Consider the following 60,948-nt stretch of genomic DNA (forward strand, 5'->3'; position numbering starts at 1 on the left):
CTGCCTGTTGCATTACAGACAGAATACCAGCTTGTTGTCTTTTTGCAGTTTCTTTTTCCCTGTTGTTGTATACCTTCCACGCTACCTCCAGCATTTTATCCAAACTCCTAGTATCCTCTCCTTCCAGCTTTTGTAACTTTTTCCTAATATCCTCTTGTGATTGCCCCATAAACAACAATGCCAATTGAAGTTTTCCTGATTGATCCTCTACATCTAAATTAGTAAACTTCCGACCCATGTCTTTTAATCGTTCTAAAAAGGCAGATGGAGACTCAGTCTTGTCCTGCTTGACCGAATACAACTTAGACCAGTTCATAGTCTTAGGTATTCCTGTCCTAATTCCTTCCACCAACAATTCCTGATATTGTTTTACAGCCCTTATTCCTCCCGTAGAGTTTGGGTCCCACTTAGGTTCCTCACTTGGTACCAATTCATCAACTGTCTCATTTAGTTGTCGCAACCGAATTTCCTCACGAGCCTTTTCTCTAGTGGCTCTAATAACCATTTCCTTTTCCGTGGAATCCATTATAGTATCTAATAATACCTGTAAATCATTCCAGTCCGGATTCTGAGTCTTTATTACCATTTTAACCACCCTTGCCACCCTTTCAGGATCCTCCCGATAACTCCCCGCTGATTGCTTCCATATTACCAAATCCCCGGGGGAGAAAGGCACCTTTATAAGTATCCTTTCTCCCTGTGGTCCCACAGCTTCCCTTAAAGGCGCAATTAACTGTGGCCCCTTCTGCCCCTTCCTTCCCTTGCGAGTCTGCCCTGCTAATGGAGTTCTTTTAACACTCTCATTCTTTTCACCATCACCACCATCACTATCACTCTCACTAGATCCCGTTTTTATAGCTATATCCGCAGAGGGAGCAGGGCGCACATTAGGAGCAACCGGAACCCTCGGAGGCGCTATACAATAAGACAAATCTTCCTCGATTGAAGGATACAAATTACGCTCCTTTCTTTCTTTACATCCCACACACTCCCTTTCATCATTCACTTCTAAAACCAAAATACCACATTCCTTTTGCCATTCCTCTTTCCGATATAAAACGAAAAACAAATCCAAATATGGTATTTCATCCCATTTCTCATTTCTCCTTAAAAATTGCATCAAACATTCCATTATCTCCAATTCCAGTGTACCATTCACCGGCCATCTCGCTTCCCCAATCTCATATTCAGGCCACCAATGATTACAATAATCTATCATTTTACTTTTATCCAATTCTTGATAATACCCCTCATTTTTCCATCATTTCAATATACAACCTAATGGTGTATTTCCAGGTATTTTACCATTGGCTTGCACTAAGGTTTTAAAAGTTTTAAAAGACATCATATTACAACCTTTAATTCCACTATTAATCCCAATAAACCAATATACCTTAAACCAATATACCTTAAACCAATATACCTTCTTGCCGTCCTTCCCTAAAACAAACAGGAGGCAAGTTCCGGTCCTGCGTCCTTAGACGTCTTATGGCCGGAGCCTAGGCTTTTTTACCAACCACCAAATCCAAATCCAATTATCACCTTTTTCCAATATAAAGCACCTTCGGGCTTACCTTCGCAGTTGTCCAACAGGCGCAGGGGGGTCGGGCACGACCGATGACTCCCCGAGAAGTGCTCGGTGCCGACTTGGAGTGGACCGGGACGCGAACCGCCCCAGCAGCCTTTGGAGTCCTGCCGCGGTCGCCAGAAAACTGTTGCCCGATTGATAGATGACACAAAACTCGGGTAAGTTTTGTGGGTGCTTTATTAAGGGCCCGGGGAACCGGGGGACTCACGTCCCAAAGTCTGAGGCCTCAAATTCACGTATGGGTGCTTCCCTTTTATACATGCCATTCACAACAAAGTCTCCAAGAAACAGTTCCCCGTTCCCCTTGCCTGGTCACAGACCCCTTGTGATACATTCCTTGGTTCACAAACAAGATCATGAATCCTCTGCTTATCTTATTCTAAGAGCATTGTATGCTGCCTCCAGACAGGTTAGCATTCTTACTTTCCTGCCCTAGTTTAATTATTTATTAAATCCCTAAGACTACCTGCTAGGTTACACACAAAACCCAACACACTTTCAACGGCTACAAAACTACTTTTTAACAAACCAGTTCACACACAACTCACTATAATTAAATATATTGCTAAATTTCATTTCTTTTCCAACAAGGATGTGTCACAAAAGGGTCGGGAAAGACCACAGGACCTCAGCTCAGATGAGGCTTTTGACAGAGCCCAGAAATCTTATCCTGGAACTCCGAAAACTCAGGAAAATCATGAGACAGCCCTGGGTCAGGGCACAGCAACCCTGCTGGAACAAGAGAAGGGACTAAAGGCTGAGCAGGCAGTGCAGGGAACGGCTGCAGACAGCCTGTTCAAAGAGATGCATCTGCAGCTGCAGAACAAAACAGAGAGATCCCAAACTGACACCATGTCTTGTAGATAGTCACACAAAGATATGTCAAAGTTCATGAAAAGCCAGCTATAATTAACGTAATGGTGTCTTATGAATAATTCCTGTTATAAAAATGAGTGAATTCACATGATGGTACCAATCTATCAGCAGTGACTGTCTCAGGAATTGGAGACAATATTCTTCCAGCATTCCTGTATCCATAGCAATGAAACACTGAACAACTTACAATGAATAACAGCCATAATGTAGAACAACCACCCACTCTCCTGTGTTATCTGGGGAAGATAAAGCAGAAGAGATCACAATCAATGATCCTGTCAGGCAGTGCAGCACTGACACCTGTGCAATCTGTGAGAGCATCAAGGGCCCAACAAACTGTATCTTCTTCTATCCAAAGGCATGTGTTTATCAGTGTTTCATCACAGCTGGTTCAGTGGTATCTGTCTTATCTCTAGAAGAAAATAACTGTATCTTGCAATGTAAAGAAACATATTTTTAAAAATGAGCTGAGGACTTAAAATTAGTTGCAATGTAATTCAATGTCACCTCAGTAGCATTAGAGGTATATTCAAGAGAACTTACTTATATCTTTAATTGAAATTGACCTTAACAAAACTGGAATAGAACATGAAAAGGCTTAAAGAGAAGAAGACTGAAACCTGACTTTGTCGAAAATCAGACACACTTAAACTTGATACAAATACACCTGGATGTCACTCTGGATTTTTGAGATTTCCTAAGCCTTCTGATGTTGACATTCTTGTAGTGAACTTTCTCAAACACTTTCTGTAATTAACTCATTGTTTTGCATTCCTTTATGGAGGAGGAGAAAGTTGATGGACTGTTGGTTTGACCAGTGTCATTGGAGAGCTAGCACTGTCACCCTCCAAACCACTGTCAGTTTTGGAAAACTATAGATGTTGGAGTCAGAAAATAAACTTCCCCTTTTCTTCACCTTGAGAACAGCGGTGTGTGCTTGTATTTTTTCGTGTCCTATAGCGACATCTGGTGATACCGAGGTGTACTGCAGCCTAGGCTGAGACAGAGTCCCGCTTACAGGCGAGTCCCCCGCTCTCTGGTGCTTTGCCTGCTGTTCTTGTGGTGATGGCAACCTCTGTGCGTTTCGAGGAGGATTCCCTCATTTTGGACCTCTGGAGGGCGGAGTCCTGGAGTGGAAACAGCTTTCTGTTTCCTGGAGTGATTTGAGAGGTTGTTCCAGTGAGCCAGGGAGCGGGGGTTCTTTCCGGACCCTGCGAAGGCGTTCTCCAGGGAGGCGTGGTCACTCATGGGGGTCCGCCTCATGAAGGCCCTCTTTGATGATTGCACCGTAGACATGGGATCGCTGCTGGTGCAGTGGAAAAAGTGTGAGGACCTTTGGCAGGGGTCTGGTTCATGTGCCCCTCGGAGTTCCCAGGGGAGCCCTTCTGTCCCGGATGTGGACGAGGGGGAGCTTGAGTTTCTGTGCCATGTGAAGCCCTCCCCCCACCAATCCCAGGACGGTGTGCTGGGGGACGGATCCGACTGGGGGGATGGTGATGGTTCCCCCGGGCTGGATTGGGCTCCTGGCCAGCTGGTCCCGAGTCCAGGGGGCAGAGCCCCGTGGGCTTCTGGGGGCTCTGTGGAGTCGGCGGGCTGTCCTCGACCTGCCCCGCCCCACGCAGGAGGCGGGGCAGGGGACGTGCTTCCCTCTCTTTGTGCCTTCCTGGCCTTTGAGGGTCAGCCTCTGCCTCGGACTGAGTCTGATTTGGTGATGACTTTTTTTCCGAACTGCGGTGTTTCCACGACGTTCCCCCAGATCGCGGCAGGAGTGGGCTCGCCTGCCTCTGAGTCGGGCTCCTCAGCAGGGGGGGCGACTTCACCCTTCTCCGGGCCTGAGCAGCCTGCTGGGCATACACAGTCGGTGGAAGCAGCCGGGGACGGGGAGTCGGTCGGTGTCTCGTCCAGCCCTGCTCCGGTGGGTGGGCGCCCCGCTCCTCTCCGCTCAGCTGGGGCGGTGCCCGCTGTGGAGTCTTGCAGCTCAGGATGGACGCTCATAGGGGCTGTGCCGGGCTCCCTTGTGCCCCCCCGCAGTGACGCGGCTCCGCAGGCTGTACCTCTCTTGGTGTCCCGCTCCTCCGCTGTGTTGGGGGCCGGGGGCCCTACGCTGGTCTCGTCCCGGCCCGCTCTGGGTTTGTGGGCCATGCCGGCACCTGCATCTGCCGAGGCGCCCCCTGCCAGGGCTGCGGCGCAACAGGGCGCTGAGGTGTTTACCTTTAGCGCAAATGCTGACACGGCCGGCGGGAGGCCGGTGGGTGCCCGGGACCATGGCACTTCCTCGTCGAATTTGTGGACGCTTCCCTTGTGCCAGGTGACCATGCGTCCAAGGAACCCCGAGCGTTTCTGGTGAGAAGCCAAAACTAAGACCGTAGAGATGACTGAGCCTGTCTCCTCACGGCATCTGCATGGTCGCGGAGCAGGCTCCTCTGGCTCTGCCAGTGCTGCAGGGGGCGCAGGGGCGAGTGGTGTTGACCTGACTCCCAGTCAGTCGTCCCCTCTTGTCCTTGTGGTGCCCAAGGACCGGGACACAGCAGGTGCGGTGGCTCTGTCAGGGGGTTCCCAGGCTTTCTCTGTGCTCAGGGGTGTTACTCATAACACCCATGAACCCCTTTCATATAAGCTGGAGAGGGAAGTCCATGAAGCGGTTGCTCAGCATGGTTTGGGGTCTGCTGAGGTTATGCAGACTCTCCAGAGGGTTGCTAGGGACGTGCTGACGCCTCACAACCTCCGTCGTGTGGCATGGTCTCTTTTTGACCCTGTGAAGTTTGATGTTTTTGAGACCAAGTGGGCTTGTTTGGTGGCCCACGCAGTGGTGCAGAATGCTGCACTGGCACCGCAGGACCCCAGGCATGGGGTTGTTGCTGACATGCTGTTGGGCACAGGACTTTATGAAAATGTTCAGGGGCAGGTTGGATTTGATCCCCTTGTGCTTGAACAGTGCCACACGCTGAGCATGGCAACGATTGTTCAGACCCTGGAAATGGCTGCTCCGAAGCAGCCATTTGCGACCATTGTTCAGGGGGATGATGAGCCTTTCATGGCATTTGCAGCAAGGCTGACTGCGTCTGTGGAGAAGCAGGTGCCTGATCCTGTGGCAAAGAGGGTTGTGATTGCAAATCTTGTGAGGTGTAATTGCAATGCTGCTTGTAGGAGGGTCATAGTGGCTCTGCCTGGTTTTCTTATTGTCTCCCAGATGGCAGAGACATTGTCCCCTCGGGTCAGAAGTTGGCTGCCGTGGCTGCCACTGTGCAGCCAGTTTGGGCAGCACTGCAGGGTGGGCGGCCACAGCAGGGGACTGCACAGGCTGGCAAGAAGCGGGGGAAGAAAGCACAGAAGGTCAAATTCCCCATGTTCTTGTGCAGTCGGTGTGGTAGGCCGAATCACATGTCCAATGTTTGCAAGGCAACTGTTCATGTTAATGGCCAAGTTTTACCGGGCTTGGGAAACGCGAAGCGGAGCGCGCAGGAGGGACGCACCCAGACACAAGCTTCTCTCCAGACCCCAGAGCCGATGGAGGTTTGCTTAGTCGGCTTGCAGCCAGCACCGTGGATCAGCAGGTGCGGATGTCTGCACCGCAGCAACAGTTGTCTGAGAATCTTCTGAAATACACAAGGTTCTCCTGGATGCCTTTGGTCCCTTGGGTGGGGGCATGAGTGCTCTGCTTATGGGGAGGTCTTGTGCCACCCTTCAGGGCATCATTGTGCACCTGCGGCTCATTGATGCAGATTTCACAGGACAGATTTGTGCCATGGCCTCCACACACACACCCCCATCACGATCCCGAAAGGGACGCAACTTGTTCAACTTGTGCCTTTTAAGTCCTCTGTTCACAGGACAGCTGGTTGTGTGGAGCTGGTGGCTTTGGATCCACTGGGCCACCTCAAGTTCACTGGACTGCTGTCCTGACCAAGGACCGTCCTGAGATGCTGTGTACCCTGTCCGTTCATGATGCGACGCCGTCGGAAATCCATCTCCTCAGGTTTCTTGACAGTGGTGCTGATGTCACGGTTCTCTCCCTCGCCACCTGGCCCCCAGAGTGGCCCTTGGATCCAGTGGGGATGTCTGTTGTGGGCCTGGGAGAGATGGCACAATGCTACGTGAGCCAGTGGCCCGTGCTGGTCACGAACCCGGAGGGACAGACGGCCTGGGTTAGGCCTCATGTTACTTCTACTCCTGCCAACCTCTGGGGGAGGGATGTTCTGTCTGTCTGGGGGGTGCGCATCGGGGCGGATTTTTGATGGGGGCCACTGCAGTGAAGGGCGCAGAGTGTCCTACGCCTCCTGTGTGGTGGCTGGTGGACAAACCTGTTTGGGAGAAGCAGTGGCCCTCCCTCAAGATAAATTGGTCGCCCATCAGAATCTGGTGCAGGAGCAGTTGGATCAAGGTCATCTGGAGCCTTCTACCAGTCCCTGGAACACTCCTGTCTTCTGCATCAAAAAGAAATCTAGGAAATGGAGGTTGTTGCAAGACCTCCGAAAGGTTAATGCGGTAATGGAAAGCATGGGAACATTGCCATCACCTACCATGCTTCCTGCAGGCTGGCCGGTCCTCATTGTGGATCTGAAGGATTGTTTCTTTTTGATTCCTTTGCATCCCGATGACAGACCGAAGTTTGCCTTCTCAGTGCCAGTGATTAATGAGGCTGAGCCTGCACAGAGATATCAACGGAGGACATTGCCTCAGGGCATGCGTAATTCTCCTGCCATATGCCAGTGGTATGTGGCCCGTGCCTTGTCTGGAGTTCGCAAGCAGTTTCCTGATGCATGTCTGTATCGTTATAAGGATGACATTTTGGTTGCTGCCCAGTTTGAGCTGCTGAGGATTCATCCTCGGTTGCTCGATGCTTTGCATGCTTATGGACTGCAGGTGGCTCCAGAAAAGGTTCCACAACAACCACCTTGGAAGTACTTGGGGATCAAAATTCTGGAACGGATGATCTGTCACCAGGAGATGCAATTTGTGCATTCTGTGAAGACACTAAACGATGCTCAGAAATTGGTAGGTGTCATCACTTAGTTACGTCTGTACTTGGACTAACCAATGCACAGCTGTCTCCTCTGTATGATTTGTTGAAAGGAGACTCTGATCTAAAGTCACCTCGCACACTGACCCCTGAGGCGCGTAAGGCGTTGGAGGTGGTTCAGCAAGCTGTTTCAGCTTGCCAAGTTTATCGCATTGATCCCTCCGTCGATGTCATTGTGTTCATCACCACTCCAGATTCGCATCCCACGGGCATCATTGGCCAATGGAGTGACAAATGGTCTGATTCCTTGCACATTTTGGAATGGGTTTTCCTGCCTCATCAGCAGAAGACGGCAACTGCATTTTTTGAGCTGGTTGCTCACTTGATAATTGTAGTATATGGTAAAGATAATGAATGCTATTTATGTATAAAATATTGTAAAATCCAAGCTATGTCTTTTGACCACCCCAGCCAGGAGCAGAGCCTTATTTTTATTCAACTAGTTCCCGGACGATGTTAAGATAATATCAAGTCTGTTAATGTATGAATGGAACCTTCCTGAGGGATGATCACCGACTTCCCTGGAACGTAGGAGTGATCTCGCACCTCGAAGATTGCATCTACTACACTGATCACCGGTGTCACCCTCTTACATATGAATGTTGACTTCTGACAACATCCAGATACCTGGAACCAGACTTTTGTCTAACCCTGCACATGTATAGCCCCAGTTCTTCATGTGAAGGGACACAACGGAACATTCGGTCATCTCTGCCTCAGGCAGAATAAGCTGTATATAAGCTCACTGCGTGAAGGGGGAGAGACTGTGACATTTTTGGTGGTCAGATCCAGGTTCACCCAGTGTCGATCCCGGGGTTGACACTGCCTTGGCTGTGGCGGTTTGTTTTCTGATGGAAATTCTGTTTCACTGACAATCTAATAAATCATTGCTAAATTTTCCTACAAATTTGGCTCCTGATTTGATTATTTATAACAATTATCAAATGCCGGCAACAGTGTGTGCAATTGATGGGTGCGGGTCTTGCAAAGATCATACTCCCGGTGCAATGGGAGGATTTTGACTGGAGCTTTGCAAACAGTGTGTCCCTGCAGAGTGCTCTGGAAAATTTTTCCTGGGGTCCTGGTCCACCTGGCTCCACCATCTTACTGCTCTTAGGTCTGTGTTCATCTTCCTAAATCACCTTGGGATCATGTCACTTCGTATTTAAGTCCTTTTTCCAAAATCGCCGCAGGATCATGTCAAAATCACGTCGGGATCACCAATGGTTGACATCGTATTGCAAAAGTTCCATACACTCTTAGTGATTTCTCATGGTCAGCTCCTTGCAGCAATGACTCCTTCCTTCTCACAGCACAACCAATAAACTCCAGCTTTCTTCTCAACCAGTTAACCCTTTTGTAGCACTCATCTTCTTGTTGGACACAGCTATGGCCGTTTAAGGGCAGGCCTGTTCTTAATCTTTGGTGATTAGTACAGCTGCAACTCCTCAGGTGTGAGACTGCCTTCTGCACTATTTTCTTACATTCTATCCTTCCACATATATATATATATATACATATACATATATATCTATATCTATCTATCTATCTATCTATCTATCTATCTATCTATCTATCTATCTATATAAACTAGTTATACATACTTGTTATTCCTATTCTCATATCTTTGCCTGAGAGCCTCTTAATTTCAGAATTATAATAATTCAGAGGGAGGGTGGTTACATTTTCCATTGCCATGGAGGCTCCTGCCTTCCTTAGCAGACACCTGTCTTTCAAACCAAAACACCCCCATCCCTCTGTGCCACTGTGTGGGGAGGAGGGAGGGAGGGAAGGAATCGGGGATAAACTGGAGCCCAGGAAGGAGAAAGCGCTGTGGGGAATGTGCATTTTTAAGATTTGGCTACTTCTCATTCCATTGTTCTGAGGGTTTTTTTTTTTATATTCTATTAATTTCCCCAGTCCTGTTATGCTCATGATGGGTGAGAGATCTCTGGCTGCCTTTATTGAGAGCCCCGAGCCCTTCCTGCTGTGTTCTGTTGCCTGCCCAGGGGCAGGAGCAGAGGTTCAGAGTGCTTTTGCCGGCCCTGGGCACCTGGCCTGGCCCAGCCCAGCCCAAGAATCCCTGCCAGCATTCCCTGCACCATTACCCGGCCCCTCGGTGGCTCCAGCTACACGGGCAGGCGGCTCCAGGAGTTCAGAGCGGGCAAAATGGGAGTGAGGGAGAGGGGGCAGCTGATGCCAGTGGGTGAAATGGCTTTGCTGGAGCTGGCAGGAGGGGAGGATAGAGAAAGTGGTGCAAAGTGTTCTGGTTTAGGGCAATTTGGGGAGAAAATCCTCTAAAGGTGGTTCCTCTAGAAAGCAAATTCAAGCTGCCCCACCTCCAACTGGTTTGGGAAAAAGCTTTCCTTGGATAAAAGTGGAAAAACTGTTCATTTGACAGGCAAAGCATTCAGCAGCACAAAAAATGATCAATATCAAACAATGGAACCGCTCACTGTGTGAAGAGATTACAAACTCAGAAAGTCCCCTCTGTGGGATGTAGCTTAGTTCACTCAGTCCCTTATCAGTCTCTTATCAGTCTCTTATCAGCCCCTCTGGTGCCAGGCCCCACCTGGTGGGTTATAGGTGCTCTTCTGGTGTTCAGTCCAGGGCAGGTTTAAACAGGAACAAAGAAAAAGGAAAATCCACAGTACAGGGAACTTCTCTACCTCAGCAAGGTAAAAATTAACCAAAAGGAAGGAGAGCTCTGCCTTGCCATCTGTTCTGCAGACAGCTCCATCTCCATGAGCAGCCTTGTGCAGAGTAAGTGCAGTTTGTGATAACAATCTGTGCCTTCTTCTCTGCCCCTTTGCTCTCAGAACCTGCCTTAAAGGTGCAGTCTCGTCCTGCGGCCACTGGAGCTGATGGTCTGGCTACCCGCTCCCAGAGTGACCGGTGGAGACTGAGAATCCTGCCACTCCCAGGTCCTTGGCGAGAACCCCTGAGTAGTGGCTTCGTCTGCTGCGTGGTGATGCAGGCGAGAGCAGGACTGAGAAGTACTGAGGCAAAGGAAGGAAGGAGTGGACACGCGTTTGGATGCCAAGGCACTTTATTAGCCCGGGCGAGGCCAGTGACGGTGTCAGGTAGAAACCATTAGGGAGACACTTATAAAGGGGAAGGGTGTAATAGACCGGGACATGAGGGACCAGTGAACAAAGCCCAGGGATGGAGCGAGGGACACACAGAACCAATAGGAAGGGTCCAGGGGAGGGAAATGGCTCAGGGGACAAATCATATGTTAGGTGAGGGATGATTGACACAGAAGGCTCTCGACATGAGAGGGGACGGTTACAATGATTGACAGGTAACAGGTGGGAGGAACAAACCATTAGGAGGGAGAACGTGGGGAGAACTGAGGGCCAAACCAAAATTTTAACTTATAAATAATAACCAACTTTGCAATAAACCCATATAAAGCACACATTGCTACAAAAGGGGCAAAACTAATTTCTGGGCTAAACAGACAAATGGGAATATGAGTGTCATAAAGTCTCCCCAGGACACTTTCCTGATAAGGAGGCAAGAATTCTTCTCTTGGGATCTTGGTGTGTTCTTGCTGTTATCTCTGTGTGAAGAATTTCTTGATTATCTTATCCATTTCTCAAGCTAGTTACAAAAAGTATCTTACATCACATAGTTTCTACTTTAATATTATGCTGTAGCCTAAAAACGATATTTACCACATTACTTAAAAGAGATTAATACAGCACTGTATAAAAGAGATTAATATAGCACTACTTAAAAGAGACTAATGCACTGTAACTTTCCAGCATAACTCGTATAGTGTGAAAAATGCATATTTTATGATTGGCCTTTTACAAATATTCAAATGAATATTATACGTGTTGTGTTAAAAAGTTGTGTCGTATTAACTTTCTTCAATAGTGTGCTAAATAGTTTTAGGTTATGACATAATGTTAAAATAGAAACTATGCTATGTAAGACACTTTTCTTCTAAAGAAAGGACTCACATTGAGATAGCCACAGGACACCCAAATCTTTCAGTGAAAAACAATTTATTGCTCCATTATTGAGTTCTTCCTGCCTCGCTCAGTCCTGAAGACGCCATCAGGATTCAGAGGAAGAAGCTGACACTGACCAGACAGAATCCTGTTTTTGAATGGAATTTATGCATCATATATGAAGTGTATGAATGTGCAACCAGCTGTTGCTTTTAAGGGTTAATCCTCTGTTAATGTGAGTCCTTTTTCGGGCCTATGCTGCCTAGAAAAAAGGCACCCAGACTGTCTGTAACTCTTTGTTTTTATTGTCTCATATTGTCCTAATCCAAATTGTCTAAATTATTTAATACTCTATAATTATATTGCTATTTTAGAACCATTTTATTTTTATTAAACTTTTAAAATTTTTAAAAACAAGTGGTTGGCGTTTTTCACATATAGAATTCATTTTAATATTGAGAAGAGCGAATAACATAATAATTTTCACAGTAGCATTGTGTGGCAAAAGTTTTCAGCTAATAGGTTTGTGAAAAAATCCAATCACATCCACCTAAGCTGCTGCTTTCTTTTCATCTCTGGATCTTCCCACTGAAATGCAAAATAATCTCTGCTGTCCTCCAGTAGAGGACAAGTCCAGAAAACATCCTTCAAGTCAATCACGCTGTACCACGTGTCCTCAAGAGAAATGTTGTTTAACAAAGTATAAGGATTAGAGACCATGGGGAACAAAGTCTTAGTTCTCTGATTCACAGCTTGTAAATCTTGCACCAGCATAAAGCTGCTGTCTGTCTTTTTCACAGCCAGAACTGGGATGTTGTGCCAAGACATACACGGCTCCAACATTCCTTTCTTTATCAACTCATCAATCACTGGTTTCAATCCCTTCCTGTATGCTTTTTGTTTTCCGTTTCTACATCTTTTATGATCAGAACCTCGAAAGATTCTCCCTTTGCCCCGATTACCATCATGGAATTGTCGCTCAGAGAGCACCCCTTCGGCACCGGTTGTACAGCTGTCCATTCCGCCCCCGAGTCTACCATAAACCACATTTCCTGCCTGTGGGGTCCTACTTCTAATTTTATCAAGGGCTCCCTCAGTGTTCTGGACCCCAAACTGAAAAGTCCCTGACATCCCTAATCTTCTTGAGCCATCGTCTGGTCTTTGGTTTTGTTGGGACAATTCCTTTGGATGTGTCCCTTTTGCTTGCAGTAATAGCACTCAAAATCTCTCCTCTGATTGTTCAGTCCTTTTCCCTGTGAAGAACTCTGTTTCTTCACTGGCACCTTTTTTGCCATGTCTCTACCCTGTTCCTGCTTTTGTGCTTCCCTTACCACAGCTACCAATACCTTTGTTCCTACCATCCATCTCTCTGTTCTAGCTTTTTCTGAATGTCCTCACAGGATTTTGCCACAAACTGAGTTTTTAGCAAAACCATCCTGAGCGGAGAATCGGGATCCGTCCCCGAATACACTCTCAAACGCTTGCGGAGTCTTTCCAACCATTCCGTGGGAGTCTCATCCTTCTCCTGGCACTCCCTGAGTATCTTGCTTATGTTCTGTCCCTTGGGTACCGCTTCCCTGATACCTTGAATTATCATATTTCTCAAATTTATAATTTTCTGCCTCCCCTCCTCCATCTGGGCATTCCAATACAGTTTCTGGTTTGGCTACTTCTCGTCTCCGCTCCCCTCATTGGGGTTTCTCTTTTCCCAGTCTTTGATCGCGGCTTGCCTGATCATGTCTCTTTCTTCGCTGTTAAACAGTGATCTTAGGATCGCTTGGAGATCCTCATAGGTGTGTATGCTGGTCTCTAGAAATTCATCTAGCCTTTCCGCCACCCCCAAAGGATCATCCATCAATTTTCCCATCTCTTTCTTGAACGCCTTCACATCATTGGTGTCGATTGGTGCATGTACAAAGCCAATCATTCCCACGGCCATCGGCACCTCCTGTAAAGGGAAGAAGCCGGGCTTCTCTTCCTCATCCCCGCTGTCTCCTGTGGTTGCCCTCCTTGTCCGCTGCCTTGTCCGATGGGCCAGGGGAGAGCTGTGTCTGGGGATGGTTACCTGTTTTTCTTTGGTTTTGGGAAGGGTCGGCGGCAGCAGCTTCTCACATGGGAGTGGAGTTGCTGCCGCTGCTTGTTCACGTGGAAGGGAAGGCTCTGCAGCCTGCTCCGGTGGGAGCAACGGTGCCGAGAGCTGACCCAGCGGGATCACCGCCTCGAGAGGCAACATGGGCGCCGGCTGTGCCTGAGCTGGTCCAGGCTGGGGCGGAGGAACAAGGTAAGGAAGTGGAAGATTTTCCAAAGGTTCCCATTCCTTTCCCCTGTTTGCCACACGCTGGAGGGCTTGTACCAGGTATAAATTCATACAAGCGTACCTCCACATCTTGGCATACTCAATTTCCTCAAAATCCTGTGGCTGGTGATCATACACGGACTTGAAAGTCCAAGCCTCAAATGTGCCAAACACCGGCCACACCATGTATTTTCCAATCTCCTTCCCTCCCCATTTTTCCATACAAAAATGGATCATTTTCTCTTTGGATCTGCCCGCTCTTCCTGGGCTCTCATCCCAATGTTCTAGCATCCACCCCAACAGACTAGCTCTTGGGACTTCTGGTAGAACTTTCCCGGGACCCTGGGGAGATTTTTCCTGGGGTTTTCTCTGAAACCTGCTCTTTCCCAACCCCATTTTTCCAAAAATCCCTCCTACGATTTTTCTCACCTTGTTGCCTCTGGCTGGGATGTTGGTCACAAGTCCCGAATCCTTGTCCGATGTCAATTTCCTGAGCTTGTGAAACGCCGCTAGTCTTACTCAGTCAAGCGGAGAACCATACCACTGACTTTTCAACTGATCTCCAGTTTTCTTACCTGTTTTCCCCAGATCAGAAGGTAGATGAACTCCTAGAGTTTGCTAGGACCGTCTCTTCCCCCTCCTGACTCAACCGTGACCAGTTTTCCTCTTCGAACTCCCCCCAAGCCTCGGGTCCTGCATGTGTCAAGCAAAACTTTCCGCTTCCCCCTTGACAGACCATGTCCCTCATGGGAAGGTGGAACTGTGATCATGGGGTCCGCACTCGCTTCATGACAGAGTCACGTCTCACACACACATTCGGTCACACCCCAATCAACCACGCGATAGTCACGGTTCCTTTTCCCGCGTGGATTCTTCGTGCACATCGATTTTCCGAGTGGAAAAAGCACCTCGGGCTTGGAGATCCCCTGGATCTTTCTGAGTTTCCAAGAACTGGGCCCGTTTTTATCCCTCTTTGGCTGTGGCTCCAGTTTCAGTTTGGTGATTTTTGATTTGGCCTCGCGGACTCCAGTCCCGCTCAGACTGCTGAAATCAGCAGGGCGCCCTCTGGGTGGGAAGGGGTCCCGAACCACAAATGCAAATGATGTCAGGGTCACTAGATTGTTATAAATTATCAAATCATGAGCAAAAATTATCAAAACTTTATCAAAGATTTATTAATTTGCCTGCGAGACTGAAGTCCGGTCTTTGAAACCACCACAGCCAAAGATACAGTGTCAAGCCCGGGGTCAACACTGGGTGAACCTGGAACTGACCTCCAGAGTGTCAGAGTCTCCTCCTCAGTTCACACATGCTGCCTCTTGCAGTGAGGTTTTATACAGTTTATATTGCCCAAGGCAAAGATGACCAAATTTCCTTTGTATCTCTTCACATGCATCGCTGTTTCTTTCCACGTGCAGAGCTGGACAAAAGCCGGGTCCAGGTGTATAGTCAGTGTCAATATCTGGGAAGCCATGTATTCAGATGTATCAGTTGGGCGCTGCTGACTATCTTGATAGATTCAATCGGCAAGGCGATAATCGCTCTTGGGTGGCTCCCGACAATTCGGGAAATTAACGATCATCATCCATGGAGCCTCTATTCTTATGTTAAGGCGTCAATGGTTATCCAGATGTGTGTCTGGGAACTTGTTGAATCTGAATAAGACAGCTGCTCCTGGCTGAGGTCGTCAAAAGACATGGTTTGGATTTCACAATATTATATACATCGATAGCATGAATTATCCCTACCATATATTACATTCTCATTCCCTTGCTCTGATTTGTTTGCTAATAAATTAAATTAAAAATAATGTCCCCACTCTGGCCTTCTTTTGCCTATGAAGGTTGAGAGATCTGTTGGTAAAAGATGGAGAGCAGGTTCCCAAGTTCATCTGCCAGCTCCCTCATCCCCTGGGGTGGGCCCACAGATTTATGAACATCCAAGCAGCTCAGCTGTTCTCTGACTGCCTCCTCCTGGATAACAGAGGGCCCATTCTGCTTCCTGGCACCATCCACCAACCCAGGAGGACACTTGTCTTGAGGACAAGCTGTGTTCCCACTAAAGGCCGAGGCAAAGAAGGCATTGAGCACCTCTGCCTTCTCCTCATCTGAAGTTACTAAGTTCCCTCCTGCATCCAAAAGAGAACAAAAGTTGGTCTTACCTTTCCTTTTACCATTAGAATATTTGTAAAAACATGTTTATTATCCTTTACAAAAGTTACCAGATTAGGTTCAAGCTGAGCTTTGACCTCCCTAATCTTTCCCTACGTACCCTAGCAACCCCCTTAAATACTTCCTGAGAAACCTGACCCTCATTCCAAAGATGATACATCCTCCTTTTATTCCTAGTTCCTTCAAAACCTCATTCCCCATCCAGGCTGGATGTTTGCCTCTTTACTCCTCTTTGGGCACACAGGGACAGTCTGTTCCTGTATCCTCAAGATCTCTGTTTTGAAGCATGCCCACCCTTCCTGAACTCCTTCGTTTTTAAGGGCTGCTTCCCAAGGAACTTGAATAAGTCTCCTAAACAGGCCCAAGTCTGCCCTCAGGAAGTCTAATGTAAAAATTTTGTTGATGTTCCTCCTGATATCACCAAATATTGAGAACACTGTAATTTCATGATCACTGTGCCCCGGGAGGCCTCCAACCAGCACATCTCCAAACAGCACATCTCCAAACAGCACATCTCCATTTACAAACAATAATTAACAAAGTTCCATCCCTGGATGTCTGACTCACAAGCTATGATTGCTGTGCCCTGGAAAGACTCCATGAGTGGTTTGGACGCCGACCAGGTTCCTTCTTGTCGGCTCGGGCTCCCTGCACAACGTCTCTCTGTATTTATCATGACCCAGTGTGCGTTCCAGCTGCTCGGGCTCCCTGCCAAATAGTTGTCCTTGCTGTGACCCCAGACCAGGCCCCCTCGCTCGCCTCCTCTCCTCCCCGCCCCTCGCTGCTTCCCCTGGCGCTGTTTGCTCAACACGGCCAAAACCCCTCCCACACCCAGATGGGCTTCGCCCTGCGGCGGCAGCGGCCGGGAGCGGCGGCTCTGACCGGGACCGGAGCGGCGGCGGCGCCCGGAGCTCGGGGGCGGCTCCAGCCCAGGTGGGACCCGCGATCGGGTGTGCCCCGCTCGGTGCTGAGGGCGGGCTCGGGGCCGCTGCTCGGGCGGGAGGTGTCCGTGCCCGGCTGGCATGGACTTGAACCCAGTGCCTCAGAGCCCAAAGCGCTGCAGGCGCCGATTGCGGGCACGAAGCGGCGCATCCTGCCCGCTCCGGGGCCGAGGCTTCTCGGCGCTGCGCTCTGTGCCGGGAGCCGCTCCGTGTGCCCAGGCAGGAGCCGCAGCGGCCGTGCCGGTTGTGTCAGAATTTAGTCCCAGCCTTTTTTTGCCTCCTCTATTCTCCTGTCTTTTTCCTCTTTTCTGTTCGAATGTCAAGAGGCCTCAACTGCCTCTCGTTTTCCTTCCTCTCTCACCTTACAGTTCCTATTTCCCAGACCCTGTTCTTTCCATATAAAACCCTTGATAACCCGTTCCCCACTTAAGGCTTTGTTGGGTCCTTGTTTTTTCTGCCTTCTTGCTGCTGTGGGTGAAGGTCTGGCTTTGAGGAGCACATGCTGCTCTCCCTGCTCCAGAAACCAGCCTTGCAGTTATCCCAATCTCCTGCTGCTGAGGGCTTCATTGGACTCCTGCTGAAATGAGAAACATCCTGGAACATTTTCCTTTCTTGAGATTAGAATGGTTTCCATAAGCCCTTGAGATGTGACCATGATGGTTAAAACCGCACTGTGCAAATGGAGGTTTTCCCCTTCTTCCCCCCACTCCAAGCTCCATCCTCTCCCTTACTTTGTCATCTCAATAACTGCTAAGGAAACCATTCTCATCTTGTCAATTGGCAATGGAACTGTTCTTTAATTCAGTTTTAAAATAGGTTTTAAAGTCAGGCTCTGCCCATGCTATTGATTTGAATTTTGGATGAAGTTGTTGGTGCTTAACAAGCTCTGTGCTGCTTTAAAGCCTTTCTGCAAGGCTCAAGGAATGCGCCTGGCAGGGAGTGCAGGAGCATTGTGCTCTCCTTGTTTAGAAATGGAGGGCATCAAACCAGGTTCCTCGAAAAGCCATTTTAAGTGAAATGGAGGCCCTGGAATTCCTTTGGGAAATGTTCCATTTAGGATAGAGCCACAGTGCCAGAAGCTGTTTGTCTGATGGTCAGTTCATGCTCTGGTCAGTGCAGGGCAGCCCCTCAAGAAATGCATGAGCCAAAGCCAGCAAGGAGAGGAAAAGAGCCGAGCTGAGCTGAGAGAGCTGGAGAGATGAAATGCCACAGATGTGCCTGGAGCATGGCCCTCCCCAGCAGCTTTGCTTACAGTTCAGTGTTCAAAAAGCTGAAAGCTGATGCTCAGGACTTTGGGATCTGGCTTGGAACTGCAGAGGGGATGAGCTCCCTCACTGGAACTCAGGCAGTGGAGTGCCACAAGCCTGCAGCCAGATTGCTTCTCCTTCAGCTTAAATTCAATGGGTAGTTTTAGTTTGTTTCTATTTTTGTCGGTTTGTTTGCTTTTTTCGGGTTTTTTTAAGTAACCTTAGAGATGCTACAAGAAGAGAAAGAACAGACCATAAATAGGCTGGAGCACCACTGGCACAGTAATTCTTATTTTTCTCTTTTCCTTTTAAAAATATATGTGCGTAACATGAACTTTTTAACTCTATGGTTTAGCAGAAACAATCGTTTTTTCCTATCTTTGGAAAAGATATGCTAATCCTGAGACCCCGGCCAATGGTCTCTCCATTTTTTTAATGTTTTTGCAATTAAACAAGGGGCTGATAGTGTTATGAACAAAAATTCGGTTAATATTTTTTTTGTGAGAAAAAGTTACAAAAAGGCAGCCAGATCACTGTCCCTGCCAAAATTCTGCGTGTTTTCTTATTGTAATCACGGGTCGTTGTGGCTAATTGCTCCTTTTGTATCAGCAGAGCCTTGCCCGAGCCTAAGTTGTACCTTTCCCAGAATAGTGAAGACACCTGAGGAGGTGGGGGGGGTTATGCAAAGTGACTCCAAGACCAGAATGCTGTGTGGGTCCCCCGCTGTACTGAGAAGACCCCAAAACCAACGAGCCAAATAAGAGTTGAGAGACTGGAGTGATGTCTGGATGTGAGGAGCGGAGTGCTGGGCCTGCAGAGATGCTGGAAACCTTCATCGTTCCTCACCCTGTCTTCGAGAGCCCCCGGGCCGGGTCTGGGAGGAAGCGAGACTCGTACCAAACCAACAACTGAAAGTGATCAACAGGCCCTGAAGGCTCCCAAGAGGATCTGATCCCCAGCTCTGCTCCTGGTGGATAAAGCTGCGCATATCCTCCTCCTCTGAGTCGCCCTGGGAGACGACGGGAGACTGTCAGCCCTGCCGAGCTGCCCAATCCTGAGCGGATCACTTCCAATAAAGGCATTAAAGAGGAGAAGAAGTCTCCTGGCCCTGTTTATTTCAATAGGATTGACAAGGAAGATACAACTCAGGAGCTGCCAGGCAGCAACCTCCAAACTCTTAGGGTGATGCAAAGAGCATTAGGGTGTGAAGACTGCTTTCCAGTGCCAGATTAATCCATAATCGCCGGCTCAGTGACATCAAAGTCACTTCTTAGAAACCACTTGTTATTCCCCGAAGTTCAGGAGCTGGAGTGTTTGACCGAGCCTGTGCCGCGCCCGCCGGATCCAGCAGCGCTGGAAGCTCCAGGAGCAGCTCAGCGCCTGCTCCGCGCTCGGCCCTGCGAGCCCGGCCCGGAGCGGGGGCTCCGGACACATCCCCGTGCTGGGGCAGAGCCGCTGCTCGGCCCGGGGATCCTTTATCCCCCTGCTGCGGCTGCCGGGGGCCGAGGGCACAGTCCTGCTTCCGAGGCTGGACCCTGCTGCTTCACCGCTCCTTCTCTTGCCATGATTTGTGTCATAATAAATTCAAATAATTCCCCCCCAGTCGCGTCCCTTCTTCCGGTCTCCGGTGAGTGATCTCTGCCTGGCCTTTGCCGATCCTCGAGCCTTTCCTGCTGTGTTCAGTTGCCTGCCCAGGGGCAGGAGCAGAGGCACAGAGCGCTTTTGTTGGTACCGGGCACCTGGCCTGGCCCAGCCCAACCCAAGAATCCCCACGATAATTCCTTGTTGAGAGCCCCAGGAGCGGCTTCCCCGGGGCTGCGCTTCTTCACCAGCTCCAACGGCCTGGGACCCTTTTCCTTACAACGGTTTTTTTTTCCGAAAAAGGAGGGATCTGACTTCTCCCCTCCTCCCCTCTCTTCCTCGCCCCCCGCTGCCCTCCCTGCACGCTGATTGCTCAAAAGGGCCAAGATCCCTCCCGCTCCAGACATTTTCTTTATCCTGTTGCGCCGTGCCCGCTGTGTCTGGCCGGGACGGGAGCGGAGCGACGGCGGCGCCCGGAGCCCGGCGAGGCGGCGGCGGAGCTCGGAGGCGGCTCCAGCCCAGGTGGGACCGCGGTCGGTGTTGCCCCAGCTCGGGGCTCGCTGCGGGCGGAGGGGGCCGCGGTGAGGGCCGGGGGGTTCTGGCGAGTTCCAGGTGCCGGCTTCCCCCGTGTGCCCCCTGCGCTGGGATCGCCGCCGACGGTGCCACTGTAAGAGTTCCATCGAGGGGGAGCCTCCATTTGAAGGGACCTTCACAGATGAAAAAGATGTGCAAAAGCCCCCAGAATGGGCTTCAGTGAGGGAAACTGAGAACGAAACTGCATTTCCACTTATTTTAGGAGGCTAAATTGGGACAAAGTCCCCCTTGATTTGTCACAATACAAACAACTGTGACCCGTTTCTTTATCCAGAAAAGGCTCATCTTTACTGTACAGCTAACATTTTAAAGGATTATCAGCTGGTACCGTGTTAGTTTTAATTGGGTCACAATACTCTGACAGTTCATTGGACAGTAAATGACATTTTGCATTTCCACTAAACCTCTTCATGTTTGGTTGGTTTATATATATATTTTTCACTGATTTGCATGGGACAGATTTCTTGGTTTTGAGAGTGTGAACCTGTTTTTCTTTACAACAATGGATTGTTCTGCAGACTGATTCTCATTCCTCTGATTCTCTGTCATGGGAATCAACAGACAAGCTGTGAGCTGCACCCAGCCCAATCAGCAGGCCTAAACCATGATATTGTAAGGCATTTCTTTTATAGAATTTCTATCTATATGCAACAATTCTCCTTCTTTTTGTTAAAAAAAAAAAAAAAAGCTTATGCATTCTGATGTTTAAAACAGTTTGTTCCTGTGAGATTACAATCTTTTTAAGGTTTTTACTGGTTATCTATTAGGTACAGGATAAGGCACATGAAAGACAGGTTACAGTCAATCAATACTCCAATTTTGTATCCTCTAGTCCAATCATGTCACTGACAAAGGGTCCTGCAGCATGGGGGAACACAAAGATCATGTCCAATGTCTCAGGGAATGGAAATAAATGACCATAGCTCTAAAGCCCCTATGGCTGGAACTCAGGGGCTTTGCTGCCCAGGCAGGAGGAAGTCCAGCAGCTGGGGATGTTGCCCTTGGCATCACTGAATGTCTTTCTGGAAGCCTGGAGCAGGGAATAGCTGAAGAGGGTTGGTAGAACACAACATCAGGGTGGTAAATACTGTAGCACAGAAGGCCTCTGTTCAGTTTCCTCCCTGAGTCTCCAGGCACAGCCATGGGCTGGCAGTCCTGCCTCTGTCCCTGTCCTGGCCACCAAGGCTGAGTGGGGACCAGGTCACCTCTCTTCTCCTTGACCCTCGCTTTCTTGGAGGCCATCGATGCCTGATCAGGTGAGCAGGTGACCCCTTTAAAGCTGCTGATGATAAAACACATGCACCCCTTCTGCCTCAGTCCATCCATCAGCCAGGCCTTGCCATTGCACACTCACCTGGAGATCCTCATGTGTGGGGCTTGGCCCAGCTGTGACTCAGACTCACCTGGATTTTACCCCAAAAGAGCCGGGCATTGGTTTCCAGCCCTGGGAATCATTTGTTTAATTCAGGGCCAGCCCGAGAGTTCCCCCATGAGCCATTGGTGTTTTTATGTTAAGTTGCACAAGTTCTGCTCCCCTAGTGCTTCCTTGTTCCCCCTTATGGTTACAGTTCCAGAATGTTCCAGCCCTGAGTGTATCTATTGTTGCTTGCCCTTTGTTTGCAGTCTCTTGATCCTGCCCCTCTTATTGTGCATGGCTTCCCCACGTTTGTTGTTTCTCATCCTCTATGAAAGTTCTTTCTGTGCAGCTCCATCGAACCCGCTCCTTTTCATTTTCACCACCCTTGCCTGAAGGGAACCAGAGAGGTTTGTCACAGCCACCCTCACTGTGACAGTTACAGAAAAGCCTTTAAATACTTTTATTACAAATATTGCATTGTTCAGACATTCTTTAGGAGCCAATTCCCCTTTCTTTTTGTTTTAAAAATAACAAGCATGTCTCTTGCTATGAACACAAAGGGAACATCAAAACAAAACAATGCATGCAGTGAAACAAGCAACTGACAGTAATCAAGAATAAGTCAGATAATGCATGTAATTAATAACACTTGTGAAATTGGATGATTATCAATGTCTTAAATACTGCACCATCACCCAGAGCCTGCAACAGCTGACAAACCTCACTTCAGTGAGGACCTGGAGATCCATTTCCAAGAAAGGTGTCCAAGCTCACTTTAAAAATAGATCCAGCTGCCCTATTGGTATAGGGTCAAATTGCCAAGTCCAAGGGACTTGAATATAGTTTTGAGGCAGAAAACATCTGGGTTTGTTGGCAATTTTCCAATTAAGTAGAGCCAGGGCCTGGCCAGAGCCCAGACCCTCAGTGGGAGGGTCTCCCTCACATACCTTAAAAACAAATCTCTCAATAGTAGCAGCTATGAGATGCCCCAAACACAGCAAACTGCTGGAGTGCTCCTGTGAGAATACCTGGGGCTGTGTCTGATTGCCACAGAGCAAGAGCAGCCTTGCCCTCAGCAGGTCACAGCCCTGTGCCATGAGGATGTGGCACAAAAGGGTCGGGAAAGACCACAGGACCTCAGCTCAGATGAGACTTTTGACAGAGCCCAGAGATCTCATCCTGGAACTCTGAAAACACAGGAAAACCATGAGACAGCCCTGGGTGAAGGCACAGCAACCCTGCTGGAACAAGAGAAGGGACTAAAGGCTGAGCAGGCAGTGCAGGGAACGGCTGCAGACAGCCTGTTCAAAGAGATGCACCTGCAGCTGGAGAGCAAAACAGAGAGAGCCCAAAGTGACACCATGTCTTGTGGATAGTCACACAAAGATATGTCAAAGTTCATGAAAAGCCAGTTATAAATAAGGTAATGTTGTCTTATGAATAATTCCTGTTATAAAAATGAGTGAATTCACATGATGGAACCGATACATCAGCAGTGACTGTCTCAGGAATTGGAGACAATATTCTTCCAGCATTCCTGTATCCATACAATGAAACACTGAACAGCTTACAATGGATAACAGCCATAATGTGGAACAACCACCCACTCTCCTGTGTTATCTGTGGAAGTTAAACCAGAAGAGATCACAATCAATGATCCTGTCAGGCAGTGCAGCACTGACACCTGTGCAATCTGTGAGAGGATCAAGGGCCCAACAAACCGTATCTTCTTCTATCCAAAGGCAGGTGTTTATCAGTGTTTCATCACAGCTGTTTCAGTGGGATCTGTCTTTTCTCTTGAAGGAAATAACCACATCTTGCAATGTAAACAAACATATTTAAACAAAATTAACTTAGGTCTTAAAATTAATTGCAGTGTAATTCAGTGTCAACTCAGTACCATTCAAGGTAAACTTAAGAGAATTTAAAGTAGCATCTTTCATACTCAATAAAAATTGATCTTAAAAATGAAATAAAATATGAAATGGCTTAAAGTGAAGAAGACAGAAACCTGATCTTGTCCAAACTCAGCAACACTGAAATCTGACAGAAATCCACCTTAACATAAAAGATTAGTAAAAAATTAACTCAATGGAGTAATAAAGGTAACATTACTCAGATCTAACCTTGCTTAGTCTTAACATTGCTAAAATCATATTCAAATAAAACAGAACTGAACTAGCAATCAATATCCTTAAAAGTTCTGGGTTCTACAAAATGTAACAGTCTGATGCTATTAATACCAAAAGGCACAGAAAATGTGAAACAAGCGTGGCTGAAATAATGGCCTGATGGATTTACTGGAGGGATTAGAAAAGTGTGACAAATACCGTGACTCTATGTAATTTAACACTGAGAAAAACTCATGGCAGCCACAAATTTTAATGAATTTACTGAAACCTTTTAAAGCTCAATTCTACTAAAAGAAACAACAAAGTAGAATTTAGCAAAGTGTCCAAGAGAGCAGGAGGTTCTCGAGATTGTATTTAGTGTAATACCATGTGGTAAATGTTCTCAGCATTTCTGCTAAAGAAATTAAATTGTGTTATTCTGCACATGATAATAATGAGGCACTGCATGTACCGCTTTGTATCTTTCCAGTAACAATTCTCAGAGAAATCAGAGTTCACGAAAAACACAAGACTAACTTTAGAAAAGCATTTCAGCACATGTTTACGGCATTCTAGGGGAGGGTGAGGCTTCGGTCCCCAGGGGCAGTCAGAGCCCTTCGGCAAATGCCGGGGGTTCGCCCCGCCGCAGGGCTGGGGAGCCACGGGGGGAGTGAGTTCGGCCGGGGCCAAGCGGAGCCGCCGGGCAAAGCCGAGCCCCGGGAGCGGGGAAAGCGCCGGCGGCAGCGAGGGCAAAGCCGAGCGGGGAGAGCCGAGCTGGGACCCGCCCGGGGCTCGGGCTGAGGCGGGGCAGCCCCGCGCCTGCCGCCACCGCCGGGGGTTTGCACTGCGCTCAGCCGGGCCCAAGGGACTCGGGTTCAGATCCCGAATCCGGGCCGGCAGCGACGGGAGGCTCCGGAACGGTGACGGAACCGATCCCGAGAAGGCAGCAGGGAGCGCCGGGGCGCGGCGGGGGAGCCTCCGATCCGCGAGTGGCTGCGCTCCCGCCTCTGATTGCTCAGATCGGCCAAAATCCCTCCCACACTGACGCTGTCCGTGTAGAAGTGCAGAGGTACGAGTCGCACCCATTGTGACCGGAGGCGCAGCGGCTATCGCGCCCAGAGCCCGGCAAGGCTATAATAAAGCTGGGAAGCGGCTTCAGCTCAGGTGCGAGTCGCGGTCAGTTTTGCCTCAGCTCGGGACTCGGGGTTCTGGCGAGTTCCATGTGCCGGATTTCTCCGTGTGCCCAGGCAGGAGCCCCAGCGGCCGTGCCGGCGCTCGGTGTGCCCGGGCTCCGAGGCGCCGGGGCACGGAATCATGCGGGGCACAACGGTGAGCAGCCCGGGGCTGCTGCTTCTCGCCCCTCGGCAGGCGGACTCCGAGCCGCAGCTGCCCCGGGCCAGCAGCAGCCGGCAGCTCCCGTTTCAGGGGCGAGGCCGCCAGGAGCCGAGCCGGGCCGGCAGTGTCGCTCTCAGGAGCGCGGGCAGCGGCAGGAGCGGCTTGGAGTGCGACCGTCCGAGGGCAGGGGCGGCGGGGAGGAGGCTGTGGGCAGCGGCATTGCGGGGAGCGGGGCCGCGCCCAAAGGCGCCGAGGGGCCTGCGGTGCCGGCCGGCGGGGGCTCGGGGGGTGAGCTGGCCGCCCGGCCTCCCATTGTGCCCACTCTGAACAGAGATTTTTGTTCTTGGAGGCACATAATTTTATTACTCTTCTCTCCGTTTCAACTTCTTATAGGATTACAGTGACTTTAATGTTTGTTTGCTTTGCTGTGGAGCCTTTTGTTTGATATTAATTACAACTATATCTCTCCATACCTTTAAGTCTTAGAGAAAAAAGTCTTCTTTCCATAGTTTTACCACTGGGTTTTAGCTTTAAGATTAAGGCATTTCTTTATTTCTCTTGTTTGAGATTTAATTTCTTCTTTACTGTCTCAGAAGCTGTACAGATTTTAGTAGCTAAAACTTTTGCATCGCTTTTTTAAATACCTCGCGTGCAAAACCAAAACTGGTGGATGTCGTTGAGAACTGGAATACAATTTATCTGCCTGAGCTGCAAAGGCGCGGTGGGAGGGGTCGGCCGCTGCGAATGCTGTGCGAAAACCGCTCGCTAAGGAAAAGGGACCTGTGAAAAACGCCAATCACTTGTTTTTAAAAATTTTAAAAGTGTAATAGTAATAAAATGTTTAGGACAATATGAGACAATAAAACCAAAGAGTTACGGACGTCCGGGTACCTTTTTCTGGGCATCACGAGCCCGAAAAAGGACACCCATTAACAAAGGATTAATCCTTAAGAACAATAGCCCGTTGCATATTCATACACTTCTTCCATGATGCATAAATTTCATTCAAACACAGGATTCTGTCTGGTCAGTGTCAGCTTCTTCCTTCTAATCCTAACAGCACCTCCAAGGCAGGAAGAAGTTCGTTTCTTCTGATGAGAAGGCAATAAATTCCCTTTCTCTGAAAGATTTAGGTGTCCTGTGGCTGCTATCTCGCTGCAAGCCCTTCTTGTTAAACACAGCATCTTACATAGCATCGTTTCTATTTCAACAATTTTTACAACCTAAAACTGTATTTAACACGGTACTTAAGAGAATTAGTACAGCATTACTTTCTAACACAACACATATAATATTCATTTTAATATTTGCGAAAAGCCAATCATAAAATACATGCGTTTTTCACAATTCCCACTCTTATTCTTTGTAAATCATTTGGCTTGAGCAATATTTTTATCTACTTGCATCTTCTGGGCTATGCTGGCAAAATAAAACCGAATTACACAAGTAAGAAATATAAGAACAGTTGTAACAAAAAATGAAAGATCTTAATTTCTTCTAATACATTACCCCACCAGCTAGATTTTAACATTGTTTTCTAATGTTTGGACTGGTACCTGGGTTATTATATGCTTATATATTTTTCTTCTTTGATTTCTTTTGCTTTTTCTAGAATGACATTTATATGGTCATCAATTTTCAACAATCTGATATATTGAACTTTCCACAGACACCCCCTTCTTTGGCCAATAAATAGTCTAAAGCCAACCTATTCTGATACACCACAGTTTTTGTTTGGCTTTGCTGGCCAAACAAAAACTTAATATTAACTCTAATTCTTGGGAGCCTTATTTGCTATCATTTCTATAACTGCTTGGAGTCTTGTAATACGATTCAACAGATAATTTGGAGTCAACACAGAGTTAGATTGCTGTGCTGGTTTTACCTTTTCATTTATTATTTGTTTTTTTTTCACCAAATCTTGAACTGTATCTTCAAGATTAAATTTAAAACAAATCTATCTCTCTCTCTTTGGACATTCAATTCTAAATCTATTACCACTTTTTCCTAAATTTCTTGTAATCTAATAATATACTCCATTTTGCCTAGAGGTTCTTAATTTAGATGGGTTATAACAGTGGCTGTTGACATAGGTATGTGTAATAAAGGAGGAACTTTGGTTTCTTTCTATGTGATGCTTTCTGTAGCATTTTTGACACGATCTTTCTGGTATCCCGAAAGGGAAAAGACAACAAATGAGTGCCAGAAACAGGAATAACAGAGGTCCAGTATGGCTTATACTCCCACCTTCCATGCCTGTGAGGTTCCAACCCACAGCAGGTCTATTTGATCTTCTCGGTGGGGAAATACAGAGGCCAATCTGGTCTTGCCCTGTATTTTCTTGTCATTTTCTCTTAACTAATTTCCAGGCAAATTGTTTTTAACACTCTTTAACCGTGGTCTCCTACTGTTCCTCAGGTATCTCTCATTCAACAGGCACTAATAATTCCCATCCACAAAACTAGTTATTACTATAACACTTTTTGCAATAAGAGCATAAATTTTGTGAACTACAATACTTATTACTCTCACAATTTAAGCATTTACTTATAACCCAGCTAGCATGTCCAGTATTGGAATGAATCAAATAAAGTTTACTAATGGAAATGGCAATTCCCCTTCTCCCCTGTACAATTCTCAGGCTAAGGTCAGAATACAAAAACAGTCTTGATCCTTCTATCTGAGGTATTCCTTCCCAAGGAGATGTTTTATTCAGGCAGTGCTCAAAACTAGTGATATAAGCGTTATCTTATTTCTTAATTCAGTGTTATTGTTTGTATATTTCTTGGATAATTTGGGTTTTCCCTGACTACTACCACTCAGATCCCACTGGAAAGTCAGTTCAGTATCACCTGGTTTAAATGTGATAGTCCATTTTTCAGGTTTCTTCACAAGTCCTTTGATTCTGCTGGCATGAAATTCACCTTCTTTCTGTGATTCTGGTTGTTGCTTCAGTAGTACCTGGAAAGGACTTCTTAATAGCATAGTAATAAAAGAAAGATAATACTGCATTAACTTTTACTATTCGCTTTCCTTCTAAACTTTCTGGGTTTAGCTAAAAGCTTTCTCTACAGCAGCCTCTTCTCCTTCAGGAAAAAAAAAACCTTCTCGTTAATGGCAAAACAAAAGAAAAAACAAAAAAACTTCTCACTTAAGAAAAATAAACCGCTTTGTGAAGTTTGGAGAGTCATCAATCTCTGCTTTGATTTTATCTTTTAGTGCTGGCCCCCCTGCCCCTCTTTTCACAGCCTTGCTGTCAGTGCTGTTCTTGGCCTTACCCTCGGTGCTGCCCCTTGGCTGCAGGGCCGGAGCAGGGGAGAGCAGCCACGGGCATGGGGACCCTGGGGATTGCCCTGGGTCTCTTTCGCCCTCTCTCTCTCTCTCTCCCCTTCTCTCTCTCCCGGCCCACTTTCCGGGCCGACGCTGCCATCCTGGGCTCGGCACCCCGACAGTCTGGGAGCCCGCCGGCAGTTCTGCCACGGAGCCAGCCCGCTCCTGGCCGCAAACCTGTGTCCTCTGCTGCCAGCACCGCCCGGGGCACCTCCATGGATCGGTCCCTGCCGCAGCCCCTGAGACCCCGCCACTCATAGGAGCGCTCAGACACCTCCCAGCCTTGACAACCCCAAACTTGGTGTCCCCAGGTGCTCCTGACATTATTTTTCTTTCTCTAGTCAAGTTATCCTCTTCTCTCTTCAAGGTGGGCCTGTTCTGCTAAACTCTTTCTGGACCCCAGTTCAGCATTGAATAAACTCTTAACAACCACGTGTTTAGACACTTTCTTGTCTTTCATGCAAAAAAATTCACACTTCTCTTCTAGCACCAAGATGTCATCACTCCCCATTCCGACATCTCAGAGTTTCTTAACTACCTCCCTACTTCAAGTTCTCTCTTTCTTCTCTTGTTACTTTTTTTTCCCTCTGATTCAACACCCCTCAGATGGTACGAGGTGAACCTAATTTACTTCCAAAGCTTACAGCTTTTTTACTGGGATTGAAGTACCTGTTATAGCTTAAATACAAACTGGCAAGCTGTGGCTTACTGGGTCTAACATCTTTGATATATAAGCTACTAGATATTTTTTACTCTTCCTCACTCCTGAATTAAAATTTTATGAGCTACTCCATTTTCTGTATTGATGTATAAACGATAAAGGTTTTTTTTAACAAGGGTAAACTTAAAGCTGGTACTTAGGCTAGTTTTAACTTAACTCTTTTAATTTAACAATATCTTCTTTGGTCCATTTCATATCATCTTCCTCTGTAGATTTTTCATACTCAAATTTTACTGCCTGTGTGTACCCCTCAATCGATAAGTCATAATAGTTCAATAATCCAAATAATTTTCTGATCTCCCTCTTTGAAGAGAGAGGGAGAAGGGATTCTTGCAATCTTCTCATGGTTGGGTTTCCAGCTACATTTATTTATTAGGTGTCTAAGATATTTTACCTCTCGTTCTACAAATTACAATTTCCCTTTTGATACCCTTAGTCCTCTTTTCCCCGAGAAAATTCAAAAGTTATGTAGTAGCTTCTCTCACTTCAGCTTCTTCTGATAGTAGAAGATCATCCACATATTGGATAATTTGTATTCCAGGAGGAGTAGGGAAATCAGGCAGTATTGTTTCTAAAGCCTGCCCCTCCAGTAGTACTGTTTCTAAAATTTGGGGATTCTGTAAACCTCTGTGGTAATTTTGTCCATCTTAATTGCTGCTTTCTCGCAGGTTTTTTTGGATCCTCCCATTCAGAGGCAAAAATATCTCAGCTCTCCTTGGCTAGTGGGCAAACCCAAAAAGCCTCTTTAAGATGCACTGCACAAGACCACTGATGCTGGGGTGGGACTTAGAAGAGTAAAGCATTTGGTACCACTGGTTAGTGAGTCTGAGTTCTTTTATTAACATCCCTTAAATATTGTACTTGTCTATAACTCCCATTGGACTTCTTTATTGGGAGAATAGGGTGTTATGAGGAGACATACAAGGTTCTAATGCCCCATCCTCTATTAGTCCTTCTATTACTGGCTTCAAACCTTCCCAGACATACACGTATGGGACAATCTTCTCTCTCCATTGTAACCCTTTTGGGGTCAATATTTAATCCTACCCTATTTTCCTCCTCAGCCCAAACTTCTTTGTTGATTTTTTTTTCATCTACTTGGCCTAATTTCAAAACTCTAGCTGTCATTTTCCCATTTTCTGATATAACTACTATTCTTAATTGCACTTGTAAGACTCCTCCTGATAAATTGTTACCTGCCCCTGGGACCAATAACACATCTGCCATCTAAATTTTAATTTCTTCTCTCAATTACCACATCTTTAATGACTAGAAATGTAAAACTTTCTCTTCTTGCCCCATATGCTTTCACTATATGTTTGCTCACACTATAACTTTTTGGAACATTTAACAGGAAAGTTCTCTCTGCCCCTGTGTCTATTTCAAATTCCAATTCTTCTTCTTGGGGGACTCACTTTTAAAGGTATCACAGGCTCCAGATGGTATTTGTCCCCCCCCCCAAAAAATTAGAGCCTCTGACTTGATTTTTTTTAATGTGCCCATTTCTTTAAAGATTTTCAGATCTGCTGCTTACTTAGGACCATTTTCCTTTTTCTCTCAAGATTTCTTATCTATTTAGTTGGAGTTTCTTCTTTCCCCTTTAAAAGCTGTCCTTCAAAAAACCTTTTGTTTTCGCATTTTGCCTTTGATATGCTGTCTCATTTATTCCCTTGATTATGTAATTACAATAATTATTCATGTGTTTACTCCCCTCCTCATTATTTTAACCCCACTCAGGAGGTGCAGTTGGCGTTTTGTCTTCTCTGGGGGTCCCCGCGGATTATCTTTTTCTTAAGCTTTTATTTCTGTTGCTCTGATTAATTGCTTTGCTTCTTGAGAAAAATATTATTTTCATCACCGACCACATCTCTTCTCAAGTATAAATGTTTGGACTTAAAAGTTGGTCTAATTGTTCAACTATGCCTATGGGATTCTTCAAATATCCCTTGTACTTATTTCTTAAAATTTCAGACCTCAGACAAAGTCAAAGGAGCATTTACAAACTCTGATCTGTCCCCTCCTATGAGAACCTTTCGTAATGGAAATAGACCAATCTCTTTATCCCATTCTTTTTGGATTTTTATCTTCTATAGCCTTTCTCTCGTATTTTTAGGAAGAATCAGGAGAGGGCTTTCTTCTAACTGAACTTTTAGTGTTTCGATAAGGTGATTCTTTTAGAGAGTTTCCCTGAGCAGCTGGAGCTGTGGTTACCGAGGGAACGGAGCTCAGGGCAGGACGGGGACACTCGGCACAGCTCAAGAGTCTCGGTGCTCCAGAGGCGGGGTCTGCAGCCGGGATGGCCCGAGGGGATCGGCACAGCTCAGGGTCTGGGGGCTCCAGAGGCGGGGTCTGCAGCCGGGATGGCCCGAGGGGATCGGCACAGCTCAGGGTCTGGGTGCTCCCAAGGCGGGGTCTGTGGCTGGGATGGCCCGAGGGGATCGGCACAGCTCAGGGTCTGGGTGCTCCCAAGGCGGGGTCTGTGGTTGGGATGGCCCGAGGGGCTGTTCGGGTACAGACCGAGCTGCAGCGTGGATCGCCCCCTCACGGCTCACGGTGGCTGATCCGGCAGAGACAAAGCCGGGACTGACCCCAGCTGCAGCGGCGGGAGTCGACAGAGCCAGGGCAGCCAGGATGGGACAGACGGGACAGACGGGACAGACGGAACCCCCTCGGCGCGGTCAGCGCGGTGACCACGGTGCACATGGCAGGACAGACCCCCAGCCCCGGCACGAACTGCGGAGCGACCACGGGCCAGGCGGCCGGACCGGGACAGACGGACCGGGGCAGACGGACTGGGACAGACGGACCGGGACAGACGGACCGGGACAGACGGACCGGGACAGACGGACTGGGACTGATGGACTGGGACAGACGGACTGGGACTGACGGACTGGGACAGACGGACTGTGCAGACGGACTGGGACAGACGGACCGGGAGAGACGGACCGCGAGAGACGGACCGGGACACACGGACCGGGACAGACGGACTGTTCCGGAGCTGGCACAGGGGCTGGGGCGGTGGTGCAGCTGCGAACGAGTGAGGGAACGAACGGGAATGGATGAGGTAATTTGTTCTCAGCTTTATAGTTTTCCCGTTTTGCTTTTATTGCCTTTCAAAAATGTTATTTTCTTACAGCCTCCCCCCTCCCCAGCATGTGGTATTCTCTTTTTCTTCTGGATTAATCGGTTTTTACAGATAAATCCAGAGCTTAACTTAAATCTAAAATTTTGCTTGGATGCTTTGAAATGGTTGACGAGCTAACTCACGACCTTCTCATATTGGTTTTCTCATCACCCTTTAATTTATCTTTTGGCAAATTATACATGTTTCAGGTACTTGTTTTTCTACTCTTAAAGTCTCAGTGCACCCATAATTCTTTTAATAAAATGATCACACAAAGCCTGAGTATCCCATTGGGCTTTTTGATACGTGTCTTCTATGATTCCCTAGTAAGCATTTTATTATCTAATGGTCTTCCATCAAGATATTTCTATTTCCCCGATTTATCTTGTTCACCACTTATCTTGTTTTAATTCCCTTTTTCTCTGCTTCCTTAAACTTTGGAATCCCCAATTATTCTTCATTTGGAATCAATATTAACTCTTTCAGCTCCATTTTCTGCTGCATTTTTAGCTTCCTGATCTGCCAAATTATTTTCTCTTATTTCTGTATCTTTACCTTTTGGCATCCCTTAATATGTACTATGGCTATCTCTCTTAGGTAATTTTAATGCCTCTAAAACATCTAAAAAAAGTTTTCTCATGTACTAATCCTTTTCCTCTTGAATTAAGTAATCTCCCTTTTCAAATTTTTCTTAAGGTATGTGCTACTCTAAAGGCATACCTTCAATCAATATATAACTCCTTCCTTTTGTGTTAAATTTTCTAATGCTCATTTTAAAGTATATAATTCACAAGTTTGCATGTGGGTGTTTTTTGGTTTTTTTTCGTTATGTTTTTCATCAATTTCTGCATACCCTGTGTTTTGCAAGGAGTTGTATTTCTGTTTGCTAACATAACTCCCAAAGTGCTATCTTGTAGTATTTCTGTTGGTAATTTTTTTTTCTCCTGCTTTTCTTTCAAGTATCCACCTTACTGGATTTTTGTCTCATTTTTCAATATTCTATCTATTCGTCCCCTGCTTCCATTTTTCACTTTTTACTAACAACTTAAATACCACTTTTCTTTCAACTACTTACACCCAAAAATCTTTTTTTCTCACACTACTTTTCAATACAATCCCCCTCCCTCCAAGGAGATATGGTAAGGCTTAAAATGCACAATCCACATTACCTATACTTTCATTCGTCTACATTCACTCACTTTTATTTCTCATTCACCTTCACACTCTCAAGACACAAAGTGGATCCTTATTGCTAGAAAATCACAGCTCCTTGTGGTCCCCTCTTTCGCTTTGGGGTTTACCTCCAGGTCTCAGTGTCACCAGGCCCCCTAGAAGGGCCCTGACTCTGGCTGCCTCTGGTGCCCGTTCACCTGTGAGGCTGTCTGCGTGTCACTCACACTCTTCAGCTACGGCCCCTCACACGCCCAGGGAACGCTAGCTTGGTTCGCAGGTCACTCACTCCTCTTCGGCTCAGAAACCCCCACCTGCCCAGAAACTATAGCCCGGTGTGCAGGTCACTCACTCCTCTCTCCACTGCCTCCCCCTTCCCACCTGCCTGGGAAGTTGAGGCTGACTTTGTGTGTGTGTCACTCTCACACACCACAAAACAACAATAAGGTACCTTTTACTTTCACATCACCTATTACAAGTTTAGGTGTTACTGGCCAGTCCCGGTGCTATTGGATGTCCCTCAACCCAGCTGTGTTATCCAACCCAAAATGCTCTTGGGCAATTTCTCCCTCAATCTTGCTGTGTTGTCCAACCCCAGATGCTCTTGGGTAATCTTCCTTCAGTCCTGCCATGTTGTCCAACCCCAGATGCTCTTGGGTATTTTTCCCTCAATCCAGCTGTTTTGTTCAATCCCAGATGCTCTTGGGCAATTTCCGTCCCTCAACCCAGCGGTGTGGTACAACTACAGATGCTCTTGGGCATTTAATTTGTTTTGCTGTGTTGTCCAACCCTGGATGTTCTTGGGCATTTTTATCCCTCAATCCTGCTGTGTTGTTCAACCCTGGATCTTGTTGGGCAAAAATTTTTCCCTCAATGTAGCTGTGTTGTCCAACCCTGGATACTGTTAGGCAAAATTTTCATCCCTCAGTCTAGCTGTGTTTTCCAACCCCGGATGCTGTTGGGCAAAATTTTCATCCCCCAGTCTAGCTGTGTTGTCCCACCCTGAGTGTTCTTGGGCATATCCTCACTCTGACAGAATTCTGCTCAACCCTGCTTTTGGATGCTCTTGGAATAGAAATCCCTCATCCCAGCAGGCTTTAGGGGCCCCTCTTGTTTCCTAGTGGATTGGGCTACAAACCTTGCTCCCTACCTCCGAGGGGTCCAACCCCTCCCTGAGACCCAGTCCCAGTCACCCCGGGGGATTCTTTCACTCTCTTATGAATCGCTTTGTCTCTTTACTGGCTGCTTTTCTCGCGAAAAGAAGAAAACACAGCATGGGAGACTCCAGCACTCACTTGGCAGGTCTGAGACAACCAGCCCGCCTCTCATTCACACACATTCATCCCCCCGTACCTGCCCCCCTGAGAAATACTTACCAATCCCTTTTCCTTCCCGGGTTCTTCGTGTGCACTACTAGCCTTAGGCGGCCAATTACCACGGCTGTAGGGAGCCTTGTCGCCTTCTGTTTGTTTTATTGCCTCCTTTTGTCCACAGATCATAACCTACATCTGTCAGTCACCCCAAGGGAAACAGAGCGATGTTGCCAAATAGAGCAGGGTGCGCCTTCCTCACCCTGACTCTCCTAAAGCACCGGCAGCGAGGTGTTGGTAACCATCCTCTGCTACCAAATAGTGAAAAACGCCAATCACTTGTTTTTAAATTTTCGAAAGTTTAATATAATAAGATAGTTAAAAATAATAGTAACACAATAAGAGTAATAACAATTTGGACAAACTGAAATAGGACAATATGAGACAATAAAAACAAAGAGTTACGGACGTCCGGGTACCTTTTTCTGGGCATCACGAGCCCAAAAAAGGACAGCCATTAACAAAGGATTAATCCTTAAGAACAATAGCCCGTTGCATATTCATACACTTCTTCCATGATGCATAAATTCCATTCAAACACAATATTCCCTCTCATCAGTGTCAGCTTCTTCCTTCTAATCCTAACAGCACCTCCAAGGCAGGAAGAAGTTCGTTTCTTCTGATGAGAAGGCAATAAATTCCCTTTCTCTGAAAGATTTAGGTGTCTTGTGGCTGCTATCTCGCTGCAAGCCGTTCTTGTTAAACAAAGCATCTTACATAGCATAGTTTCTATTTTAACAACTTTTATAGCCTAAAACTCTATTTAACACTGTACTTAAGAGAATTAGTACAGCATTACTTTCTAACAAAACACATATAATATTCATTTTAATATTTGTGAAAAGCCAATCATAAAATACATGCATTTTTCACAGTTTTTAAGTATTCTTAGAGATGCTACAGGTGAAAGAAGAGAACAGAAATAGGCTTGAGCACCACTGGCACAGTAATTGATATTTTACTCTCCCTCTTTTCCTTTTTAAAATATGTGTAGCTGACGAGATAACTTTTTAACTATGTGGTTTGGGAGAAACACTCTTTTTTCCCTTTCTTTGGATGAGATTTGCAAGGCCTGAGATCCTGGGCCAATGCTCCCTGCATTTTATTTATGGTTTTACAATTAAACAAGGGGCTGATAAGATTGACAAGGAAGATACAACTTAGGAGCTCACTGGGCAGCAGCCTCCAAACTCTTTGGGCGATGCCAAGAGCAGTAGGGTGTGAAGGCTGCTCTCCAGGGTGATATTAATCCATAATAACCTGCTCACTGATATCAAAGTCACTGCTTAGAAGCCACTTGTTATTTCCTGAGGTGCAGGAGCTGGAGGGTTTGACAGAGCCTGGGCAGAATGATGAAGAATATTCCTGTCAGATTTCTGCTTCTCTCGTTGTGCTAGCAAGAGGAACCCATCCTCGTTAAGGGTTTTGTTCCTGTGTGACAGTGTGTAGTTTCCCCAGCTGGGTTTGCTCTCCTGACAGCTCCAGTCTCGCCTCTGCAAGAGCAGAGCACGCTGTGCCCCCAGGGCTTTGCCGCTGGCAGCACTGGGAGAGATCCTGGGAACACTGGGAGGGAACTGGGAGCACAGGGAATGCCAGGAGGGAGCTGGGAGGGAGAGTGGGAGCAGCGGGAGTGAGCAGGAAGGAGCACTAGCAGGGATATCAGGAGCCCTGGGAAGGAACAGCGCTCCCAGCTCCTGCCCAGTGCTCTCCCCATCCCTGCCGGGGCTTGCCAGGAAGAGGGAAACTGGCAGGGAACTGGGAGGGAACTGCTCAGCACTGTGCGAGGGGCAGCAGCCCCAGGGGTGAGCAGTGAGGAGGGGGAAGTGCCCCCAGTCCCTCCCCAGTGCCTCAAAAATGGGATTGAAATGGAGGGGGGAAAGCTTTTCTGTAATTGTGTTAGAACTGAGGGGATCCCCATTCACCTGTGATTTGAAGGGTCTCAACTGAAGGAGAACACACCTTTTTCATCATTTTGGGTGCCTCCCTTGGTAGTGCCTCCCTTGGTGGCACCTCAATTTTCCATGATTTTCATGTTGAAATGGAAGGAGAAACAATTTATGGTGCTGTTTGAATTGCGGGAAAGAGCCCCATTTTCATCATCTTCAGGTTCAAACTGAGAGCAAACACGGCTGTCCCTGGTCTGAAAGGGCTTCCCTTGAGAGGACCCTCTTGATGTGCCACTGTAAGAGTTCCATCGAGCGGGATCCTCCATTTGAAGGGACCTCATTGACAAAATAGATGTCCAAAAGCCCCCAGAATGGTCTTTCTTGAGGAAACTGCATTTCCCCTCATTTTAGGAGCCTAAATTGAGGAAAAATCCCCCTTCGTTCACTTTTCATCCAGGATTGAGTTGAGGGGAGACCCTCCTTATGATTTAGGGATCTAAATCGAGAGGGAACCTCCATTCCCTCTTGATTCAAGGCTTTGAATGGCGACAAGCGGGAGGTTTCCCTTGATTTAGTTCACTAAGAAATTGAAAAAGAATGGTAAAGAGGTGTGACAGTGCTCACAGGGGTCTTTGGATGAGGGAAGAGATGAGGATTTGACTCCATATTTCACAAGGCTTGATTTATTATTTTATGATATATATTACATTAAAACTATACTAAAGTACAGAAGGAAAAGTTTAATCTCAGAAGGCTAGCTAAGCTAAGAATAGAATGGGAAAGAATGAAAACAAAGGTTTGTGGCTTGGACAGAGAGAGAGAGCCAGCTCTGCCGTGAGTGGTCACTGATTCCAAACATCCACAGAAGACCGATCACAGATCCACCTGTTGCATTCCACAGCAGCAGATAACCATCATTTATATTTTGTTTCTGAGTCCTCTTAGCTCCTCAGAAGGGAAAAAATCCTAAGAAAGGATTTTCACAAAAAGATATCTACAACAAAGACGAGCTGGCGTTGCCAGATTGGCACTCAATTTATGACTGACAGGCACCGAGCGCCGAGAGCGACAGAGCGCTTTTGCTGGCACTGGACACCTGGCCCAGCCCACGAGTCCCTGCGAGAATTCACTGTTGAGAGCCCCAGGAGCACCTTGCCCGGGGCTGCTCTCCTTCTGCGGCCTCAGTGACCTGGGCCACCTCTGTCCTAGCAGGGCTTCTGTCGGGACAGGAGCCTCGGTGCTCCCGCGGCGCGCCACACGCTTTGCTGCCCCGCTCGCTCGCTCCTTTCCCTGCTGCTGCTGGCGGCGCTCCGAATCGCTGCCGTCTGCCCCTGAGGCGAAGCCCCGCTCGCAGCGAGCTCTGCCGGGCCGCGGCACCAGCGGCAGTGCCCGCGAAGCCGAACCGGTGGGTGTGCCGGCACCGGGGCGGCGGGCGTGTCATTCCGTTTGTCCCATTGCGGAGCGGCGGCGGTGTCCATAGCCCGGCGAGGCGGCGGCGGAGCTCGGAGGCGGCTCCAGCCCAGCTCGGGGCTGCGCTTGTCTCCGCAGCTGCTGCCGCACCTCTGGGCAGCGGCGACAGCGCAGCCACAGCTGCCACCGCCCTCCTGAGCCCCCGCACGGCCGGCACCAGCAATGACCTCTCACCGTGTCCCTTTCAGGGTGCCATCACCGCAGCTGCAAAGCTGTTCCCGATGCCGAGCTCCCAAAGGATCTGCCCGCACTCCTGATGTCTCGGGAGCAAGGTGCTGTTTATTCCACACAGAGAGGTGCCAGCTGTGAGCAGGAGGAGAGTGAACTCTGCACCATTCATCAGGTGGTGAATGAACCTCTGGAGATCAGATCAGCAACAAGAAATACACTCAGAAGATTCCTGGGTGAGTACTGGGCCACCCCTGTGGCCTCTAGGCAGGGGCCCGTGTCCCCTCCCAAGGCCAGGGCTGGCAGGTGTGTGGCTGTTTCCCGATGTCTGGAAGAGGCCTCGTGCTCTGCTGGGCCCCACCCGTGGCTGGAAGCAAGAGCCCCAGCTGCCCCCAAGGCTGTGCAGTTCTCCTGCTGCAGCCTGTGCCCACAGCTGTGTCCCTGCCTGTGCCCACAGCTGTGTCCCTGCCTGTGCCCACAGCTGTGTCCCTGCCTGTGGCCAGGCTCTTGGCTCTCTGGCTGCCACCTGAGGGAGGCCCACACTGCCTCAGGGCTCCCTGCTCTGCTCCCTGGCCATGGGCTGAGCAGATTGCAGGGCCGGCTCTGCTTCTGGCAGCCAGCAGCTCTTTCCTGCTCCAGGTGAACGGTTCAGGTGCCATCCCGTGGGCACGGCGGTGCTGATTCTGCTGCTCCTGGTGCTGGTGCTGGCTTTGGGGGCGGCCTTGGCTGTGCAGTCAGGTAAGGGAGGGGCAGCAGCGTGGGCCCAGCCCCTCGGGGCAGAGCGGGCTCCCTGCTCCCTGCACAGGGGAATCCTCAGAGCTTCTCCTCTTCCCCGTGCAGCAGCACAGGTTCCAGTTACACCTGCAACCTCACAGTGTGTTCTGGGCTGTCCCTTTGAGTGGGTTGGGCACAAGGGGATCTGCTACTACTTCTCACGGGATTACAGCACGTGGGAGCAGGGTCAGGAACGGTGCTCCGAGCTCAATGCCTCCCTGGCCATTGCCCAGGATGGGGAGGCCATGGTGAGTGAGGGGCTGGGGGCAGTGTGCGGTGGCTGAGGGCAGCCTGGGGGCGCTCCTGGGCCGGGCTCGGTGCTCGCAGGGCCGGGGCTGCAGCCCTGGGCCGGGGCCTTGCAGGGAAGGAGCCCCGGCGTGCGGGGGCAGCCCCGGGCACGTGTCCACCCGAGGGGCCGGGGCAGCTCCCACTCCTCTCTCCTGGGCAGGATTTGCTCTTCCGCCTCCGCGGGAACGGCGGTTTCTGGCTTGGGCTGCGCAGACGGGGCGAGCGCCTGCACTGGGGGGACGGCAGCAGCTACAGCTCCCGGTGAGTGCCGGGGAGCCGGGCAGGGCCTGGGGGCACAGGGGCACAAGGGCTTCCCCTGGCAGCCAGCGCTGCCTCTGCTCTTCCCTGCAGGGTTCCTGTGTTTGGCAGTTCCCAGTGTGTGTACCTGTCTGACGAGAGATTTAAGAGTGAGAACTGCTCCAGTGAGCGGCCGTATGTCTGCAGCAAGGCCCAAGCTCCCCTGTAACAGGGGCTGCACAAAGGACCTTCTCAGCGCTGGGCAGTGCCAGCTTCACCTCTGAGCCCAGCACAGCGCTGTCCTTCCTCAGCTGCGCCCTGTGCCTTGCACTTCCTCTCAGGGTCACCTCAGTGCCTCTTCATCCCCAGTGCCAGCGCTGGGCTGGGGCTGCAAAGGAAAAGTCTCTGCAATCCATCCTGCCACCAATGCTGCCTGCAGGGAGTGCATTGCCCTCATTATATGTGAGAAACGTGTCTCAGTATTTACACTTATAATAAAAGTTTATTACGGGTTAAAATCCTACCCTTGGATGCTTGGCTATTCACACACAGTTAACTTAAACTGCGTTTTCCATATTTTAGAGCTACATGCATATTTATACAATTTTTTCAGAATTCAGACATAACTTTGAATTTACACGTTGTTTTTTTTTTTTTAACTTTTGACTTGTGTTGCAGTGTGTTACAACTTCCTGTTTTAGCCATCCCAGTCCTTTCCGAGGTGTGGCAATATCTTCTCCCTTCCCCTCCCCTTGCCTCCTGGTAAGTGCTGTATGTCAAGCTCAAACTTCCAGGAAGGGCGTTGTGTGATTGGCAGAAGTTCAAAAGATGCTTCTCAGCCCTGTGGTCATTGGCCTGTCTAAGTGTCATTGTCCCCTGAGACTCCCCCCTTCCCACCTGGTTGGTGGCACACCTATCCCTTCCCTCCCCCTTCTCCCCGAGCTTAAAAGGACACTGAGACCATGCAGTCGGCATTCTGTTGTAGCTGTTACAAGATTCAGAGATCTGTTACCATGGAATAAAACTCTGGATTATACCCTACGACAGAATCCATCTCCTTTTCCTCTTCACCTTGCACCAGAGGTAATACTGAGTTCCTGCTCGCCTGGACTTGTTCTAAGTGTCTATCTGCAACATCCAGCCAGCCAAAGGTGTCTCTGAGGTGAAACACCACAGCTGCCGCCTTTGGTCCAGCAGCAAGGGCCAGACAAGCCCAGGCACGTTCCATCTGGTAATATTGGGATCATATTCCAATGTTTTGGCGCCCAACGTGCGGCTGATCAACTCTGCAGCCCCGAGAAGCTTCTCAGAATCTCAGAACTTGGGAAGACTTTAAGGCAGCTGAGCATCCACTGGAAGGGCTTTGGCTGCATGGCTCTCCAGAGAGACTTTGGGACTGACCCCACAAGAAGTCTTGCGGAACGCTCTGTGCCTGTGCAAAATGCAACTCCTTTCTGGTGAGTAATTTTTTGGAGGAGAATAGGGGAGCCCCTCCTGCCCGTGGGGTCCTATTCCGGTGAGGAGAACAGCCTGCCTGACCTTGCTACCATATTCTAATAGATTTGTCTTCAGGCCATCTTGTACTCTAAAGTAATAGATTTAATTTTTTTCTTGTGGTTCTATCTTATTGTATTTTCACTCCCTGATAATGAGGGTCCGTAAAGTCTTTTTTTTCCATGTTCTGGTTTTTATTTCTGTTGAACTTTTCTTTCTGATAAGAAAGTCCCTGAATGTGGGAAATCAATTATTTTACACCATTTTCTGAGTTAGTTACATTGTTGTAATGTGTTTTTCACTTTGTAATACTTTGAAGTAGTTTTGTTTTGTATCCCCGTATTTTTCCCGAATGGTTTATCCCAGATGGTACCCACCTCCCTTTACCTGTTTAATCCCTCTCCCTGGCTGAGATCATCCCCAAACCCCCACCCTGGCTCTCTGTCAGTCACTCAGCATCCCACCCCCTCCATCTAGAAGCTTTGGTCCAGATCGTTGAGTGATCAGCCAGAGGCCAGGGGTCAGCCCCCCAAGAGTTTCCTCACATGCTGTCCTAAATGTCCATGCCCCAGTGCCCATCCCTTAGGGTCACTTATTTGTCAGTAAATGTTATCTACTTTCAGTTTCCACCTCCCTTTAAATGTAACCTTGGCCCCTCTCCTGGGGCTCTCAGCAGGAGCCCCTGAGGTGCAGGAGCTCCCCAGAGCCCCAGAATAAAACCTTGGATTAACCCCTGCTAAGAGTCAGCCCTTTATCTTCTCCCGATGTCTCTGGTGTCTCCTCTGCTGCAAAGGTGACCAGCCTAGCTGCCCTCAGTACCCTCAGGTGTCTCCCCACTGTCAGCCAGGTCAGGGCTGCCCCCGCGGTGTCTGGGACTGGGGACTGGCCGAGGGTTCCTGAGGGGCTCCCAGAGGGACAGAGACATTACATGAAACAAGAATTTCAACATTTCAGTCTCTATGATGCTATGGTCTAAGATAGTATCTATTACACCACTATTTATAAAAGCTATAGAGTGCATAAATAAACTGACAGATCATACTGCATCAAAAGCAATAATTACAAATTGCACTATATCAGGATTTTTGTGATGCATAATAACTTGCAAAACAAATGTGAATACATAAATGCAGAAGCCAATGCCCATATTTGTCATAAATAACATTATACAACAAGCTCAAGTAGGAAATCCAAATTACCCTGGGCTCCTGGAAATCATCACAAACTGGCCTGAAGGTGAGAATTTTGGATTTTCCTTGGAAGATGTGAGAAACGACCCTCACTTTTAAAATCTTAAAATTTTTTTTAACCTTAAAAAAATACAAGAGACTGAATAAGGAAAAATTACAGCTCTGGGGAGGGTCTCTGTGACTGTCAGCCACATGCTCATTTACAGAATGGATGCTCTGCCTTTTATACCCTCAGCCCCTCCCAAAGTTTTGTCAGTCAACTCCTTCTCTGCTCTCCACAGGTGGAGATCACTTCCTCACACCTTGACTGGAGCTCAGGTGTTGGCCTGTGGCCCCTCCTGGTAATGAGCCAGCCCGCCCCAAATGCCTTGGGAACTGAGGGGGAGGGAAAGGGGAATAGGGGAGGACACATTACAGTAACAGCACTATTCGTCTACAAAACTTCTCCTCACATACCTGTAATAGCTGCCTCTCAATTGTGAGAGCCAACCATCACAACATTCATCTATAAATAAAACCCCGCTTTTCTTTTCTTATGCGTCATTTGTCTCAAACAAATAGCTCTAATTTTTTATTCTGATAAACTGCTCTTACTTCTGAAAAAAAAATTTAATGAATCATACTAGCATCTGTTGATGTGGGTGAGGACAGTGGGAACAGAAGGCAAAATCTCATTTTTTTTTCAGCCACACCTATTTGGAATGGACAAAATGGGATCACTGAGGTCTGGTTTGGCTTTCTTACCCCCATCTACCGTGCCCATGGGGTTGCTACTCATAGCAGGTGTATCTTAATGGTGAGTACAGAGGCCTATTCAGTCTTGCCTTCTAGTTCCTGCTGTATTAAAAGACAGCTGAGCAATGACAGAGGTCTGGGGTGCCTTTCTTGCCCCCACCTTACCGTGTCTATGGGGTTTCTGCCCACAGCAGGGCTATGGAATCTTCTTGGTGGTGAGCACAGGGGCCAACCTGGTCTTGCCCTCTATTTCGTGTTTCACTCTACTTGTTGGTCCTTAAGGAAACTGCCCCAATACCTCTGATGGCTCCCTGTGTAGTTCCCCTCAACAGATGCTTGTGATTCTCATCTATTAAAATGGGACAATTGCATCAATAAATGATAAAGTTCAAACTCCCTGCTCAAAGTATTAGTTAAACAATCTTCAAGCTGGTGGCAGCTTGACTCCACTTTTCAGATGTCTTCAATCTTCCTTGGTTCTCTCTCACCTGCTCTGCATGTTGCAATCTATTCTTTGGGTTCTCTCACTGCCTTTAATTCTGTTGCTGTGAGTCCCTCTCGCTCTGGGGCTGGCACAGCCCATTCAGCTCTCAGGTAGAAGGATCCTTCCAAGCCAAAAGGATTTCTGAAGCAGTCCCAGCCTGCAGCCCCTGGGTGCCTTCAGGCCATCCATCCAAAAGGAAAAGTGACTTCTGGACCCTGAGAGAGCCCAGTGATCTGCTGGCAGCAGAAATCAGGAATGGAGAAGGTGATTCCAGCTCTGCTGGGTGCTGTTCCTCCCCATTAGAGAGGAGGGGATCAAGCACATTCCATCAGCCTTTGCTTCCTCAGGGCATGAAATCCCTGAGGAGACAAGGCCACCTCAGTGTTGTATTCATATTGTTGTCTAATTATATTTCCTGAGCCTCATACCTTCTTGGTGGTTTTCTCATGGCAGATCTTCACAGCAGTGGTGTTGTTGCTTCTCGGTCGGGGCTCCTCTCCAAGGCTCTCCCTGACCACCCCGCCCCCTTTTATCTCAGCTACCTCCATGGGCTACAGCTGCTGCCCAATCAAGGACATCACAGCTGCAGCCCATTTACAATAACTAGAATCAGGGCAGGGTCACTAATACAATACAAAGATCTTTCACTGCCGTACATATGTTTACAATACATAAGTTAACTCAGGCCCCCACATTTCCCCCTTTTCTTTTAGCATCTTTACAATTACAATATACATATCTGTCCCAGCTCTCAGGCTGCCACAGCTCTCAGCTGTCTTTTCTTCTAGAGTCCCAGCTCTCTGGCTGCCACAGCTCTCGGCTGTCTTTAAACACACACACAAATCCCTAGATGTTCCCAGGCTCTTCTCCTCAAAGGCCATAGTCTTACAGCTCTCTGAAAAGCCATAATCTTATAGCTTTCTGCTGTTACAGCTCCTTGATTTAAAGGCCTTACTATATTCTAGAGTCCCAGCTCTCAGGCTGCCACAGCTCTCAGCTGTCTAGTCCCAGCTCTCAGGCTGCCACAGCTCTCAGCTGTCTTTTCTTCTAGAGTCCCAGCCCTCAGGCTGCCACAGCTCTCGGCTGTCCTATCTTCTGTCCCAGCTCTCGGCTGTCCGGGGGATTCCATACCTTCATTCGATGTTCGTTGTGGCTGCAGATCTTTATCACGTCGGGGTCACCAGATGTTGTATTCATATTGTTGTCTAATTATATTTCCTGAGTCTCATACCTTCTTGGTGCTTTTCTCATGGCAGATCTTCACAGCAGTGGCGTTGTTGCTTCTTGGTCAGGGCTCCTCTCCCAGGCTCTCCCTGACCACCCCGCCCCCTTTTATCTCAGCTACCTCCATGGGCTACAGCTGCTGCCCAATCAAGGACATCACAGCTGCAGCCCATTTACAATAACTAGAATCAGGGCAGGGTCACTAATACAATACAAAGATCTTTCACTGCCATACATATATTTACAATACATAAGTTAACTCAGGCCCCTAAATTTCCCCCTTTTCTTTTAGCAACTTTACAATTACAATATACATATCTGTCCCAGCTCCCAGGCTGCCACAGCTCTCAGCTGTCTTTTCTTCTAGAGTCCCAGCTCTCAGGCTGCCACAGCTCTCAGCTGTCCTATCTTCTGTCCCAGCTCTCTGGCTGCCACAGCTCTCGGCTGTCCGGGGGATTCCATACCTTCATTCGATGTTCGTTGTGGCTGCAGATCTTTATCACGTCGGGGTCACCAGATGTTGTATTCATATTGTTGTCTAATTATATTTCCTGAGTCTCATACCTTCTTGATGCTTTTCTCATAGCAGATCTTCACAGCAGTGGTGTTGTTGCTTCTCAGTCAGGGCTCCTCTCCCAGGCTCTCCCTGACCACCCCGCCCCCTTTTATCTCAGCTACCTCCATGGGCTACAGCTGCTGCCCAATCAAGGACATCACAGCTGCAGCCCATTTACAATAACTAGAATCAGGGCAGGGTCACTAATACAATACAAAGATCTTTCACTGCCATACATATATTTACAATACATAAGTTAACTCAGGCCCCTACACCTCAGGGCATCAGATCCCACCTGAGAGAAGGAAATGCTAAAAACCTCACCATGGTCTCAGCCACTAAAATGAGGAACTTTTCTTGTGGGTTCCCAATACCATTTCCAACAAAGCCCAGCTGGTGCTGAAAATTGCATTCACATTCAGGGGGCAAAACCAATAAGGAATCACAGACATCTGTGGTAAAATGAAGGTCCCATAAAAGTAAAATTTCTCTTTGTTTTTAATAGAGGCAGATTTTCATCTTTTAAGCCCAAATCTTCTCTGACACACAAAGGGGCATAAAATACAGAAACACTTTAGGTCCAACTTGAAATATTTGTTTTTTGGCAGTTCTATTTGTACATGAAGTGTGGCTGGATGAACACTACTGAAGCACACAAATACTAAGACTACTACTGCGAACTGCAGAAATTACTGAAAAGTCTCTTCTACTGGCAGCAAGAGTAAACATGCCTAAAGGTTTCCTTGTCTGGAGAGTAGCTAAAATGAATGATTCCAACATCAAAATCAACTGGAAAAAATTATTTCCGGTAAAGAGTTAAAGAAATGAACACCGTGTTACAGATATATATTATAGTATTGGATTTTTACATATATTGAAATGGATTCTATAAGTGTGGTATTAAAGTGACTTTGCTATAAGTGTATAGTTTCTATTTCTGTTGCAAGCTAAAACTTAGAAATAGCTGATCTAGACATGCTTGTGTTAAAATGCCTGCTTGGTTGAGATAATATCCAAGGAATATATGATGCCAACTATCAACACTCATCTTCTGAAGGCAGTGTGGACCCCAGCTCAAGAATTGAAGGTGATGATAAAATGGACTAAAACCACAACCAAGAAATGTGCATGCTCTAAAAAGCAGGACCCGAGGAAGAGCCATGCAAAACAGTTCTTGGGGCATGTAAACTAGTTTGGGAAAAAATTTACATATACACCAGGCTGATGCAATAGAAATGCTATATAATTTGTGTTTCCAAACTGGCAGGTGTGCTCCACGCTGAGGGCCAAGACACACCTGCCTGTAACCTCTGCTTTGTTGTCTGTGTCTCCTATTAAACTCCTTTATTAAACTTTTATATTTTACCAGGAGAGGGAACAGTGTTTTTTCCCACTGTATTTCAGGTATTTGCTCAGTTGCATTTTCAAGATGGTTCACACAAACTAAATAAGGGCAAGAGAGTATTACAGTGAGTAACAGTCTGACATGGGAAGAATTTGGGGAAGTGATAAAAATGGTTTCTGTCTAACCAACCGTCTGTTGAACCACTAAAAACGGAACATGCCTGTGTGGAAGACACTGATAAAGACCAAAGGAACCCGTGAATTTCCCCTTCCCCGTCTGTCCGGCAGTGAGGTACCACAGCCAGGTGGGCGCTGCCACAGGCCCGGGCTGGGCCCCTTCCCCATCCCGGCCCCGCTGCCGGGCAGGGAGAGGGGGATGCTGCGGGCCGGATGGAGCCGGCCTTGCTCTCATCTCACTGCTTGTTACAGCCCCAGCCCGGCCCAGCCGAGCCCCGGGAGCAGCCCCAGGCCAGCATCGGGATTTTATCCCAGAGAAACGACTGCAGCCATCGGGCAGGGCAAGGAGAAGCCGCCCCTGTCCCACCCAGCCCAGCCCCGAGCGCTGCTGCTGCTGCTGCTGCTGCTGCTGGTGCTGGTGCTGGTGCTGCTGCTGCTGGTGCTGGTGCTGGTGCTGCTGGTGCTGGTGCTGCTGGTGCTGCTGGTGCTGGTGCTGCTGCTGGTGCTGCTGCTGGTGCTGCTGCTGCTGGTGCTGGTGCTGCTGCTGCTGCTGAGCTCCGGCCGGGCTGATCAGATCGGAGCCGCTCCCCAGCCGCAGCTCCGGGTCTGGAACGGGGTCAGGGCAAACATCTGCAGGCTCCAAGCAGCACACAAACCCTTTCAGTGCTTCAGTCCTCCCTCGAGTGAGAGAGACGAACAAGATACAAACACGTAAAAGAACAACATGAAAACATCATGGTCAGTGAGGGGGAAGTCCGAAATTGGAGGGACGAGGAGATGCTTTGATTTTAAAGCTGAAATCCCCTTATAAGCTATGGAGATAAGACAATTTTTCCTATAATGCATAAAACTCTGGGGAGATGGAGGGTTCAAATTGATATCCAACAAAGGCCTCCACACTAAAGTAAGCAGATGTTAAAATAGCTGTAATCCCATGAGAAGTTTGAACAGAGGAAGAGACAAGAGTAATCCCATACTGCCAGGAGAAAATCTCTGTTCCCAGGGAAGAAAATTATTTTGGAGATAAATAATAATCACTTTTGCCTTTAACCAGCTCATATTTAAAACAATACCCCATAAGTCATCATGACCCATAAACAAGCTGTAGGAAGGATGTAGAAAATTACAGAAGCTTCATGATAAATTTCACCCGTGCGGCTGCTATTTCTGACCAAATTAGGAAGCAGGACAAAACTCTTTCCTCTTGTGGAGAAGTGTCCATAACACTAACAAGAGGGACTTCTCTCTCTAAAGGAAGAAAGATTTTTTAGAGGTTGTAAACTAACTGGAAATTTCTGGTTTTGTTTCTTTACTTTGTCAGTGGAGAAAAAAAAGTTGTGGGAGGAGTAGAGGTTTTAGAAGTTTTCTGAAGGGTTTGCTTTAATTCTTGCTAATTTTTTCCTTTTAGTTACTATTAATAAAATTTTCTTTATACCTTTTGAAGTTTTAAGTGTGCTTTCACTTTTTTCTAATCCTATCTCACAGCAGCAGGAAATGAGTGCACTAGTGATAGATCAGCAGGAAATGAGTGCACTAGTGATTGATCAGCACCAAAACCACTGCACAGTTCACTGTAAGACTCGGCTTTTTCAGAGAGAGGAGGGAGGAGCAAAGTTTATCAAAGCTTTGCCAACTTTTTGTCCTCTCACAGAGAGGACAAAAGTGACTACACTCTTATGAATGAGGTCCCTATATGTCTAATTTAATAAACCACAAAATTAGAACTTAGCACCAATTTCAATTGAGCAGCAATTTTATTTAAAATAATACAATCAAATATAATCAAGCAGATATAAAATAATTTGGCAGTGATTTGGATAAAGCATAAGCAAAACTGATTGACTGGGGTATGGGGAGGGTTTCTCTCACCCTGCCTCACATACAAAAGGCAAAAGGATCCAAACACAACTTATATACTGTATGCTAACACCTACTCATCAATCTTTTCCTGCAAATGTAAATCCCCTCCTGTTTTCAATTATTGAAATCTATGTCACTGCACTGCGCAGTGCATGCTCCACCTGTTGCTGAGGGGTCTTTTAGCCTTTTGGGGATTGTTTCTGATGAAGGCTTCTCCTCATCTTCACGGTCCTTTGAACAACCCCACAGGCTGCACATGTGCCCCAAGTCTTGTGTTATAGAAGCCACCATTATATTCCAAAAATGAGGCTTATTATGTCATAGATACCTGTCCATCCCAAGACCATTTTGTCCATCCCAAGACCAATTCTGCTTTGGGAATCGTCCCAACTTTGTTTGTTCCAAGGTTGATTCTGTTATAGGATATTGCTTATACTCCATCCTCTATCCTATTTTTCCATGAACATCTGAGAACATCTGTTTCATGACACTAATTACATATCCTTTTCCTCTATTACATTTAACAAATACTTTCTAAAATATGGATATAGTTACAATTCTTAGCATGAATCATATCCATTTAGCACAATTTCTCCCATTTTCTCTTTTGATCATATTGATTCATGCTTTCTATTAAAAGACTGAATCTCAGTAACTTCTACAACCCCAAACATCCAGGTTTTCACATTCCCTCATTTCTCTTTTTGATTAAATTTAGTATGTGGTATTTTCACTTACATAACATGGGAGATCAAAATGGTGGTCTAGGCAACAATTCCAATAATGAGTCCAGCTAGTATAAACCACCAGATCTTCCCAATGGGGTGTCAACTTTTAACAATGAGTTAAAATTCACTGCTTTTGATAATTTCCATTGTTATTTATTTTTAGACTGTGTTTTAATGTGTTATCTTTTTCACAAACTCCTCCTTTTTCAGCCATTAGATAGCCCAAGGCCAATCTGCTCTGATAGACTGTTACTAGCATGGGCATACTTTGTTGGGTAGCTGTTTTGTTCAAACTGACCTCAATTACCTTTTGCAGTCTTATCAAATGATTTAATGTATAGTTTGGGGTTCTTTATTCCCCAGATCTGTTTTGAGCCTAAATAGCCAGATCGTAAATGTTTATGATCCGTTCTGAGTGCCATTTATTTTCACTCCATTTATAGCTGCCCCTAATCAAAAGGTTTAGGTTTGCCATGTTTTTGCCCATGGCTTTATCAAGGGGGGGTTTCTCCAGTGGATTTCCCTTGGACCAGGGCAGGGTGCAGGAGGAGGGTTGGATAACTCCTAACCTACAGGTCCCTTTCCATCTCTGGGGTAACTGACTGCACACTCGCTGTCCACAAATCCAATATAGCCCATCAGGGGCCTTCCATGTTCTACTTATATTGTCTGGTTGATTCCAATAGGAATATATATTTTCTATGGAATGGTAAGGGCTAGCTCCAGAACTATTATACCAGCACAGAATAATTTGACTGTCCCACTTGCAATAATTTCTCTTTGTTGTTCTCCAATACCTGTTGGTTTTGTTCGGCCACCAGGTCACAGTTCTATTATCTGCATTTACAATTAAGGTAGATTCACAGTAGGTATGTCCCACCTCTTTGGTATAGTTCTTTCCTTCTCAAGTTACACCAACTGCTCCAATTACCTGGTGACTTAAAGTCCACCCTCCAGGCCATTTTAGTGTCTCAGAAATTTGGGTGTATTTCCCTTTTTAAAGGTGTTGTGGAGCTAGATCTTCTTCCCTCAGTGGCCATCTTTCAGCCATTTGAATTCCTCCACAAATCCAAGATCTTGATAAATCCAACTCGGTTGTGATGTTTTGCATTAAGCCTACAAAAAGATTTCTACCTGAGGTTGGCAAATCCCAGTCACTATTTTGCTGCCTTCATTGGTTATACAACACCCTTGGATTTTTCTCTTTATTCTTACATTGCTGGTTTAGCTCTGCATTTCCCCACTCTTCTCTTTTTGGGAAACAAAGGAATTCTCCCTCTGTGGGGCAGTCTGGGCATGAAGGCATCCATTGGCCCAATCCTAGATTAATTCCCCCCCAATAGGCTCAGCCATTTCTATGGCAAGTTTGTAAACTTTTCTGGTTGTAACATTCAGCATTCACAGAGTGATGTACTGTGCAAACAGTCATTGAATTGTGGCTGTCCCACAGGAGTTGGCAGCATTTATTGCAGGGGTTGCAGATGCACAGGGTACCAGGATCCATGTCAGGAGCAGGTACCTCAGGAGTCTGGACTCTCCACCTCTCTCACGGCCCCTTGGGCTGCAGCCAAGGGCTGAGATTGTCTTCTGGGTATCACAATCTCTGTCCCGGAACCTCATTGCTGGTACCATTTCTGCTGAGCCAATCTCCACTCTTGCCCCTTGGATACAGTGATTATAGCACAGGATACTATTTCTGTGTGCACCCCTTGGATACAATGATTATAGCACAGGATACTATTTCTGTGTGCACCCCTCAATACAATGATTATAGCACAGGATACTATTTCTGTGTGCACCCCTCAATACAGTGATTATAGCACAGGATACTATTTCTGTGTGCACCACTCAATACAGTGATTATAGCACAGGATACTATTTCTGTGTACACCCCTCAATACAATGATTATAGCACAGGATACTATTTTCTGTGTAGTCCAGCCGGTTGCGAGGATGATTACACAGGATCCTTAGAGTCTGGAGGCACTGTCCTATCACTTTCCCTGGCTTAATTGACAGGTTTTTATTAAATAAAAGGGACTTCAGAGATTTGCCAACCACAGGAAATGTTTTAACACTCTTTTCTATAAAACAAATATTAAATCAAGTTTTAGTTAAGCATTAAAAATAAAATTGTTGTAAGATCTAACTTACTGGTTGCTTTTTACTCTGATGTTGGGGATAATTACTGAATAATCTTTTCCACCGGTAAACACACCTGCAGTGCCAATCTGTAGTGGAAACAGATCTATGGTGTGACTCATAAATTTCCTCCCCCTCCACAGCTGTCGCTGATAACACAGCTATCTATTACAGAATGGCACACTTGCTCTCTTGCCTGTTCATAGGCTATTACAGATAAAACTCATTGGTCTCTGTCTTCTATTAATTGAACAGCTGCATTAACGGTTCTATCTCTATTACTTAAAGGTGATCCTATAAAATCACTGAAAAGGCATGCTGTTGTAAGCTGGTCACATAAGCAATTTAAGCAGGTTAAACAAAGCAGTTGATTTTCCCCTTCTTCTATTTTGGTTACCTTCCCCCACGAGTTAAACTGCACAGGCAATACAAGTCCACGGGGGACAGCCTCGCCCATGCCCAGCACATCCAGTGGTCTGTTTCTTTCTGGACCTCTGCTGCTGGCATTAGTCCCTGATCCCAGTGTCTCAGGAGATGCTGAATTCATTCTTTGTGATGTTGTTTGGTCTCCAAACACAGCGGGGTTACTCGCCCCAATGATTCCAGAATTGAGGCAAGCTGGTGTTTGAGCAACGGTTAAAATTTAACGAAATTACCAAGTTTTCCATCTGTAGTCACGCTGTTTGTATGTTCCAGCTGAGCTCACTACTGTATCAGTGTGTTCACACTCTGGACCCAACCCTGATGTTGGGTAACCCCTGCAACGTTAATGCCTGTTAATGTTAACACCCCTCCTTACAATAGTTACATTCAATGCCTACAATTCGTAGATTGTATAAAAATTTTTAGTGGACATAAACTATACTTTTCAGCCAGCCCTTGGTACACATTGCTCATTTTCCCTCTGCTGTAACGCAATTACCTTGACAAACAAAACAAATCACACATATCAAACATTCATACACTTAGTTTGGCCAAACTACATAAAACATACATTCATTACTATAAAAACTTTTACCCCAAATTATTTGCTTTTATCATTTCAAATTGTAATCCAAATCTTGGAATAATAGGCTTCAACAAAATTTTGGATACTGTTTGAGCTGTAACCCGAGCTGCAGGGACTGCTTCTACCCACTGAGTCAATTAATAACTAATTGATATTTCCACCTGCCCACTCTGGGTAATTCCATAAAATCAATCTGGATCCTTCTAATTGGCCTGTATACTATATAGCAGCCCCCAGAGGGATGAGTCCTCCACACCTTTTTTTTCACTTTTTGACAAGTGAAATGTCCCTACGTATTTTTTTTTCTGATTTCAAATATTCCTATATACCCATACAATTTTCGAAAAGGATCACAAAGTGCTCTTTTTCCTCAGTGACCTGTCAATGTCTGTCTGGCTAAGGGTTTTAGTCCTACCATCAGGGAGAATCTATTGCCGGCCTTTCAGATTTCCCCCCAACTTCTTTATGGCTGCTAACTCTGCTAAGGAAAATGTATGGTGTTTTATTCTGTGTTTTTGCTTTCCAAAAAGTCAAAATTACACTGCTGTTTTCCCTCAAGGCACATTTTTGCTTCATTGTCAGTCAGTTAGGGGAGGTAATCAAGATAGCCTCATATTTTACTACTGTTTTAACTGTTTGTACAACTCATTCAGTTCCTCTAATTCTTTTCCAGTGATCTTTTTTTCACATCAATTTTTGTTTCCTTTTGTTTTTCTTCTATTTTCCCCTTTAATGCTACACTTCTTATATTTATATTTGGGTCGTTTCCATTTTCATCTTTCTCAAAACAAAGAAATCTTTCCTATTGAGGACAAATTTGATCTCTACAAGGATAAGGAGCTTGTCTATTGAATCCTTAATTTTTCCCTACCCAGCACATTTTTCTATTTTTAACACACACACCTATGAAGCTGCTGTGATTCTGACAGGCAGCACTAACACAAGAATGTGCCACTAACACAGGGTCCATCTTGTCCCTGACCTACATACAGTGATTGTCACAGGGATCTGAGTTATTTGGATTTTGTTTTTGCACAGTTTGTTTTCTCATTGTTTGCTCTTGCACTGCTTGTTTTATCATCACTTGTTTCTGCATTACTTGTTCCCTTCCTATTTCTTAACTTTGTTCCATGCAGTTTTATGGTTTTTGCCAGTTGCCAAGGGCATCATAATAAGCACAGTGAAGATAACCAATCCCTGGTGTATTAATCCTTCTCCTTGAATGTTCATAAGTCCCCTTTCTTTCCAAATTTTTCTAGAAGTGTGTACTACTCCAAAAGCATATTTCAAGTCCATCTAAATGATCCCTTCCCAATCCTTTAATAGCAACACAGAGAATAATGCAAGCCCAGGATGGGCTAAGGGGACCAGATTCCTATCCTTCTACTTTATCTTCACTAATTATAGCATTCCCAGGTTTTCTTTTCCCATCTATCACTCAAGATGATCCTTCTAGAAATAATTTTTTTCCTCTTTGTAACACCTATTCTCTTGAATCAGGGCACATTTTTTGTTTGTTGCTCTGTGTGTAGTCATGCATCAGTTCTTTCCCTGGGACATTGTAGAGAAACTGAGTGGGGCTTTTTATATTCAGGAGAGATTTTTCTGTTTTTCAGCTAATGGACTGAATATTTCACTCTTCTGTTTCACCAGAGTACCATACAGCATCGCACATCTCCAATTACAAATTTTCTTTAATTGGGGAGAAGGGGGGTTTATCCTAATTCCTAGGGCTATTATTAAATCCTTTCCTAACAAATTATTTCCAGCCTCTGGTAATAACAATAAGTCATTTACCCCAATTTTTTCATCTCATTCAATTTGTACTTTTTTAATCACAGGGACATGGAACAGTTGTCCCCCAACTCCAGTTACTGAGATGCATTCCTAACTTCATTTGCACTCTTGACATAACTTTCTTATGGTGGTCCTAGAGGCTCCTGTGTCTACTAAAAATATCATTTCTGTATTGTGAGGACCAAGTCATAATTTTACCAAAGGCTCTTTTGGTGTTTCAGTCCTCATTAAATACCATCCCTGACACTCCTACTCCTCCTGAAACCACTTTTCATCCTGCTTCCTTTTCCTGCAAAATTTCTACAGCTGTCCCTTCTCATGGCAATAGAAACAGGTAAGTCTCGAGTCATTAGGGGTAGAATTTAGATTACTCTGATGTCTCAATGCTTTTGTGGATCCTTTGGTGTTAGTACCCTTCTACAGTTTTCTCATTGTTTTAAAACCTTCTCTCACTCTACTCCTTTCTCTTCCCCTACGCTTGACGCTCATACACATACAATCTCTGCACACAGTTCCTGCACTTTTCTACAACTTTTTGTAGCTTTTGCTCTAAATTTTCCAAGTCATCTAATATGTCCATCACGTCTCCCCAAGATCTAGTATTGGGGCTCATTTCTAAAAGCTAATGCAAACCTCTTTAAAATGTTGCAACAGTTAAAATTCACTACCATCCCCAGGGGACTGTCCCCGAGAATTGATCCCCACGCTGTTCAGAAATCCCCTTGTTTCTGAGTAACCCTGTGAGCCTCTCTCCTGAGCACTCGCTCCCAGGTACAAGATGCCACCTCTCTTGCCCTTGTTTCTGGCAGGTAAATAACCAGGAGTTCCAGGTACCTGGGAAATCCTCACTCACTGTTTTCACTCGTGGTTTAATCCCCTCTAATACTTGCTCACCTCTTGTCAGCCACTTGCTCCTGCCTGATTCCACTCACCCTGATAAGCTCCTGCCTCTCACTCTTTCTGGCTTCAGCCTCCACAGTCCTCCTTTCTCACTTACTAAGCCCTTTTAAAATTACTTTTGCTAAAATTAAACCACACTCACTCACCGTTTATACATGCATGGCACAGCTGGGTCATCTCATCTGCTCACCCCCTTCTCACAGGAATTACAAAGCCTGGTCACAACCCTTAGCAGAGCTAAACAGTCACTTCTTTCCTTAGCCAGGACTGCGGAACTGGCAGTCCCCACCCACTCTGTGATGAGGTCACATATCAAGCACTCACACAAACACACAAACAGAGGTCCCCACTCTCTCTGTGGCTAGATCAGCCTCAAACACTCACACAAACACACGGAGGTGCCCACACTCTCTCTGTCACTAGGTCACATCTCAAACTCTCACACAAACACACAAACAGAGGTCTGTGACGAGGTCACATCTCAAACTCTCACACAAACATACAAATGTAGGTCCATGCTTGCTCTGTGACTAGGTCACATCTCAAACTCTCACACGAACACACAAACACCTCTCCTTAGCTGGCTGAGCCCCCTGCAGGACTGCGACTACCGCGGCCCTCGGAGTGTGAGGTCACAACATAAGCACCCCACACATACACACAAACACAAATGCAAGCACACAACTGCCTTCACCCCACCTCGGGATACTCACAGCCTGCTTTTCTCACAAGGATTTTTGTGCACACAGAAGTTTTATTGATGCTCTCACCTTTAGCTGGCACTCTTAAGGCAGCCCCTTTGAGGCTTCCTACCACTAGCTTCCTTTGCTAATACTTTAACAAAACTGGAACTCCTTCTCCAAGGGAGTCTGGTCTGACTTTGGGACCACCTAAAAACTGGTGTGGAGCCCCTTCCCAAGGCTAGCCGTCCTTCCCAGGGCAAGAGTTCCTGGGTTCTGGCACCAAATTGTTATGAATGAGGTCCCTATATGTCTAATTTAATAAACCACAAAATAAAATTTAGCACCAATTTTAATTGAGCAGCAATTTTATATAAAATAATACAATTAAAAATAATCAAGTAGATGCAAAGAAAAAAATTGGCACTGGTTTGGATAAAGCATAAACAAAATCAGTCGGGATACGGGGAGGGTTTTTCTCACCCTGCCTGATGTACAAAGGACCAAAGGATCCAAACACAACGTATATACTGTATGATAAGATATATTCATCAATATTTTCCTGTAAATCCCCTCCTATTTTTGATTCTTTAAATCTATGTCACTGCATTGCACATGCTCCAGCTGTTGCTGAGGGGTCTTTTGGCCTTTCGGGGGTCTCTTCAGAGGAAGGCTCACTGTCTTCCTCACTGTCCTCTGAATAACCTGACAGGTTGGGCATGTGCATTAACCTTTGTGTTATGTAAGTAAGCTTTATGTTCGAACTAAGCCGTATTATTTTATAGATAAGACTGGTATTGCAGATTCCATATTTGGATTCGTCTCAACTTTGCTCATCCCGAGACTGATTCTGTTTTAGGATATTGCTTATCTCAATACTCCATCCTGTATCCTACGTTCTCATGAACATCTGAGAAGGCCTTTCCTGACACTAATGGCACATCCATGCGATCTCCTCTCCTGGCGGCGGCCAGGGAGCTCCTCGCCGCTTTCCCCGCACGCTGAATGGGCCAAAGCGGCGTCTCCCGTTTCCCCGCTGTGCAGAAATGCGGTGACAGCAGCAGCTGTGCCCGCTGTGTCTGCCCGAGAGCGGAGCCGCGGCGGCACCGGACCCCGGCGAGGCGGCGGCGGAGCTCGGAGGCGGCTCCAGCCCGGGTGGGACCCGCGGTCGGTGCTGCCCCAGCTCGGGGCTCGCTGCGGAGGGCGGAGGGGCCGCGGTGAGGGGCGGGGGGTTCTGGCGAGAAAGGACCTTCTCCACACTGGGCAGTGCCAGCTTCACCTCTGAGCCCAGCACAGCGCTCTCCTTCCTCAGCTGCGCCCTGTGCCTTGCACTTCCTCTCAGGGTCACCTCAGTGCCTCTTCATCCCCAGTGCCAGCGCTGGGCTGGGGCTGCAAAGGAAAAGTCTCTGCAATCCATCCTGCCACCGATGCTGCCTGCAGGGAATGCATTGCCCTCATGACACAACGAACTCAAATGGGAAATCCTAATCGGTCTGGGATCTTGGAATTCACCAACTGGCCGGAATGTGGTGACACTATTGGACTGTCTGTGGAAGAGGAGGAAGAACCGCTGACACGCGCTGAGGACGAAACCCTCTTTCGGCATCAGGCACCTGACTGTGAACAAGGGTCTCTCTCTCTCTCTCTCTCTCTCTCTCTCTCTCTCTGCTTCGGAGGAGGACAGTGGGAGCTGCTGCTTGGGGAAGGGAATTCGCTGCCACCGCCACAACCCAGACCAGAGCTGCTCCTCCTGCTGTGGGGCTGTGGGCTGAGCCTGTGCTGGTGGGAGCAGCCCCTGCACGGGCCCCTCAGTGTCACCCCTCAGTGCCGCAGGGCCCTGTCCCCCCTGCTCGGGTGCCCGGGATCCTGAGCTCGCCTCTCCCTGCCCTGCTCACACCCGGCTGCCGTTGCCGCGCCCCCGCTGCCCCTCGGGCGCTGCTCCGAGCTTTGGCTGCTCCGGAGCTGCGAGGAACGGATTTGTGCAGAATCTTTAAAAATTGATAGAAAGTTCACACGGTCTTGTATATCTGTATGCAAATATGGAGGTCAGGTGTGTTGACTTAGGAAAGCTATGGAATAGCTATTTTATTGTGGAATGATTGAATTAGAAATAAGTTTTAAAATATAAAAATAGTATATAAGAGTGTATGTGTATATATATATAGATATATAAAAGATACTTTATAAAAATAGTAGATATTTTAGAGAATTAGAACTCTGATAGATGCATTATAATGGGACTATGTCAAGTACAAACAGAGGTGATTGGTGTTAGATGTAATAACAGTATTGTTTGGTAAGAGAAAATAGCTTGAAAAACGTTTATAAGGTATTGTAATTAGGAAAGAAGTTAGCTTATAGCAGGAAAACGTTCAGGTTTATGGTCCCTATGTTTCATTCTTTTTTGAGACTGATAATAAAATAAAACCTTTTAAAATGCTTCTCAGTTACCCCATCATTATAGAAACTAAAAAAACCCCCAAGAACACACTACATCCATTCTAAAGAAAACAATAACTCAACTATCTTTCAAGCAGTTTAAAAAATCAAAATACTGTTTGTTCATTGCTACTACAAAGAAACCAGATCTGAAATAATTAGTTTACAAAAAACCGCTCAAGACTTCCACCAACCTCACTAGCTCAACTCAAACAGAAACCAATATTATCTCCTATTACACAACATCAAGCAATTTTTTAAAAATATAATCCAGCACAAAATATCCAAGCAACCCAAAGGCGTTGATAAAAGCATTTAACGCTCTAATCTAATTTAATTCTTATGATATTTCGAAACAAAATCTACAAAATGTACTATCTTAAGCTCAATAGCAATTTCCAACTATAAATAATTTATCCCTCTGAGACCCAGCTAAATTCAAACTATACAATACTTTTACCACAAACCAAGTCGATACAGCCACAAACGTATTCCCTCCATAAAATGAGGAAATAATTAACTTATTTCAACAAATTGCAAAGGTTTCCACTTCCCCATTCCAGTGCGCAGCCCCTGCGCGTCCCCAGCCGTGTCTCCGAGCCCTCCCTCCCTCCAGCCCTGCCCAGAGGCCCCGCAAGCCCGAGCGGAGCCGCGCTGCCCCCGGCGCTGCCCCGCAGCCCCCGCCGCTCTCCCGGCTCAGCCCCCGCTGCCATCCCCGGCCCGCCCGGCATCTTCCAGCCCTGCCCGGCCGGCAGCGAGGGCAGCTCTGCCCAGCTAAAGGAGCGAGGCTGCTCTGCCAGCGCTGCAAAAACCCGAGCTCTGGCTGCGGGAAAGAGAGGAACGAGAGAAAAACCCGCGATTGGCAAACTCCTCCATGGGGAAATGGAGCAGGGCACGGACTCTGGATCAGAGGAAGAGTTTAACCCGTTCCATCCCAGCCCCGTGAACACACAACGGGAACTGACTGACTGGGCTGAGATTAGACCTAAACTCATGCAAGATAAAGATTTTAATTCACCATATAGAAAACTCCTTGCTGTGCCTGTTCAATATACGGAAAATAATGGTAATCCTTGGTGGGAGCCTATAGCAAATTAGGATATTGAGAAGTTAAGAAAAGCTTTTAAAGACAACAGCTTAAACTCCCAGTATTTTAATAATGTGGTGAGAAGTAGATATGATTCTTATCACCTCACAACTTCAGTCTGCTGTAACATTTAATCTCTTTTTTAACGAACTCACAATATGTTCTGTGGGACTTGGAACAGCAAAAGCATCTTCACAGACCGATGCAGAGCTCTGCTAGAAGTTCTAAAGCCCAACTAACAATCAGTCAATTAGCTAGAGATCCTCCAAACCATAAAGCTGAAGACCAAGCTGAATCTCTTTCTAGAGCAGGTATAAGAGATATTAGAAACGCAGCCAGAAAGACTCTTTTAACTGTACAACTGCAAGAACCCATGAAAATGCCGATTCTCTGATTCAATAAGCCACAACTAAACCTTCTCGTGCCTTTTCAGATCGCTTGGCACAAGCAGTTCAAAAGCAGTGTCCTAAGGAAACAGCACATCCTCAGTGAATTTAAGCCTTGCCTTTACTGATACAAACAACAAATGTGAAACGGTTCTTTTACCACACCAGCTACCAACAGTGCCACGAATGCTCTCAGCTTGTGATGAGCACAGCACTGCACAGCACATCCTGACCATACAAGCTGCTGCACTGGAGGAACAACTTACAAAGTCCCAAGAATTGCTGGGAAATAAATTCTGAAGAGTTATTGAGGCTCAAACCAAAAGTATTGAAAAAACCCTCACTGCTTTAGACTCCATTAAAGAGCCATGTTTTAGCTGTAAGAAAAACTAAGTAATTTCTTAAAAAGACAGTTCTGAAGCAGAGAAGAATACAAAAGCACCTGATTCTTATCCTCAGTCCAAAAAAAAGAAAGAAAGAGACATTATACCGATCGCTGTCACTCCAAATTTAACGTAACAGAAAAGCCTCTGTCGGGAACTTTAACAAGAACTCACAGCGCCACCGTGTCACAAAACAAAGAACGGCGGCTCCATCCCAAACAAACTCAGAGCAGATGCAATTTGTAAAATCACCAGAAATCTCCCGAGCAACCCCGACTTATTACCCCCAGGGGCACGATGCAAACTAACAACTTCTACATTAACATACCTCTAAACAAACTTTTCTCATCAATTTCTGCCCACAGGGGTCACTAGTACTTCACAACAGAGACAGGACTTTTTAATTCTAAGCAGAAACAAAAACATAATTCTTAGATTTTCAGTGTTCCCAACTATTATTTCAGTACACTGTAACCAAGAGGCTGATAGCTTTAGCTCTTGCTTACAGCACTCCAGCAGTAATTCAACCCAAACCACTAAGAGATATCACTGCTGCATTGCCAGGGACTGTAACTGAGCAAGACATCCATGGAGAGCCTGTGCTTTTAACTAAGCCAACTGTGCACCAAGGAACAGCACCGAGAGCTGTAGCCCACAGCTGATGGCCTTTGGGTGGGAGGTGTCCCCAGTGAGCAGCCACAGCCCCCTTGCAGCCT

General features: G+C 46.8%; 1 protein-coding gene across 1 annotated transcript; it reads left to right on the forward strand.

The window, feature by feature from the left end:
• The first annotated feature begins 38,313 nt into the window (after positions 1-38,313).
• LOC134422283 (C-type lectin domain family 2 member B-like) lies at positions 38,314-39,846 on the forward strand. Its single transcript, XM_063164273.1, has 5 exons — positions 38,314-38,554; positions 38,958-39,056; positions 39,159-39,340; positions 39,541-39,641; positions 39,732-39,846. The coding sequence occupies exons 1-5, from the start codon at positions 38,407-38,409 to the stop codon at positions 39,844-39,846; spliced, it is 645 nt and encodes a 214-aa protein (XP_063020343.1). The 5' UTR covers positions 38,314-38,406.
• Positions 39,847-60,948: the final 21,102 nt, after the last annotated feature.

This window comes from Melospiza melodia, chromosome 9 (assembly GCF_035770615.1).
Source record: "Melospiza melodia melodia isolate bMelMel2 chromosome 9, bMelMel2.pri, whole genome shotgun sequence".
Lineage (NCBI taxonomy): Eukaryota > Metazoa > Chordata > Aves > Passeriformes > Passerellidae > Melospiza > Melospiza melodia.

Excerpts from the sequence above, each read along its gene's own strand:
- LOC134422283 (XM_063164273.1), top strand. The coding sequence starts at position 38,407 with ATGTCTCGGGAGCAAGGTGCTGTTTATTCCACACAGAGAGGTGCCAGC. Across the intron at positions 38,555-38,957 it reads TACACTCAGAAGATTCCTGG|GTGAACGGTTCAGGTGCCAT; the intron begins GTGAGTACTGGG and ends TTCCTGCTCCAG. Across the intron at positions 39,341-39,540 it reads CCCAGGATGGGGAGGCCATG|GATTTGCTCTTCCGCCTCCG; the intron begins GTGAGTGAGGGG and ends TCTCCTGGGCAG.